Source organism: Antennarius striatus, chromosome 18, assembly GCF_040054535.1.
Source record: "Antennarius striatus isolate MH-2024 chromosome 18, ASM4005453v1, whole genome shotgun sequence".
Taxonomy (NCBI): domain Eukaryota; kingdom Metazoa; phylum Chordata; class Actinopteri; order Lophiiformes; family Antennariidae; genus Antennarius; species Antennarius striatus.
In genome coordinates this window covers 738,816-798,451 of record NC_090793.1, presented here as the reverse complement: position 1 = coordinate 798,451, position 59,636 = coordinate 738,816, and the positions used below count along the sequence as shown (strand labels likewise).

Here is a 59,636-nt window from a genome sequence, read left to right as displayed (position 1 = left end):
GTTTGGGGTTTTATTCTAACTATAATAATAAAGATGAATCCAGTTCGAATCAACTTTATTAGCACCGTTCTTGTAACGTCACACCAACATTTCTTTCCCAGCCATTCCTGGGATGTCAACGGTTTCCTCGGCGACCGCCCGGCCTTCATCTCCTGATGAACTCCAGAACAGGACCCGCTCCCGTCCCCTTCGCCGCCTGCAGGACGGCGTGTTCCTCAGCCAATCAAGTAACACGGATGATGGATTTGGTTCTACGGGTATCGACGCGCGAGCCAAGCTCTATCAATCCACTCCCTAAATACCTCACCGCGTGTCGGCGGAGTGACTCAGCAGGTCATGGGTTTAAATCCGCGTCACTGAAAATGAAAAATAACATTAGCTGGAGAGCTAACAGCTAGCGTGACCCGATGGAGGGAGAAACCAGAAGAAGGAAATGGTTTGAAATGTGATTTATAATGCATTCCTGGAGCTAATAGATTTTACAAATAAAGTTTTTTGAATTCAATTGAATAATAATTTTAAATTTGTCAAACTTTTATTAATTATTGTTAAAGGAAAACTGAAGAGGCCACAAACATCTGGAACAAAGGTGTTGTGGTTTTATTTCAGGCGTTTCCTGTTTTATTTTGACACTTCCTGTGTTCACCTGATGGTCGATTGGCTCCACCTGCCTCTAATTAGGCTCCACCCCCTGTCCATCTGTTTCAGTATCTTTGAAGTGAAGCCATTTTGTTCTACTAAAGATATTTTTTAACGTCTTTATGGTTTCGAGACTCGCCTTTAAGCCCCGCCCACCTCGTCACGCCGTAAGTTTCTTCTTTTTGATTTGTTTGCATGACTGGACGCTTCTAACGCTTTAATGTCAACAGTTTTTCCACGTAAATCAATCTTTGTGTTGTCTTTTATTCTGGTGAACACACACACACACACACACACACACACACACACACACACACACACTAGAGAAACCTTCCTAATTTGTTCTATTTTTGTTTTCCCCTAATTTGAAAAGTTGTGGGAGGAGCTCCTTCTGACCTACAGGTAGCTCCTCCCCCAATTTTGTTACAGGTACCTACAGGAGCTACCTGTAGGTACCTGAAGCGCCCCCCCCATACAAAATGACCCTGGTGGGGTATTAGTACCAGTTTTTATTTTCTATCCTGAGTCAACAGCGCGTGCACGTGCGCGTGACTGTGCACGTTAAGTTTTTCGCGCGCGACCGGCTTTGTTTGCGTGAGCGCTTCACTTTGTGTGTGTGTGTGTGTGTGTGTGTGTGTGTATGTGTGAGTGTGTGTGTGTGCGTGCGCGTGGCTGAGTACGCGCGCACGTCACGTCCGCGTCCCCGCGGATGAGAGCCCGATCCTCTCCGCGTCTCATCAGGACCAGTCGGATGCGTGGACCTCCTCACGCAGCATCACCGCTCCTTCCTCCTCCTCCTCCTCCTCTTCCTCTGCAGGTGGATGGAGGCTCGAAGCCCCGGAGACTCGAGCCATGACCGGGAACCGCAGCCGGTAGGTGCGGCGCGGCTACCGGGAGCCGTTCGTGTCCGGTTCCTCCCGTTCGATTCGGTTCGAGACGCAGCCCGATGCCGGGTCTTTGTGTGTCCGGTGTGTGTGTGTGTGTGTGTGTGTGTGTGTGTGTGTGTGTGTGTGTGTGTGTGTGTGTGTGTGTGTGTGTGTGTGTGTGTGTGTGTGTGTGTGTGTGTGTGAAGTGTGTTCCTGCTTCCTGCGCCTGTTTGGATCCAAACCTGATTGATTAACGGACAACTTTCCGCCTCACCGGGAACCGGTTCTGTCCCCGGTTCGGTTGGGTCCCGGTGTCCCGGTGTCCCGGTGTCCCGGTGTTCCGGTGTTCCGGTCCGGCTCTGCGGGGAGTTTCTTCTACTTTGTGTTCTTCCCATCATGCATTTCATCACTGCGTTGTTGTGTCACGAGGGTGCGTGTTTTTATTTCCGTTGCGCGTAAAATGTACCGAAAAAACAGACGATTTACCCCCCCCCCGTCTCTGTCTTTACCCCCCCCCCCTCTTCCAGTCGGATCGCTGAGCACCTCCCTTCGCGTCGGGGGCCCCATCCTTAAATGACCCGCGCCTGAGGAGGGGGTGTCGCCCCGGTGATGGCATGCGGCCCCTCCCGGACAGCCGACACTGACCATGGGGCTCCGCTCCAGGACCGCCGCTAGCGGCGCGGAGGAGCAGAAGAAGACCTCCGGCGCCCCCCCCGGCGACTTATTGGACCACGGAAGCGGAGGGGGGGCAGACAAGGATGGCGCGCTGCTGCTGGCGGCCGCGGGCCGGGGCACGCAGGGGGTGGGCATCGGCCTGCTGGCCCGGACCCCCCTCAACTACACCCGCCCCCCCAAGAGGAACAACATCCGCAGGAGGAGGATCCAGAACCTGATCTACGACGCGCTGGAGCGGCCGCGGGGGTGGGCGCTGCTCTACCACGCGTTCGTGTGAGTACCCCGTCCTCAGTGACGTAGGCAGGGGGGTACCACCTCGTCCGGGTGGGGTGTGTGTGGGCGGGTCTTAGGTCAGTTTGGGTTTGTGGTTCCAGAAGTACAGCAGGTGGAGGAGGGGGCGGGACAAGTGTGTTACAGGTGTGTTTTGGGGTGTTGCAGGTGTGTTTTGGGGGTGTTACAGGTGTGTTTTGGGGTGTTACAGGTGTGTTTTGGGGTGTTGCAGGTGTGTTTTGGGGTGTTGCAGGTGTGTTTTGGGGTGTTGCAGGTGTGTTTTGGGGGTGTTACAGGTGTGTTTTGGGGTGTTGCAGGTGTGTTTTGGGGTGTTGCAGGTGTGTTTTGGGGGTGTTGCAGGTGTGTTTTGGGGGTGTTACAGGTGTGTTTTGGGGGTGTTACAGGTGTTTTACAGGTGTGTTTTGGGGTGTTACAGGTGTGTTACAGGTGTGTTTTGGGGTGTTACATGTGTGTTTTGTGGGTGTTACATGTGTGTTTTGGGGGTGTTACATGTGTGTTTCAGGTGTCTTTTGGGGTGTTACAGGTGTGTTACAGGTGTGTTTTGGGGTGTTACAGGTGTGTTTTGGGGTGTTACAGGTGTGTTTTGGGGGTGTTACATGTGTGATACAGGTGTCTTTTGGGGTGTTACAGGTGTGTTTCAGGTGTGTTTTGGGGTGTTACAGGTGTGTTTTGGGGTGTTACAGGTGTGTTTTGGGGGTGTTACATGTGTGATACAGGTGTGTTTTGGGGTTGTTACATGTGTGTTTCAGGTGTCTTTTGGGGTGTTACAGGTGTGTTTCAGGTGTGTTTTGGGGTGTTACAGGTGTGTTTTGGGGTGTTACAGGTGTGTTTTGGGGGTGTTACATGTGTGATACAGGTGTGTTTTGGGGTTGTTTCAGGTGTGTTAAGGTTTGTTACAGTAATATTACAGGTGTGTTACAGGTGTGTTTTGGGGTTGTTACAGCTGTGTTACAGGTGTGTTTCAGGTGTGTTTCAGGTGTGTTACAGGTGTGTTACAGTACTGTTACAGATGTGTTTTGGGGGTCTGTTACAGGTTTGTTACAGTAGTATAACTGGTGTGTTACAGGTGTGTTACTGTGGTACAGGTTTGTTACAGTAGTATAACTGGTGTGTTACAGGTGTGTTACAGGTGTGTTACAGGTGTGGTACGGGTGTGTTACAGTAGTATTACAGGTGTGTTACAGTATTGTTTCAAGTGTATTACAGGTGTGTTACATTAGTATTACAGGTGTGTTACAGGTGTGTTACAGCTGTGTTACAGCTGTGTTACAGCTGTGTTACAGCTGTGTTACAGTATTTCAGATGTGTTACAGTAGTATTACAGGTGTTGCAGGTGTGTTACAGTAGTATTATAGGTGTGTTACAGCTGTGTTACAGTAGTGTTACAGGTGTGTTTCTGGTGTATTACAGGTGTATTACACGTTTGTTACAGGTTGTGTTGTGTTGTGGCTCCTATTGTTTTGGTTGTCGTATCCTTTGCCGCTGCAGGGGATTGTGGGTACCTTTGGTCTTGTCTTTACTTGCGTCTCTCCGAGTTGACAGCTGATTGGCTGTCGTCCTGTCATATCCTGTCTGCTGGACGCGTGGACGCGTCTCATCTTCCCTCTCATTGGTTCTGTGATTTGTGACGTCGACAAAACGACAGCTGATGTTTTCATTGATGACATTCAGTCAGTAAAATCTCCCAGGATCCTCTAAATGGAGGCGTGTCCTCGTTTCCGTCCTCTCTTCACACGCGTCTCATTTTGTTCTTCATCACAACTTTCTATTCTTCTCTTTCCTTCCCTTTTAAAACAGGGAAACAAACTCTTGACCAATCATTAATGTCTGGAACTAAACGACTCAATTACAAAGAATTTCATCAGCCCTCGTTTGGACAGAACCCCGAAGAACATTTCATTAAATTAAGACACAAACACGGACGTTTCCTCGACTCCTGCAGGAACTCTGTCCTGTAATTCAGGAAAGACTCTTTCATCCAGTTTCTTATGAAATAAGACAATAAATAAATGTAGAAACATGAGATTAAATTTCTCATTTAGAGGTAGAGAAACTGTCCTTTTGTTTATCTTGACGTAGAGAAGTTGTGCCTGACAGTCCGAACTCAGGGCGAAACCCTTTCTCCTCCTGTGACCTCTCAGAAACCCGACCACGTTCGACTGACGGCTCTCGTTTCGCTGCCGCATAACATATGAAACTTCCAATATGGCCGCCCCATGTGGGCCGTTAGCGCCGTTAGCGACATTTAGCCTTTTGGTCGGTCTGCCTTGTTTGGTGTGAAGTCGCCTCGAGCACATCAGAGCCTGCCGGCGATGATGTCATCGTGTAGCGTGATATCAGCGGCGTGGTGGCATGAGTTCCTGTTTACGCCGATGATTCCTGTGTGTTTACGTGTTTCTGTTTCCGTGGCGATGAGAGGCGGGGCCCGGTCGGATGACTTGAATAATTGATGGCACACGATGCTCTTGTTGGCGCGGCGCTCTCGGGGTGTGAAGTGTTTTTACCCAGCAGCACTTCAGCGGGTTTGCGTCGCAGGCGAGGCGCGTGAGTCACGCCTCGCCTGCGACGCTCCAGCGTGACACATGTAGAGGAAGCATGTTAGAGTTAGCGTGTTGGTTTTTATAGGGCAGCCAGTGTTATTCCGTTGTATTTAAATGGGCTGCAGTTCACCTAGAGGGCGCTCTCCTAGCAACCCCATCCCAGCTGGCTACGAGCGAAAGGTGGGGAACACCCCAGATAAGACGCCAGCTCATCACAGGGATTAATTTATCTCATCTGGTTCTAAACTAAAAAGTAGAAAAAATGTGTCTGTTTGTGCAAATGTTGATTTTTATAAATGAGATTTAAGTGTTTCATTATTCTGCTAAAGAAAACTAATAAAGTAGAACCTCGAGATACGGGGTTAATACGTTCCGTGACCGAACTCCTAAGTCAAACATTTAAAATAATTAAATCAATCTGTTCCAGCTTTGAAAAAAAGCCCCAAATCTTCTAAATAATAGATTAAAAAAATCATTTTTATAAACCAATAGACTTCAGACTTTACCTGTGTAACGTATCCATCCGCCAACAGGTGGTAAAGAACGAGATCCGGTCTCACTGATGTGGTATCCATCCACCAACACGTGGTAAAGAACATGGAGGAACCGGGTGTCTGCAGGAGAATCGGTTAAATTCAGGGTAGCGTTAGGCTGGATGGTACCAAATATTTTGGTTGCCATGACAACAGTGTGGCGCAAAACGAGATCTGCAGGTGGAGCAGAGAGACGACGGAGGACGGAACACGAGACGCTCCACGTCAGCGGTTTACTGGCAGATCGGCCGCCGACCTTTGGCCTCATCCCGGCGTCCAGACAGGCCTGACAGAACCGTTCTACCCAGAATGCACGGCGGTTTCGCTCCCGTCCGGCTGTGTTTCTCTCCAGAATGTTGATGTTGTTGTTTTTTCCCAGGGAGGCGTTTTGTGTTTTCCGTCGTGACGGATTAACTCCGCCTCTCACGCCTCCTCCGGGGCTTTGGATTAACGTCGCACATCTTCATCCAGCCGCCACCAGGATGTCACAACTGAACGCCACGGCAACGCCATTTAAACATAAAACTAACTCGATTAAATAGTTCCACATTTTAAATTATTAGTTTGATTTCTGGTTCAGATTAAGTTTTTTAGCTCCTGTTTTGACGTAAATATTTTGTTATGGTTAAATTAGTCGCTGATGGCTCGTATCCTCCATCATTTAGTTCCTACAGGAGGACAACATTGGTTCCTACATCATTTAGTTCCTACAGGAGGACAACATTGGTTCCTCCATCATTTAGTTCCTACAGGAGGACAACATTGGTTCCTACATCATTTAGTTCCTACTGGAGGACAACATTGGTTCCTACATCATTTAGTTCCTACAGGAGGACAACATTGGTTCCTACATCATTTAGTTCCTACAGGAGGACAACATTGGTTCCTACATCATTTAGTTCCTACTGGAGGACAACATTGGTTCCTACATCATTTAGTTCCTACAGGAGGACAACATTGGTTCCTACATCATTTAGTTCCTACAGGAGGACAACATTGGTTCCTACATCATTTAGTTCCTACAGGAGGACAACATTGGTTCCTACATCATTTAGTTCCTACAGGAGGACAACATTGGTTCCTACATCATTTAGTTCCTACTGGAGGACAGCATTGGTTCCTACATCATTTAGTTCCTACAGGAGGACAACATTGGTTCCTACATCATTTAGTTCCTACTGGAGGACAACATTGGGTCCTACATCATTTAGTTCCTACAGGAGGACAACATTGGTTCCTACATCATTTAGTTCCTACAGGAGGACAACATTGGTTCCCACATCATTTAGTTCCTACAGGACAACAACATTGGTTCCTACATCATTTAGTTCCTACAGGAGGACAACATTGGTTCCTACATCATTTAGTTCCTACAGGAGGACAACATTGGTTCCTACATCATTTAGTTCCTACAGGAGGACAACATTGGTTCCTACATCATTTAGTTCCTACTGGAGGACAACATTGGTTCCTACATCATTTAGTTCCTACAGGAGGACAACATTGGTTCCTACATCATTTAGTTCCTACAGGAGGACAACATTGGTTCCTACATCATTTAGTTCCTACAGGACAACAACATTGGTTCCTACATCATTTAGTTCCTACAGGACAACAACATTGGTTCCTACATCATTTAGTTCCTACTGGAGGACAACATTGGTTCCTACATCATTTAGTTCCTACAGGAGGACAACATTGGTTCCTACATCATTTAGTTCCTACAGGACAACAACATTGGTTCCTACATCATTTAGTTCCTACTGGAGGACAACATTGGTTCCTACATCATTTAGTTCCTACAGGACAACAACATTGGTTCCTACATCATTTAGTTCCTACAGGAGGACAGCATTGGTTCCTACATCATTTAGTTCCTACTGGAGGACAACATTGGTTCCTACATCATTTAGTTCCTACAGGAGGACAACATTGGTTCCTACATCATTTAGTTCCTACAGGACAACAACATTGGTTCCTACATCATTTAGTTCCTACTGGAGGACAACATTGGTTCCTACATCATTTAGTTCCTACAGGACAACAACATTGGTTCCTACATCATTTAGTTCCTACAGGAGGACAACATTGGTTCCTACATCATTTAGTTCCTACAGGAGGACAACATTGGTTCCTACATCATTTAGTTCCTACAGGACAACAACATTGGTTCCTACATCATTTAGTTCCTACAGGAGGACAACATTGGTTCCTCCATCATTTAGTTCCTACTGGAGGACAACATTGGTTCCTACATCATTTAGTTCCTACAGGAGGACGACATTGGTTCCTAGATATTGATCGCAGCCGTTTGGTGGGCGGTCTCACTGATGACTGATCTACTGGGGGGGGGGGGGGGGGTTGACGTTGGTGAGAAATGGAACCAGAGAGACAGGAAGTGGCGTTCTGGACTGGAAGCGGCGCGTTGCGGCTCATTACACCGCTCGTTAGCGATTAGTGCTTCTAAATTGCAGCCGGCGTTAGCATCGATTGAACGCGGCGCGAAACCGTAGCTAAAGCGAGGCGCTAATTGAGCCGAAACGGACGCCGTTTGGCGTCGGAACGCTCAAAGAGCATCAACCCTGGAGATCATGTTCGATATTTGAATCTGGGAGATCGGAGGTGAGGTTTACGGATCGGTTTGCAGCTCCTTCCTCCTTATTTTTATCAGTTTCTTTGTGTGTTCTGAGTTCCCAATCCAGACCCGACTGCCCCCCCCCCCATCCTGGATCCAGGTCTTCATGACGCGGATCAACGGAGCAGAGCTCCACCCTTCAGCGCGTTTGTTCACGTTTCCAGTGTTTCCATCACCGTTGAAACACAAAGGACACAAATCAGACGCGTATTGATGCACCATGTCACACCTCTGTTGCCATGCCGACCAGATACCGCTCTCATCTCGTGTCGGGTGACACGCCGCACACGGTCGAGGAGGTGTCGTATTACCGACCGTCGTTTCCTCGCTGGCGATCTGACAGAGAAAAAAAAACATTATATCTGGTTACGAGTTCTGGGTTCGTCCTCCGATAATAATAATAATAATAATAATAATAATAATAATAATCCCCACAGATTAATTTAGTCTGAGTGTTAATTCTGGATTCTCGGGGTGTTTCTGTCGCAGGAAGAGGAAGAAACGGTTTAATTAAAGTTGAACCATAAGCTACTGTTTAACTGTTGTAGAGTCGATTCAGAGTCTAATGGAGTCTGTGGTTGTGGTCATTTAGTACGACGACATCCGTCCAACATCCAACGTCCAACGTCCATGTAATCCGCCAGGGAGGACAACATCAGTGAGACCAGATCTCGTTCTCGGTGGTGGAGTAAAGACGTAACTCATGTGTTCCGCTGACTTCTTTAATTTCTTTTCATTATTCATCATTATTTACGTAACTTATATATAATTAATTATTCACAGGTAAATTCTGCGTGTCTATTGGTTGACAACAATCATAATCTCCATGTTTGCAGATGACACTCTGATCTTATTTGTTGATAAAAACATGTCGTTTTTTTCATAATTCAAGGGATTTGTGACCTTTTCACAGGCTGGAACGGATTAACATGACAAAACGAATTCAACTCGTATCTCGAGGTTCTACTTCCTGTACGTCTACCTGTGCTAACATGCCAGCTAACACCCGCTATGCTGGCTTGTTTGTTTACCAGATCACAGCTGTGTCGACATGTGACCAAACACGACCCCTCCCTCTGGAGCGTTCCAGGCTGAGGCGTAAGTCGGGTTTAGTCGGCGTAAGTCGGGTTTAGTCGGCTTAAGTCGGGTTTAGTCGGCTTAAGTCGGGTTTAGTTCGGGTTTGTCATTCTTGCGTCTTTGAAGTTCATGAAGGAGTCGTGAACAAAGAACTTCCTGTCGGTTAAACCTTGAACTTGTGCCTGATGGATGAAGCTGCTGGATCCAACACTGTTCTCGATGGACATCCGACGTGCATCCGTCCAAGCAGACCGATGACGTCCGAACGAGCGGTTTTAACGGCGGTTTAACGGCGGCGATTCGTTCTGGTCGCTGGAGCGTTGCTCTGGTCTCGGGGGGCTCGTCCGGTCCTGATGAGAGGAACATCTCTCAGAGCGGCCGTCAAGAAGCTCTTATCGCCACGGTTACACGTCCATCCGTTATGAGGAGGAGGCGGAGCTTCAGCCGTCACACTAGCTACTAGCTACTGTTTGAAGCTTTACTGCACAATAACGTAATAGAGTAATAAAGTAATAGAGTACTATCCCAGGATGCTGCTGATGTCACGTGTGTCACGATGGCGTTCCGGTGCCGTTGCCATGGAAATTGGTTGTTGTTGTCTTCATGTGGATCAGATTCAATCCTCCTGCTGTTAGCGGTAGTTACCCCCCCCCCCATGCTATTCCATCCACCCTGTTACTCTTTTCCTCTCTCACCCAGACGACAGTAATGCTCCAACTTGTGTCTGATGTTATTTTTCTTCATTGATTGATAGTTTGATCCTTGATTGATGGAGTTCTGTGGGTTTAATAACCTGACAAATGAAAAGGATTTATGTTAGAACAGAGAAACAAACAAACATGTTTTTTCTGTCTAACTGTAATGTTTGGAACTAGAATCAGTCAGAAATTCAGTTATTTAACATTAAGGAGTAGTTACATTTAGTTACATTACACTGAGTTACATTTAGTTACATTTATTAGTTACATTAAGGAGTAGTTACATTTAGTTACATTACACTGAGTTACATTTAGTTACATTTATTAGTTACATTAAGGAGTAGTTACATTTAGTTACATTACACTGAGTTACATTTAGTTACATTTATTAGTTACATTAAGGAGTAGTTACATTTAGCCGTTATGCTGATGATGTGGCCCTCAGTAAAAATGAGTTTAACCCCCCCTGATTTATTCCCTAACCTGAACTCTGACCCTTTATTTAAATGTTTCTGTGTCTTTTTTTCTGGCTCTATTTGAAATACTTTAAATCTGGTTTCTGGACTGAGTCGTTCCTAATGTTTGTTCCTAATGTTTGTTCCTAATATTTGTTCTTAATATTTGTTCCTAATGTTTGTTCTCTGGTTCTCGACGGAGCGGCGAATCGTTTACAGAGGAGAGCGTTTCTTTATTTCCTCCTCCGGGACGATTTAAACATATTTGAGCCGACGCCCCCCCCCCAGTCAGCAGGAGTTTGTTTTACGCCTCCTCCAGAGGCGCTAGGTGACGTTAGCATCACGCTAACGACCATCTCTCACACGATGAGGCGTCATCGGGTTTAATTGTTACGATCGTGCCGGTCGGACTTCTGGGTAATTAACGGTCGGATGGGGACGGATGATGTCGGATGTGGGATCAGGCTTTATGTGTCGGATTGATTCCGTCTCCACCAATCATCTTAATGTGAGCAGAGCGAGGGGGGGCGGGGGGGCATTGGCAGCGCCGCCGCCGCTAAAGGTTAGCGGGGCGGTTTGCGTTGGAGCACGTTTAAAGACGCCGATCAATCGATCATCGATCGATCAGTCCAGTAGGATTCAAAAATATTTAGATGAAAACTTAAATCAAATTTGTGTCTGAACGTCGTCATGGCGACGCCACCGTGGTTTCTTCTGTGCGCGGAGAACAAAAGTAACTGAGCGATGTGAGATTCTTCAGATGGTGTTAAAAATGAAAGCTTCCCCGCCCCCTGAGGATTCGTGTGACTCCGCCCCTTGAGGATTCATGTGGCCCCGCCCCTTGAGGATTCGTGTGGCTCCGCCCTCCAGCTTCCGAGGCTTCCTTTTAGTTCCGAGTTTCACGTCAGGGAAGAAGTCGACGAACCTGTGGCCCGTCGTGACCTTTGACCTTTGACCCCCGGGTTGGACCATCCTTACCTACATCTTTAACGAGGAAGGAACCTGATCCGGTTGGATCGACTCGGGTCGGTTCCGACCGGCAGGAGGCCCAGACCGCTGCGTTCAGGTACAGGTGTATCCGATGGGGCGCTGAGACGTCCCACGGCCCCTGAAGGCCTCGTCTCATTGGTTCTGGATGTCAGGCCAGAAAAGTGCCTGATTATTAATCACAACAGCTGTTCGGGGTCTGTGCCCGGTTTTCCTGCCGTTGTTCAAGGCGTTTTTGTTTTTTTAAACCGGGGGGGCGGGGCCAGGCGTGGGGCCGCAGAGGCGGGATCTAATGCGGTTTGCTGACGCCCACTTTTTCATCCGACGCTTTCCTGTCATCTTAGACACAAACGTCTTCAAAAAAAACGCGTTAAGAAAAAGCACACACACACACACACACACACACACACACACACACACACACACACACACACACACACACACACACACACACACACACACACACGGATCGATGTTTGCAGGTGCAGCGGTCGGACCCAGAGGAGGATGATGTTACTGGGAGGAGAAAGGAGATCTGGCCTTTGTGAAGGGAACCCCCCCTCCTCCAATCCCACAATCCTTTTCTCCACCACTGCTGCAGAAACACCAACCTCTGTGTGTGTGTGTGTGTGTGTGTGTGTGTGTGTGTGTGTGTGTGTGTGTGTGTGTGTGTGTGTGTGCTCTACATGCTCTCATCCTGTCGGTGAGGAGTTGTGTTTACGCCCCGCAGGACGTCTCAGCGCTGGGGGGCAGAGTCGGGGTTTTTGTGTGTGTGTGTGTGTGTGTGTGTGTGTGTGTGTGTGTGTGTGTGTGTGTGTGTGTGTGTGAGAGGGATTCGTTCCCGTCTGTAATTTCAGTCTGGTCGGATTCTGCCGTGTCGGTGGTTTTTGCAGACGGGCGGGGTCCTGCGGGCTCCTCGGTTACTTCCTGTAACCGGGCGGTTGGACGTGTTGGATTATTTGGTAATGTGCTCTAATCTGGTGGTGGTGATGATGATGGTGATGAAGATCTTTAAACATCCCATCCATTATTCACAGGAAAAGGTTCTCCTGTGAGCGAACGGTTCCGGTAACGGCGAGGATCAATCAGATGACGGCGGTCCGTTAATATTTCATGAGATTTTGCAGTAGGATAGTCCCCATAATGCACCTGTGCGTCTGCATGCGTGAACCTCCATTATTCCCCCACGCATCGGAAACCTCTAACGCAAGCAAATCGATGTTTGCAACGACTTCCTGTTTCCATCAGCGGCGTTTTAATCTGAAGGCGACCACCCAGAGAAACCACTTCCTCCGTAATCCTGACGCAGATTAACTCTAATCCCGTTAAACTGCCAACCTTAGTTGCGCTTTAGCAGCTATTCCGGCCAGTTTCTGGTATGTAATGCAGATAAAACAATAACAGGGAGGTCAAAGGTCACTTGTCCTGTAGCCGCAGTAAATTGAATCCCCACATGGGGGCGTCGTGTCAAAAAAAAGTGGTTAATCCAGAAATAGTTAGACTAAGATTTAAAAATCTACTTTGATTTAATCTCACGTTTCAGATCTAACATGGTTTGACTCAAAGACACGCCCCCTGGAGCGATGCTATTAGCACGTTAGCTTCTTTAGACGTTACTTTGAGAACAGTTAACTCCTTCCTGGGGTGTTAAATTATATGTAATTTATTATAGATAATTTATATATAATTTATAGATAATTTATATATAATTTCTAAGCGTATAAACGTGTGTGTGTGTGTGTGTGTGTGTGTGTGTGTGTGTGTGTGTGTGTGTGTGTGTTTTCTAACAACATCGCCCCACGCTGGGCTTCAGCTTCAGATCCAGTTACTTCCTCTTCATGAGCCAATGATGTACGAGCAGCTCCTCCAATCAGAGAGGCTGCAGCAATTACAGCGAGCTTTAGAGTCATTAGCGAGCACGCTAGTCCGTGCTAACCGCATTAGCATCGCCCTGCCTGACGATGACCTGAGCATCAAGATCGACTGCAGCCATTGTAGCTTGTGTGTGTGTGTGTGTGTGTGTGTGTGTGTGTGTGTGTGTGTGTGTGTGTGTGTGTGTGTGTGTGTGTGTGTGTGTGTGTGTGTGTGTGTGTGGTTGTGTTTGATAGCGGGTCGTGTTTCTGATTCTGTTTACTGGTGGAACACTCGATCCTCCAGCAGGAAAACAAACTGAAATGTGCAATAGCCAGCTAACGGCTAACGGCTAACAGCTAACAAAGGGAGGGCGCTAACATTTAAATTCCTTTTGCTGCGTTGACGTTTGGTTTCTTGTTAGCACGCTAACATTATCCGGTACACATGGGACGTAGCTAAAATTAGCATGTTGAAATGCTATCATTAGCATTTAGCCCCTGCGGCTGCAGATGGCCTCACAGAATGGCTTCTGTGTCTGGTCCATTAGCTCAGATGTGAGCCTCCATTAACACACACACACACACACACACACACACACACACACACACACACACACACACACACACACACACACACACACACACACACACACACACCCCGGCGGGTCTTAGACCTTCTTCTTCTGTGGTTGTGGTGACTGCGGCTGATTGGACGGATCTTTAATTTTAAATTAAACGCTGCATTAATATTTTCACGGAAGGAAATTTCAAACTCATAACTTGTGGAAAAGAAAATGGAACTGGCCCTTTTCAGATCGCGCTCTGCTCTAGACCTCCTGTCCAAAACGTGGACTTCCTTTTTTTGGGGTGATGACATCACGATGACATCATCAGGGCTGTGTTTTAAACCATGACATCACCGTTTTCCACAGATGACTCAGCTGATTCCGAGGGTCAGACTCACACTAAACCTTTGTAGAGCCGGCGGGACGTCCTCGCGTCTGATTGGCCGGGCCGCTCCTCCCTGACAGGAAGGGGGCGGGGCTTCAGTGTTAAATTGCGGCGCGGCTGACGGAGCACTCAGCTCCACGCGCTCATCATTTATTCATGTACCAGTTTTGCACCGGGAACCATTTGTTCTGCCCTTCCTGCCCCCCACCCCACACACACCTTTTGCCCCCCCTCCCCTCCCCCACCCCGTAATGGAGCGTCACTTCCAAACCCTCTGAGGTTCCCCCTCCCTTCCCACAATGCTTCCTGCTTCCTGATGAAGCCTCGTTTGATTGGCTTCTTCTTCCTCAGTGTTTCTGGTGGGGGCGGGGGGGTCGAAGTGGGGTGGGGGGGGGTTGTTTTGGCAGCGAGGCGACAGAATGGCAGCCGGTTTGTGTTTGTGGAGCGAATTCTGTTTTCATAGGAGTCTTTTGATAGAGATGAGGTGTGTGTGTGTGTGTGTGTGTGTGTGTGTGTGTGTGTCTGTGTGTCTGTGTGTGTGTGTGTGTGTGTGTGTGTGTGTGTGTGTCTGTGTGTGTGTGTGTGTGTGTGTCTGTGTGTGTGTGTGTGTGTGTGTGTGTGTGTGTGTGGCATTTGAAGGACACAGCAGGGGGGCCGCTGGAAGAACAGCTGACTGAAGTTAAATCCCGTTGTAGAGGTCGGATGCTCCACCGTCGGATTCGTCGGATTCTTTTCCAGGGAATCCGACGAATCCGATCCTGGAACATCGGTGTTTTAGTGGATGTTGGGTCCAATCCCTTTCCAAGATCCAGATTCAAGCTTGAACCCCCCCCGTTGGGTTTCGAACCTTTGACCACGCCCCCTTCGTTTCCTCACTTCCTGTTTCCGAGGGAGTTCACCTAAATCTATCCCATCAGCCATTGCAGCTCCAGCGCTGCATCCTGTCATCCTGAACAACATCATCATCATCCCCCCGGTGGTTCGTGATGTTTTGTGTTGCCCCACCCCCTCCAGATGATAGATGAGGCGCGGCAGATGGAAATAGGCTCCTCCCCCTCCGTAGCCTTCAAGGGTTAATTTAATATGAGACGTTTTGGGGGTCTGGGACGTGCAGATGTCTGTCCTCCTCCCTGGTTTAATGGAATCAGAGCAGATGGCGCCGAGGAAGACCTGTCTCTGTCCTCCGTGGAGTCGGTCGGTGGAAGGGACCCGTCTGAGCGTGTGCAGATCCTGATGACATTTCCCAGCATGCCTCTGAATAATTGATCAGCTCACCTGTTTCAGTCGGTCAGTCGTCCAATCAGCTGCTCCTCAGGCTGTTGTCCCCCTCCTCCCCTCACCCCTTCATTCATCCACTGGACCCTCCTGTCTGTCATGATAACGTTTCTGTGAACTCTGGTCTGATTGGATGAATTTCCTGCTGATGCAGCAGATTCCGGTCAGTGGGCGGAGCCTGAGGCAGTGCTGGAATGTGGGGAGGTTGATTATTCCGTGTTTATTAACACGTGTGGAAGATGAACGCGTGTCTGCCAACAATCTGAACAGCAGCAGGCGGGAATCGAACAGGAGATTAAAATAGTCCCCCCCAACCCCCCCACCGGCTGGCAGCTCCGTCCTCATCCCTGTGTTTGTTTTCTCTACTCGTTCATCCGCCGGCCGTTCCGTCATGTCACCCCCCCCCCCCCCACAGACACTGTCAGGAGATAGACCCCCCCACCACACCCCCACCCCCGCTCTCGTCTCACACTTCTATTCTGTAATCTACCTCTGTCTTAATCCTCACCCCCACACACACACGGTGAAACAGTCCAGGTTCACCTGGTGAAACAGTCCAGGTTCACCTGGTGAAACAGTCCAGGTTCACACGGTGAAACAGTCCAGGTTCACACGGTGAAACAGTCCAGGTTCACCTGGTGAAACAGTCCAGGTTCACACGGTGAAACAGTCCAGGTTCACGCAGTGAAACAGTCCAGGTTCACGCAGTGAAACAGTCCAGGTTCACGCAGTGAAACAGTCCAGGTTCACACGGTGAAACAGTCCAGGTTCACGCGGTGAAACAGTCCAGGTTCACGCGGTGAAACAGTCCAGGTTCACACACTGAAACAGTCCAGGTTCACGCAGTGAAACAGTCCAGGTTCACGCAGTGAAACAGTCCAGGTTCACGCAGTGAAACAGTCCAGGTTCACACAGTGAAACAGTCCAGGTTCACACGGTGAAACAGTCCTGGACTAAAGCCGTCGTCTTCCTGATTTATCTTCTCTGGAGGATTTTATTCCAGCTTTACAATCTTAGCATCATTAGCAGCATGTTAGCATCAGTAGCAGCATGTTAGCATCATTAGCAGCTGTTAGCATCATTAGCAGCATGTTAGCATCAGTAGCAGCATGTTAGCATCAGTAGCAGCGTGTTAGCATCAGTAGCAGCGTGTTAGCATCAGTAGCAGTGTGTTAGCATCAGTAGCAGCATGTTAGCATCAGTAGCAGCATGTTAGCATCAGTAGCAGCGTGTTAGCATCAGTAGCAGCGTGTTAGCATCAGTAGCAGCATGTTAGCATCAGTAGCAGCGTGTTAGCATCAGTAGCAGCATGTTAGCATCAGTAGCAGCGTGTTAGCATCAGTAGCAGTGTGTTAGCATCAGTAGCAGTGTGTTAGCATCAGTAGCAGCGTGTTAGCATCAGTAGCAGTGTGTTAGCATCAGTAGCAGTGTGTTAGCATCAGTAGCAGTGTGTTAGCATCAGTAGCAGTGTGTTAGCATCAGTAGCAGCGTGTTAGCATCAGTAGCAGCGTGTTAGTATCAGTAGCAGTGTGTTAGCATCAGTAGCAGCATGTTAGCATCAGTAGCAGCATGTTAGCATCAGTAGCAGTGTGTTAGCATCAGTAGCAGCGTGTTAGCATCAGTAGCAGCATGTTAGCATCAGTAGCAGTGTGTTAGCATCAGTAGCAGTGTGTTAGCATCAGTAGCAGCGTGTTAGCATCAGTAGCAGTGTGTTAGCATCAGTAGCAGTGTGTTAGCATCAGTAGCAGTGTGTTAGCATCAGTAGCAGCCTTTACGAGTTGAAACACCAAGTGATTAAATTGAAGAATTTGACTGAAATTTTTAATAGTGACCCCTGACCCTGACACCCCCCCTATGAAGAACAAGCGTGTGGATTCTCAGATGGAAGAGGTCTGTTTCACACATGCGTGACGGGGGCGTTCCCGTGTTGGAGGGAAACCTTCTGATTGGTGGCTTTGATGTCAGACATGGAGCCTCTATTCTGAACTGATTCCGTCTGATGATTATTTAAGATTAATTTGGTTGTTTTTTGTGCATTCTGCTTCTCTTCAAATGACCAGTCGTGCATGAAATCATCAGATGTAATTACCCCCCGGGGTGGGGGCGGGGGGGTTATCTGAAGCTTCTGCCTGCTAACAACCCTCCATCTATTCAAACCATCCGTCGCTCCTCAACAACCCCCCCCAGCGCCCCACCGGCATGTGGACCAGTTGCATCCCCCCCCCCCCGGTGGTAACCATGTGACTTGTTGCCACAGTAACCCCACTGGATGGGCAGGCGGGGGGTCTGGTTCGTTGGTTGGGGTTTTGGGATCCGACCGTCTGCTGAGTCGCTGCTGTTGATGGACGGCGCCATCCATCCGCCGCCGCGTCGTGACCAGCAGGCGTTCCTATAGACAACACAACCGTTAGCCGCGGCTATATTTAGCATGATGCGTGTTGTGCTTGTTCATATCAGGGAGCGTATGTAGCGTGTGTGTGTGTGTGTGTGTGTGTGTGTGCAGCACAATGACAGCCATGTATAAAAAGAGTCTCAGTTGCTAGGCAACCGCACCTAAAAGTGCTCCCCAACAAAAATATGATCTGTATGCAGCAGCAGGTTCTCCTGGAGCATGATGGGATTGGTTCCCGTTAGCGGAGCGTGTTTCCACTTCCAGTCAGCAACATGTGTTTAGCGTGTTTAAAGCGACCCCCCACCCCCTCAAACCCCCCCGTGGAGAGAAAACAGCTGGGCAGAATAAAATGAAACCAAAGCTGGCGTTAAGTTCCAAACCAAACCTCCGTTTCCTCCAGCGCTTCAATCAAGCTGATTGGCTCCCATCCAGAGAGACAGGCGAAATCTGATTGGTCGGTTCTGGTTGAGGCAGGACACTTCCTGTTCGTGTCCAGAGCGACTTGAACGGAGGTGAAGTCGGGACAAAGTGAGGAAGACGGGCGAGGCGCGACCACAGATCGATGGCCGAGAGTCCGAGTCAGCAGATCTGAACTCTGGGGGGGGTGGAGTCAGGGGGCGTGGCCTCAGAGGAACGAATTAAAAAACTCCTAACACGAGTCCAGGAAGTGATTCCGGGTCGCCGGCGCTTTGATGTCCATCGCTCCTGAAAACTCATCCCCTGCGGGCGCCGCCGGCCCACAATTCCTTGCTGCTTCTATTTCTGTGGTCAGACTGAGGTCTCCTGGGTGTGAACCCACGCAGGTGTCCACCTGTCTGAGACGCCGCCCCCCCCGCCCCCCATCTCATTGGAAAACTTCCTGCATGACTCAGTTTATTTCAAACCGGCTGGACTTCAAGTTGCAGCTTTGAATTAGAAGTTTCACCTCATTATAAACGGAATATTTGTCTTTTTTAAATACAGAACAAATTAAGACACGAGGGGCCAGTTTATTCTAAAAAATAAAAAGCACATAAATGAATAATTACACGTTTATTCATCATTCATTATTTTAAAACCTGTATCACGATATTTATTCTAATCGTGTCTTCAGGGTCAAATTAATGGTTTATTTAATTATTTACGATGAGCGTTTTATTTTGGCGGGTCAGATGGGACAGAAAGGGTTAACTGTGACCTTTTAAAGGGGGGGGGCTGCGACGGCGGATGATGTCGCTGCAGTCGTTCCCTTTGATCCTCCTCTGTGTTCTCGCGTTCTGTCTGCCCCCCCCCTTCCCCGGCTCCGCCCACCGCTGACGGATAAAAACACCCAGAATCCCCGGCGAGAACGCCGCCGTCCGCCTGCGGCTCCACAGATCGTTTTATTTCCCACCCCCAGAGGCGAAACTGCAGCTCCTCTTCATCATCATCATCATCATCATCGTCTGTAGGCGCAACCCAGGGGCGGGGCATTTGGAGGAGAGGCGGGGCTTAACACGCTGAACCTGAAAGTAGAAAATTAAATAGTGTGAAAAAGGAGCAAAGTTGCTTCCTTTCCATCGACCAATCGCTGCTTGAGGGAAGCCTTTCCATCAGAGGGGGTGGGGCTTCAGGTGCCACCCAATGAAATGACATTTCTAATTTTAGAGTAAAATTTAAAACCAAGGATTTTTTGTCGTAACATTTACTCTTCTAAGTTTTTCTTCCCAGACATCCCTTGTTTGTTGGTTTGTTTCTGAGTTTATTTTGGCGGGGACTTCCTGTGAGCTACCTGAGGGGCGGGGCAGAGCGGGGGCTCAAACAGATCAGAGCCAATCAGTCCGGACCGTCCAGACCAGATGGATCCTGGGCGATCGATCTCTGATCGGGTCCAGTCAGCTGAGAGGCGTTCAGGGTCACGGCGGCGTGACAGGAAGTCGATGGCGCGAGGGGGCGGGGCCGCCGCCGTTCAGCTGCAGCTGCGAGGTTAGTTCGGTCTCAGCTGGCAACCTTCACAGCAGCAGCTGCTTCGGTCAGAGGTCAAAGGTCAGATGGGGGCGGAGATGTTTTCTGACATCCAACAGGAACGAAAGGAAAAGTTAGAAATAGAGCTGAGTGAAGCTCGTTGCCGTGGCGACGCCACTACATCATCGTGGTGATGTCACTGAATCGTCATGACGACGCCAGTACATCTTCAAGTTGTCGTGGTGACGTTTACCCTCACCTGACTGTTGCTGTCCTGTTTTCCGAGGCGTTCCTGAAGTGCTCTTCAGAGTCTGAGACCTTTATTTTCTTTCAAAATAAAAGCATTTTAAAAGAGAAACTATTGGTGTTTAAGGTTCTGGACATTAACATCTTCTCCAGGAGAACGTTTGCAGCTTCGGTTCTTCTGAGCTTTGACTTCACTGAGGAGGAGTTTTTCTTTTTTAATCCCAGAATAAAGTGTTTTGTATTTTTAGCGATGCTTTCAGGGGTGTAGGATTTTTATCTATTTAGGTCAAAGCTCTGCAGGAGAGAATTTAGACTCTGGATGGAGGAGATGAAGCAGGTGATTAGAAATAAATGGAAATAATCTGACTTTAATGTGAAATCAATTCCATGTGCCTTTTTATTTTTCATGTTCCTATCAGTCATATTGATTTTTCACTCAAATCTGGATTAAAAACGGGGTATTGCTTTGTGTATTGATTACACTACCAGTCATTTCACTGATTTAACTTGTATTTAGGTCAGAAAAAAGTGAAGTACATTAGTTAACAGCCAAATGATTCGTCTTGTTTGACACCCAAATGTCCAAAATCCAATGTAATGTCGTTTATCTAAAAGAAACGCCACCCTACCTGAAAGGCAGCGCTCAGGGAATAAAAACCCAGGAGCTCGTGTTGTCGCTCAGCGGATAATTTTCTTTCTGAATTCATTGCGGTTCCCACCATCATCATCATCATCATCAAGGTGTTGTAAGAAGGCTGCAGCGTTGCCATGGACACCGCCAGACAGCTGTAGGGTGTATTTTGTTCGACTTTATTTTACCAGTATGCAAATCTGCAGACGCGATATAAGAAATGAAGTGTGTGTGTGTTTGTGTGTGTGTGTGTGTGTGAGTGTGTGTGTGTGTATAATGGCTGCTGTTTTGAGTCTGAAAGACCAGACTGAGGGAAAAGCGACCCGTGTGCTGCTGGGTTTTATCATCTAATCAAAGCAGGGCTTCACCTGAGAGTTAGCAGCCAGGTTCATGTTAGCATTACGAAGCTAATTAGATCCAAACTACACAACCAAATCAAGTCGACACAGTTCAGACCAAACTAATCGATCAGACGCAGCCGGAAGCAGATCGCAATTAAACCCAGAGACATATTTCAAAAGCTAGAGGACCAACACATCATTAAACACGGATTACATCACGGATCAATCAGTGGAATTAAACATTTAGAAAATGCGATCGAGGCGTTTCCATGACGCCCAACCAGCCTCATCTCCGCTGGCGCTAACGGTTCTTCTCAAGGACGTCTCGACTTTAAAAGTTGATCATCTCGCAACTGGAAAGCACCAACTTCCTGCTCTGATGTCACTTCCTGTGGGAATTTTTCCTTCATTTCTTAAAACTTGATGATAAAAGTCGTTGCGTCTCCACGCGGCTTTGATGTCGGTTTTGCTAGGTTTCGCTCCTGACCTTCAGAATAAAAGCGCTGAAATGAAGCCGTCGGATGGAGAGGATGAACGTCTTAACGCAGGAGGTCAGAGCGACGCTCTCTCAGCGCGTTGATACACCAATATCTTCCAAAACCGGGGCTGCATCGGCGTCACGGCGATGCGTTCAAGGTCAGGAGTTTCTGGCTTCAGCGTCGCTCCTGACGACCTGAGGTTAACTCAGACGTGAACGTGGGCCGGACGGAGAAGCTATTTTTAAAAACTCCTTGTGTTTCCATTTATAATGCAGCACAGCTTCAGCCGAGTCCGGCTCCCGCCTTTATTTATGGATTCCCTGTCACCATCCAAGATAGCGCTGCTGCTACACACACACACACACACACACACACACAGAATGCATCTTGTCCCGCTGAGGCGGCGGTGATGAATGGCCTCCACAGGGTCACCCGGAGACTCTCGATCCGTGACGTGAGGCGTCACGTGAAGCCGGCCGCTCCGTCTATCACGCCGTTTCGCTCAAAGACGCCGCGCTTCCACTTCTTTTATCGCCGCCACCTGTTCCCCAGGTGTTCCAAGTCGGCGTCTTATTTCCTTTAAACGTCTCCTGAGCGTTGACCTTTCTGACCCCGTCTCTTCGAATCATGTGACGTTTTTTAATTTAAAAAAAATACAACTGAATATAATTTTTTTGTTTGTTTGTTATGCAGTTATAGTAATTCAGGATTTATTAAGTCCGGATTTTTTTATCCCAGGTGAGAATAAAATCATTCTAGATGGGTTTATTCTGCTTCTGATTGATGGGCTTGTTAGCCCTGAATGAGGCCTGACAGGAAACTGCAGCTCTTCTCACACTCAATCTGAATAACATTAAATATTCATTCAAGCAAAATTTACAAGTGACGATAAAAATGTAGCTGGAGGCTGCAAAATAAAAATCCTCATTTCGTGTTTTCAAGTCGTAAAACTTTTAATTTTATTTAAATGTCACCCTCAGTAGGAAATAAATCCACAAGTGATTTTCAAAAAGTTTTAAGTTTCATTGTCGGAGCTGTTTGAATCCATCAGTGAAGATACTTTATGAGTAAACCTTTGTTGAAATGTGAACCATGTGGCCTCCAGCCCTCTAGGGGGCGACTGTGCATAAATATTACAACAACATGGATGCGTCAGTTTCTAGTTAACACTAATTTCCTAATAAAGTGAAATATTGTATATTGATAGTAAAGATATTTAAGGCAGTGTTCACTGGGATTTTTCGACCAATAGGGGACAAGCAGACGATGTGAGGATCTCTTTGACCCTCAGTTTGGACTGTCAGACGTTCAAACCCTCCTGTCAGCCTTCCTGTTGGGTTTAATGACTTCCTGCCTCCACAAAGACGCCATTGATTCATTTCAGAAACCTTTTCCAGTGGACGCGGGGATTAGAACCAGCAACCCTCGCCTTAGTCTGCGGAGGCTCTGGATTTAGCACGCTTCGACCTTTGACCTGTGCATCTCAACCGCTTGACTGGTAACCGACGGCAACCGAGCCAAACCATCAGCAGTGTTGTTTTTCCTCCTGGATCAATGGCGGCGCATCGATCGGTGGATTTATTAGACGTATCGACCGTTTCGCCCGCGCCGCAGCGGCATCGCGGACGTATCGGCGTTCGGTCGACGTGCATAAAAAACATTTTCAAACCGCTCGCTGACGTTTGACCTTTGAAAGCTGGCATTTTGGTCGATTGTTCTGTTTGTCTTCCTCAAATCGACGGCGACGGTTTGACCGGCTGTTTGCCCCGTTAACCAATCAGCATCAACTGGGCTCGGCAGACAGATTGAGAGCAGGAGAGGTCGTCTGGGGGTCAGCGGTGAATGTAACGTATAAAACGCGACGCTACTGGTCGATGATAGCGTTAGCAAACTGAAAAATGTTTGATCTTGTCCATAAATGTAGGAGGAAAAAACATTTGGATTGATTTCCATTCTCCCTGGTGGCGGCGGCTGATGACTCTGCTGAGACCGATTTGTCTTGATCAGTTGAGGACGACTGAAGACTGGATGTTTGGAGTGTTCCCCTCTGCAGATTTGACTAAGAATTCCTCTAATCTTGAGTTTAAGCAACAATTCCAGATTACATTAGCATTAGCTTTAGCTTTATATATCTAGCCGTCGCCAAGCGTTTCTTTTGCGATTGCGGGAACGAATTCAAAGACGCTTCGTTTTACTCGGAACTGAACCCGTCGGTGTTCTGGAGGAGTATTTTTAGCGCTCCTGATCGTAGCGCTAACCGGCTAACAAGTTAGCATGCTGCAAAGCGACGGGGCATCACACCTCCGAGATGCTAAATATGTAACTCCGTCTCTCAGCTGAATGCAACGGGAATCTGTTATGATAAAATCGAGGCTGGTCGTATCCCAGAATCCTCAGGGGGGTTCCTCAGCGGGGGAACGCCGTCCTCTGGTCAGCTGATGCAGCGAGGTGTCGGATCAGAACTCGCTGGAGAACTTAAGCTAGCCTTCTAAAGCCGGCCAATCACGTCGCACCGAACCCCTCTAACTTGAACTCGTTCACCCCGGGGGGCAACTGGCGTCGCCATGGAAACGCTCAGAGATGAGGTACAACCGGCAAATCCCTGAAACGTCTGGCGGGGGTAAAGGGGGAGCCGTCGCCATGGTGATGTGGAGACAGGGATCTTCTGTGAGGGGATGTTGTCATGGAAATAAACAATTCATGTCATCGGGGGGGGGGGGGATGACTCAGCTGTGATGACTGCATTCTTGAAAAAATAAAAATAAAAAAAATAATAAAAAAACAAATTGAATTTTCATTATTTTTCAAACAGAAGAAGAATTTAAATTTAACTTCTGAACTCCTGACCTGATTTTTAATTTTTATCTGCACAGAAACAAATCGGGCTACAAACTCCGCCTCCTGGAGATAAAGAGCTTTTGATTGGTCGCCTGTTTCCGGATCATAACAGATCATTTTGGATGAGTCACCATTAAAACTTATAAATATATAAATACAAAACAAAACAAAAATGTTGTCATTTTTTAAACTATTTCTGGACGGCTGATGAATCTGATTGGTTCGCCCTTCATCTCGGAGGAGGAGCTGGAAAAGAACCAGACGGATGATTGGATGGATGGATGGATGGATGGATGGATGGATTCCGTAGTGTTGCACCACCCTGTTTATACAGAAACCAAATTGGGGTTGTTTTTTTTCCTTTTGTTGCCATGACAACACGCCAGATACTGGTCAGAAACCTCTTGGCTGATGAAGACACACTCGGCTGACTCCCCATCCGTCGATGGATGCTCTTCATCTTCTCAGGAGATCCGGTCGGGCGTCTCGTGATGGATGCGGCGCCGCCAGATCTTCATTTGCATAATTTTTTAGGACGCCACCGAATCCCGAAGGTCCAGATGCTGCAGATGGTGTGAGGATAAATCACAATTAAAGTCTCACCTTAAACATCCGGACCCGACCGCCGGTTGTTTTAACCCTTTGATTTTTACACGAGTGTTCATTTAAGGCCTAACTAACCGGGGCGACCGACACGAGGCTGATTTATCTCTGCAGGCTCAGGAAATCAATATTTACTACAAGCAGATCATCATTTCTGCTGGGGCTAATCTGCACTTCCTGGAAATGGAAGCAGCCCGACTCCTCGTCCCGATCTCCACCATTTGTCTTCCTGGGTGGAACCGACCTCCTTCAGTTGTTGCTGTTTTCGCATTCGACTCATAAACTCATAAAATACATTTAAAATCAGCCCAGGAATTAAATTTAATCCATAATGTAGAAGAAGAAACCAAATTCGAAAGCTGAGGAAATGCTCTTTTCTGCCACAAGGGGGCGCAAAACAAGACAGGAAGTTGATTTGATTTCGTAACACAGTGGTGCCTCTACTGAGGAAATTAATTGGTTCTGATAGAAATTTAAAAAGTAGAAAATTTCGCAAGTCGAGACGCGTTTTCCATGCAAATTTACCTTTTAACTGCTTTCCTCATTGTTTTTTTCCCTCTTTGGTTCATGCCCTCTTGCCCCCCCATGAACAACAGAGTGAATTCCAGTCCTCCTCCTGAACTTCTCCAACCACCCACGCACGCCTTAAACTCCTTAAACTTCCTTTAGTTTTAATAACGTGGTGATTGTAGATGCATTACGGCCATATTCTTTGGTGAGATCAACCAAACGCATCCCTTTTTCAGGCTTTTCTATCATCTCTTGATTTGTTTGTACGGACAAAAAAACTCTTTTCTTCGTCTTTTCTTTTCCTCTTTTCTCCGTCACTTTCTTGGGGTCCATAGTGAATACTCTAAAAGTTAATATATTTACGTAAAACTATCAGAACACCTCAGGGGTCGAGGGCCGAATGAGGAGGACGCTGCATAGACACCTATCTAGATACACACAGAGGTCCCTCTGAGCCAATGGGATGCCAGGATGCTAGGTAATAGCCAATGGCAGAGCAGCTATGAGAATGTTGCGTTCAGGAACCTGTGGGAGCTGAGAGTATCAGCCCATACTGTATTTTTACCTTTCGTAACTCTAAAATTCTCACGTAACTAGAGGAAATATTTTCTTGTTGGGGCGTTTCGTAAGTAGAAAATTTCGCACGTAGAGACGTTCGTAAGTAGAGGTACCACTGTACGTTGAATCAAAGTGACGTAAAAACAGTCGTATGTTAAGATGCATCCTTTAAAAACATGATGTTCATGTTAGCGCTAGCTAGTGTGTTTCCAGCGCTAACGACCAATGGGTGAAGAGGTTCTGTTTCTGCTGAGTCAGCCATCTGTGGACCATCTGGACGCTCCTAACGTCTCGTTTAGATCCGTTGGGGTTCTGGCGAACCTGCGTTCATCAGGACGCTTCAGTTCCTCCTGACGAGTTTCTGACACTTCCTGTCGTTTTCCCCCTTCCTCACATCAGAGGCGTCGTTTGACTTCCTGTCGGGTGCAAATTTATTCGTCCTGCCTCGTTTACGAAGACAAACCGGTTTGAAAACGTTTCCACAGAAGCGCCGCGGCGGCGTTTCGTTTCATCCTGATGCTAATGGCGTTCAGCGCTCTCTCCCTCCATCATGGTGGGTCAATCACCATCATCACTCGGAGGCTTCAAACAGCCGGTTATCCTCCGAGCGTCTGATTCACGATCCGTCTGTCAGGGTGGCATTTGTAGCAACAGCTAACTGCTGGTTAGCATACTACGCTAAACAGATATTTCAAAGCATAAGCAAACGTCAACAACAACAACATCTGGTGCTGAATTTTAATTTTAATTTTAATTTTAATTTTAATTTTAATTTTAATTTTAATTTTAATTTTAATTTTAATTTTAATTTTAATTTAATTTAATTAATTAAAATTAAACAACAACATCCGGTGCTGAATTTTTAAAGTACGAAAGAAAAACTAGTTTAAAGGACTTTGATTTAAGGCAGTTTTTCCTCCTCTAAAGTGGGCGGAGCTTGTCTCCCTACTGACACCTACTGGACACATGTTTTCAGCGGGTGATAACAAAATCAGGATGCATTCTGGGATGTGTAGTTTTAGGATGCAACATGTTTTGATGTTCATCATCGTGTATTTCTTTTATTTTAAACGTTTTTTATTAAAGTTTTTTGTCATTTTTTGAGTGTAAATAAAACTAAACTTTGTTTGTTGTTTGTCAACTAATTAATATTCAACATGTGACAAAATTAATCCATTGTGACCCCGCCCCCCCATCAGACACCTCACCCCATCATTGCTCGTTCCCCTTGTCGTCCCAGCGACAGCTGGTCATTCTGACTCCGCCCCCTAACCCCTCCCCCCATACAGTAATAATTCAATCAATCACGTTAATAAATCTCCACGGTTCTGGTGAACAAACACAAACGACTGCTCATTAAAAAGCATGCGTTTCCCTCCGGGACGCTTAATAGCGTGATTTTTCTCTGTCGCTCTGTTTGCTGGTAATAACCTCCAAACGGGCGTCGCAGGAAGATGAGGCCGAATGATTGATTGATTGATTAATTGATAGGGCATCGCCGTGATTGATCGAGGGAGTGATCAGCTGCGCCGTCTGAGGATGGAAAATAAAACACTTCACAATGAAGGTAGTTTGTACCTGGTATGGTTAGCGTTACGGTTAGCATCACGGTTAGCATCACGGTTAGCGTTACGGTTAGCATCACGGTTAGCGTTACGGTTCTTCTACGTGTTTGAAATTCGTTCTGTTTTACTGAATCTGATTTTAACTGATTTTAAATATTTAAATTAATCGAAACCTCATTAATGAATATATTTAAATAATATTTTTTTTATGAATCTATAACGTTGTTTCATATAGTACAGAAAAACGTTTCCGTTTCCTTGTGGGTCACGGGGGTTGTTACAGCTTGATAATATATGTTTTATTCTGATTTTATCAGCTTTTAATGGTTTATTAGTGATTTAATGATTCCATTATTTGTTTATGTAATTCTACTTTTTTTAAAACTTAAACAGTTTTGACGTCATTACTAATAAAATCGTTAAAATTAACAGTTTGTTTAGTTTTTATATTGTACTATTGGTTAAACTCAGTCTTTGCACAGGGCTTCTGGCGTATGTTCTGTTATTACTTTTGGGATGCAGTAACGTCGTGTTGGGATGCACACAGTTTTTGAAGCGCATCCCAGGGATGCACTACTTTCTGGAGGTAACATGAACTCCAAATGACGTAAATCCGTCCTGTTTCCTGTCTTTCCAAATCGTTAATTTGGAAGTCTTTTCTTAAGGAAACAGTTTTTGTTCATTGGAGGCTCAGATGTCCTTTCCCCTCGTCTCTCCTCCTCAGAATCCTTCTGAAGCGTCTCCGTCTTCCTCCCGTCTCTCCATCCGTTACTGACGGAGCAGGGAGGCGTCACCGAATCTCATTTCCTCTGGAATGACCCTAATTATACGGTCAGAAAATCTAAGATAATTAGCGCTCAGGATTTGAGATCTGGTCCTTGACTCCTGATGAGGCGTCAGTTTCCCCGGCAGGAAACTGGAGGGAAAGTCACCATAATTAAAGACGGAGGACGGAATCAGCTGAGAGACACAAGAACAAAAGTACTTTACTTCCTCTCAGTCTGTTTGGGATGTCCTACATTTCCCAGAATGCCTCACTTTCCGCACTTTTTGTCGTTTTTTAGATAAGCACTGTTCTATTTTACAGCAGTCATGTGATGATGGATGACGACTCGTCTATGCGGGTGACGCCGTTCTTCTCCTTTAGACAAACCCATACACATGTTGACTTTCAGGTGAGGTTGTCACGGTGATGATGATGAAGACGAACCCCCCAGCAACGGGATTATACGTCAGTGAAACCGTCAAGCTGGCGATGTTGGAATAACCCCCCCCCCCAACGAAAAACACACAATCCCGGACAAACGATGCAGCACATCCAGAGGTCAAGATGTTCCTCGCCAAACAGCTGATCTGCACGATCAGCAAATCCCAAATCGCACCCCCTCCCGCTGCGGACTTGGCCCCCCCCAGCGACAAAAGAAAAATCCATTATGTGCAGCTTTCTCACTGCAAACGCCGGCAAAATCTGATCTCCCTCCCGCTGAGGGTGAGAGGTCACGGGGGGGTCGTGTGCGTCCTGCGAGGCGGCGCTCGGGGTGAATTTAGCGAGTGACGCTAGGCTAGACGCTTCTGGTCCCCGATCCGCTCCCACTCCTCACCAGGAGGGTTTTGCCGGACTCCGGCCGCCGTCGTCACCCCCGGCGGGATAAAGATGGACGCCTCTCATCTCGTCCTTGCGACCGCGGTCGTTAGCAGCGCGCCGCCGCCGCCGCCATCCTTTCCCACCAGCCTTTGCATATCGCCGAGCAAATTAACTGTCAGAACTGCATCGCATGCACTCCCTTTATTGAATCTCGCCGGCAAATTGGTTGTTAGGAATCCTCAGGGGGGGATCGGCTTGGGGGGGGGGCCCGGTGAAGGCTCGGCCCTGCTGGGGCCGGTATAATGGAGAGGAGGGGAGGCTGTTAGCGCTAAGACCACATGACCTGTAATACAGAAAATACAACGTGAACTTTAGCGCTAATGAGCTCATTAAAATACCGTCGACTGAAGTCAAACGTTTGAGTCGACTTTTTTGACTTTTTTCTCTTGAATCATCTAAAATTAAAAAAAGAAAATGTGTTTTTAATCAAACATAATTGGCTAACCTCGCTAATGCTAGCAGCAGCAGCTACAAAAAGCTAACGATCCACGATGTTCAGTCGCTGAAGTCACAGGAAGTTAAGATGACATCATCGTCAAAAACAAGAAAATATGACAATATGAAATGTTCCGATGTGATTGGTGGAAAAATCAACATCACAGATTGGATCCCTCGCCTGATTGGCCGAGGGCTGATTCTGGCGTTCCACCATGATGGCGTCCGGTTTGATGGAAGCTCTGGCGGCGGATCTATTTCTATTTGTTTACGCCCGTAAATGCACTCTAGCGCGTGTTGGCGTCTAACGTTTAGCGTTTCATCGATGCGTCCGACCTCTGGCCCCGCCCCGTTGCTGTCTGAACGGACGCCGGCTGTTTGCAGATCGCTATCTGTCGGATCGAGTTAGCATCGACCTGCTCCGTTGTTATCGCCGCCCTCTGGGTAACTGAGGAGAGACGCTCCGGTTTCATGTCGGGGACAGGAAGCGTGGCGATAAACGGCGCCGCGCCGTTCAACGACGCTCCAGGGCGGCTGTAGGATAATCATGTTCTGATGGGCGTGGCCTTGCAGACCTTCATCAGGTTAGGGATTGAGGTCAAGGGGTGGAGCCATCAGTGGTGCAGAGTTTCGCTGCGTGCTGGTTGGTTCCTGCTTACAGATGTGAACGTAAGCTGCAATACCACCAGACAAGGTAGGGGGCGATGTGGCTACGATTCAAGCTAGGCATGGGCTAACGGCAGCGGGACCAACGTCAAAGGCAACTTCCTGTCGTTTAGCTTTTAGCTGTGCATAAAAAACAAACGCATTCAATTTTTTAATTTAAATTTAAATTTTAACATACTGTGTGTATATACATATATATATATATATATATATATATATAATTGTTTTCAGCTTTATTAAAAGGAAACTTCTCCACAGTTAGAACCCAACTATCATTACCCAGCATTCCTTGCTCTTATTTTGGATGAAGTACTTCGGGACCACCCTAACCTGGGGCCCGGATCACCGTCCACAGCATCTGATAATGTGCGTTATTGCTTTTTTAATTTGATCCTCTGATACGAGTTCCTCCAGGGAGCCGAAAAATCAGGAGTCGCATTTAATATGAAGCCGATAAACCGTCGATTCCCTCAGTCGGTTATTCAGAATTATCCAAAAAAGGATGTTTACAGGCTACAAAGTTTTATTTCTAAGTCACTAAAGCTGAGTTTGAAGAGACGGTAGAGGAGCAGCTCCCTCTAGTGGCTGAAGCAGGAAGATTTGACCTAATATTTTTGTCTCTTTTTCTGGATCTTTAATTATTTCTTTTTGAATCACCTTTAATTCTGTTCGATTCTGTGTGTGCAGGTTTTTAATCGTCCTGGGCTGTTTGATTCTGGCCATCCTGACCACGTTCAGAGAGCATGAGAAGGTGTCTGCACACTGGCTGGTTATACTGGTGAGACCAACTGGGTAAACTGGGGGAACCTTCACGCTTCAGCTAAACTTTGATGCACTGATTCTGATTTACTTGCGTCCAGGAAACATTCGCCATCTTCATCTTCGGCGCGGAGTTTGCTCTGAGGATCTGGGCGGCGGGATGCTGCTGTCGCTACAAAGGCTGGAGGGGGCGGCTGAAGTTCGCTCGCAAACCCCTGTGCATTCTGGGTAAAACCTTAAGAGCGTCAGACGTAATGACAGGTTGGACGGTGACGTGACCAGCTCTTCTTCCTCAGACATCTTCGTCCTGATCGCCTCGGTGCCGGTGGTGGCCGTGCGTAACCAAGGTAACGTGTTGGCCACCTCCCTACGCAGCCTCCGCTTCCTTCAGATCCTGCGGATGCTGCGGATGGACCGGAGGGGGGGGACCTGGAAGCTGCTGGGGTCGGCCATCTACGCTCACAGTAAGGTAAGCGAGGAGGAGGAGGAGGAGGAAGGTCAAGGACCCCTTAGGCGTCCTTGACCGAGTTGCCCTTTGTGACTCCTTCGAATGCTGGAGTCACCCCGAGACTCTGCGGGGCGATCTGTGGTTCTTAGCCTCCGGTTTGACACCAGGTGGGATAAAATCCCAGAATCCACCTCTGCTCTGCTCTGCTTAGGAGCTGATCACCGCCTGGTACATCGGCTTCCTGTCTCTGATCCTGGCGTCCTTCCTGGTCTACCTGGTGGAGAAGGACGACGTCTCCGTCAACGTGTCCGACCACGATAGTCCGACGGTTCAGGCCAAAACGCAGGACTTTGACACGTATGCCGACGCGCTGTGGTGGGGGCTGGTACGTAGATGACATCATCGATAAAATACCTGAACGCTGTTCCGTCTTTGATCGTATGTCAAAAGGTTTCCATCACATAAGAAGGAACGCCCAGATTTCCAGAATTTGTCAAATGAATCCGTGTCGCTGAGCCGGACTCGGTTGGGTGGTCCGGTCTTGATGGACCCTCCCACTCAGATAGTTCCCTTCCAATCAGGGATGTTCTCCAACCAGAGAGCTAGCTAGCTAGTGTCCGCCTGAGGAATCCTTGAGCAAGTCCCCCCCAGACTCTGCTGGGCGGTCTTGTGTTGGCGGACCCTCCGTGTCGGATAGTTCCCTTCCTATCAGGGAAGCCCTTCAACCAGAGAGATAGCTAGGATGCCCAAGGATGTAGCTAGCCCTACATCCTTGGGCATCCTTGACTGAGTTGCCCTTTCTGACCCCTTCAAATGCTGGAGTCACCCCCAGACTCTGCTGGGCGGTCTGGAGTTGGCGGACCCTCCTTCTCAAATAGTTCTCTTCCTATCAGGGAAGCTCTTGAACACGAGGGAGCTAGTTGGCTAGCTAGCGATCCCTGCATCCTTGGGCATCCTTAACCGAGTTGCCCTTTGTGACCCCTTCAAATGCCGGGGTCACCCTGAGACTCTGCTTGGCGGTCTAGTGTTGGCGGACCCTCCTTCTCAAATAGTTCTCTTCCTATCAGGGAAGTTGTTGAACAAGAGGGAGCTAGTTGTCTAGCTAAATCCCCCTTGATCAACGATGTGTGAGCTAGCTAGCCAGCATCCGCCTGAGGCGTCCTTGAGCAAGCTGCCCTTTGTGACCCCTTCAAACGTCAGGTGACCCCGGTCACGAAGGGCGACTCGCTCGCTTTAGGTGGACGCTAGGTCACCCTGTAGTGTAGCCGCTACGCTAAATGTCACGTGACCTCCTCCTCAAATGCGACTAAAGGTGAAGTCCTAATGTACCCTGTTGGTGACCTCTACTGACCTGACGCCAGGACGTTCAGGTTTAACCCTTCGGGTGACACCTCCTCATCTCTTTCCAGATCACCTTGACGACTATCGGCTACGGCGACAAAACCCCGAAGACGTGGGCGGGACGCCTGCTGGCTGGCACCTTCGCCCTGATCGGCGTCTCATTCTTCGCACTACCTGCGGTGGGTATTCCTCTGTGTGTTCACCAAACTCGGCTCCACCTACGGGTGGAGGCGGAGCTTCAACCGGCCGCCGGTCGTCGCTCGTTCATGAGTCTTTCTGTGCCTGCAGGGGATTCTGGGATCGGGTCTGGCCTTGAAGGTCCAGGAGCAGCACAGACAGAAGCACTTTGAGAAGCGCCGACATCCCGCCGCCGGACTCATCCAGGTGAGACGTCACATGACCCCAGCGACGCCTCGGCGAGTCATCGACCATGTGTTGACCCAGACTCCCCGTTGTGTTTTCTTCCAGTCCGCCTGGAGGTACTACTCCACCAACCCCATCAGGGAGGACCTCATCGCCACCTGGAGATTCTACGAAACCATCATCGCTCTTCCCTGCTTCAGGTAACTGCCCACCTGACGTTAAATAGAACGCCACCGCCAACGAGAACAGGCTAGCGCCGGTTAGCATCAGGAGTCACGCCAGACCTCCATCCTGTTTTTAACTTCCATCCTGTTCTTTCTCTCTCTCCTTCTCTGTCCAAAGGAAGGATCACCTGGAGGCCATAGCCAGGTAGGACCTCTTCTCTAATCCCAGCCAATCAGAGATGAGTCTCCCTGATAGCGCTTTAATTAGCCGCTCGGGCTAGAAGCGCTCTCCTGGAATATCTCTGTTGTTGTGCTTCTCGTCGATTATGATATGAACCCGATGGAATAAATGTCACGACAAACAGGAAGTGAGATAGGAAGTACATTTATTTACATTTAGTTACATTTAGTTACATTTAGTTACATTTAGTTACATTTAGTTACATTTAGTTACATTTATTAGTTACATTTAGTTACATTTATTAGTTACATCTGACCCTTTGAGGTGAAAATGAGTTTGACCCCCCTGGTTTAAAGGATAAACAGCGCTGGGGTGGTTTTTGAAAAGGGTCAGCCTTCGCTGGTGACATGTGGGCGGTCTCTTCCTCCTCTTCCTCCCCCCGGTTGGGTCGTAGCCCCCCCACACTGAAGCGTTCTGTCCCGACGCCTCCTGGCCTCCACTGAGGCCTCCTGTTCCTGTTCGATGCGCCGGATTAAGTTACAGCAGCTGAAAGCAGCAACAACGGGGGCGTTGAACCGCCATCAGGTCGGGGGGGGGGTCCCAGAGGAAAAGTGTTCCAGACACGGCGCAGAACAAAAGTTGATCTTGTACGTTTGAATGTGTCGTCATAGATACATTTTTATTTACAGTAATACTCGTGTAATCTAACAGTAATATGACACGTGTTCTAGAATGAGGACATGATGAGTCATAAATGAACAAATAAAACACGGTTTGCAGAAATTTAGAATCCCAGAATCTGTTCTGGAGAGGGGCGGAGCTTAAAGCTGAGGATTGAAATTAAAATAGAGACGGAAAACAAAAGATGATGATCTGAACGACTGTTGTGAACAAAGAGAAGGGAGGTGGAGAGAAAGAAGGGGAGAAAAGAAGGGTAGAAAGGAGGAAAAGAGGAGGCAGGGAAGGAAAGAGAGAGAACAGAGGGAGGTAGAGACGGAATCCAGTCCCTCGTCGGATCAGCGGCGCTGAATTATCTCGTTCTGAGCGAAGAGGTGGACGAACGCCAGGAAGTACAACAGAGCTGCCATGTCCAACAAGGAGATAAGAGTGTGTGTGTGTGTGTGTGTGTGTGTGTGTGTGTGTGTGTGTGTGTGTGTGTGTGTGTGTGTGTGTGTGTGTGTGTGTGTTTCTGGAACGATGCCAGCTTCTCCGACAGTTTTACTCCGTCTTCATTTAGAGCCGAACATCAAACATGATAAATAAACTCAAATAAAGTCGTTCCCTGTAATAAAATGTGAACTTTATTAGTCGACGTCCTTCTATAATAAAAAATGTTTGCTTCACCGGTTTTAAATTTTTTGGTTTTAAATTTTTTAGCTTTTAATTCTGACGCCCACATCAAACCACCCAGACTCTTCATCCTCACCTTTGACCCTCCTCTTCCTCCTTCACCGATCCGACATGGGATTTAACGTTTTTGTTCAGCTCATAAAAAGCAATAAAATAATTCAAATCAGACCCGGTTCGTAGAAAACCTTTTGCAGCCGGTGTGTTTCTGATGACGCCACACCCCTCGTGGGGGGGTTACATTATTTTCCTATAGTTGTGTTGCCTGGTTTAGCAGCAGCCATTAGATAATCACAGGTCATTTTCTGCTCTTTATTCGATTGAAAGGCGTTCAGAAAGCGCCTCTCTTCCTTTAAAGCTTCCTATTCTGTATCCTCTCAGCGCAGTAATCTGCTGCCTCCATTCCACCCCCCCACGTAGAGCCTCATATTGTTTGTCTGCTGTGGGAGAAAAGTCGCTGAGAACGCTAGGTCTGTTGTCGGCTCCGATTACCCCACCTCCCTGCCTCCTCCAAGGCAAACAGGAGTCTTATTTTACCCGGGGAGCGCTCGCCTTTGTGCTGCCAAATATTGTCAGCCATTGGACGATGGAGGAGGATTATTACGGCGAGGCGGCGGACCGCAAGAGCTTAATTCCTCCGTGAGTCGAGTCTGACTCAAGGAAAGCTGTAGCGGAGATGAGACGATAGGAATATCTGATGCGAGCTCAGGAAGACAGTAGACTGTTGAAGGTTGTCAAAGTTTCCCCAAACCCCCGTCAGATGTCGGAGGCTTTGATCAAACATGTTGAAAAATGTAAAAAAGACTGTACGTTTAAGACCCCTTCAAGGTACAGTATGTGGTAGATCGAGATTGAGAGTTGGGTTGCCCAGACCTCTAGAGTTTCCAGAGCTCCATTGGAGCTCCTCAGTGTGATAGATTTGCCCATCAAGTCTTTAGAGTTTAAAGGTGAGGACATCCAAACAAGAGTTCAGGCAAGAGGACGTTTGAATCCCGAGACAGGAGCTGCTTTAGGAGCTCTGAGTTGTAAGACTTGAGAGATTCCAGCTGGTCGCCCCTTGGTATGAGACTGTCCTACGGTGTTCCTGTTTTCCACACTGTTGATTCTGTCTTCTATTTTAGCCAAAAGTTGAGTATCCTGGAGCGGGTTCGCCTTCCGAATGCACGGCCATCGGTTGGAACAGGCAAGAAGATCACAGGTAACGTTGACTCCATCGAAGAAAGTCCCTCCAAGGAGCCCAAACCTGCCGGCTTCAGTAACCGGGAACGCTTCCGCACCGCCTTCCGAATGAAGGCGTACACACTCCGCCAGAGCTCTGAAGGTAGGGAAACGATGTAGGTCATCCCAAATTAAAACATAGGTTTGGTCTACAAGAGTCCAGTTCAGGCACTTAACCCAGGACTTTGCGTTTTTCGTCAGGACTCTTACCTCTTATCTTTGTCAGATGCCGGAGCCTTGGCGGACCCAGCCTTAGAGGAGCGGGGCTTCCCCGCCGACATCCTCATGGAGGAGATGATCCCCACACTGAAACTGGTCATCAGGGCAGTCAGGTCAGGGACTTTAAATGGACTGATGGCCTAGTGCAGCTCACCTGAGCCAGTGGGCGAAGGTTCGGCGCTGGTTTCGGTTGCTTGTCTTTAGTGTCAAGGGTATTTCCAATAGATCCAGAAGTTACTGGAAAGATTGCATGATTTGGCTGGTCTGGGAATGTGGTCGGATCCATAATGATTGATTTAGGCTGGTTTGGAAGGAAATCCCAACCACTGAGCACCTGATAGAGTAACAAAACTGTTCTGTCACCAACACAACCTCTTTGTCTCGTAGGATCATGCAATTCCTCTTGAACAAGAAGCGGTTCAAGGAAACTCTGAGGCCTTACGATGTCAAAGACGTGATCGAGCAGTACTCTGCCGGACATCTGGACATGCTCTGTCGAATCAAATACCTCCAGACAAGGTCAGAAAGGAGGGAAGCAAATGAAGTGAAGCGAATCTGGTCTTTTCCCCAAAGCTAATCCTGTTTTTCTTCCTTTCAGGATTGACATGATTCTTGCCCCTGGACCACCCCTCACCCCAAAACAAAAGAAAACTCAGAAAACACCCTTTGCCTATCCGTCCAATCAGTCACCCAGGTACAGTCACACCTGGAAATGATGATTTTGTAAAACCACGGTTGACTTCGCTAAAGTAAAAACTAGCAACTTGGCTAAAACAGTTGCAAGAATGCACTTCTTTGATCGTATCACCAGATATTGTGATCTCTTTCCCGATAACAAATACTGTTGTCGTCCACGTCTACTGAGTATCCCTGTGTCCTAGGCATGAGTCCTACCCAGCCAAAGCCACCTCCTTGCCAGATACCGACGACCAAAGCATGATGGGTAGATTCGTCAGGGTGGAGAGACAGGTGAGTGTCAGGTGTGAAAGACATTGAGTTGAGTTGAGTTGTCAGAAAAATCAGGCGCAATGTGTCTCTGTCTCAGGTGGAGGACATGGAGAAGAAGTTGGACTTCCTGGTGGACATGCACATCCAGCACACCGAGCACCTGCAGGTGGACTCTGCCGGCGATGCCCACATGACCCTGGAGGCGTGTGAACCTACGGCGAACGGTGAGATCCGTCGGGTTTTCTTCAACTACGCCGAGGCGTTCCCGCACATGTCCTACCAGGTGCCTGTCAGCAAGGTGAACCTCTACTACGGCAGAGGAAGGGGTGGCGGCGAGGAGGCGGGGTTGACGGGTGGAAGCCACGCCCGCTCTGACCGCGAGCGCCCGCCATCGCACCAACGCCGCGCTCCAGCCGCCATCCCCACCTACACCGAACGCCCCACGGTGTTGCCCATCAGCTCCTTGCAGGACTTGTCAGTGGGGTTGGGCAGGACCACAGGGGGGCGGGGGGGCGACTCGCCGCTCTCCATGCTGTCGGTGAATCACGAGGAGCTGGAGCGATCGCCCAGCGGCTTCAGCATCTCTGGGGATCGGGAGGGGGAGGAGGGACAGGTCGTACCGGCGGATGTCGGGGTTGTGACCAGGGACGAAAACTGGGCACGACCCAGACCGAGCTACCTGGCGGAAGGGGAGACGGACACAGACACTGACCCCTTTACCCCCAGCGGGGGCCCTCTACCGCTCTCCTCCACGGGGGAAGGTTTTGGCGACGCCGTGTGGAACACACCGCCCTGAGAGGCGGGGCTTCACAGGAACGGACAAATCGGAGAGAAGACCTTACGTTGAAGTCTCTGAACCCAACCCAGTTTGGGTCAAAGCCACACCTCTGGACCAGAACATTTAGAGGGACGTCGGGTCTAATCTCCCTCGACGCTGGAAAGTCGGGAGGTCGACTACCTTCGGAGACCGTCGCCGATCTCACCAACCGACCGCCGTCCAGACGGAGAGCCATGGCAACGAGACTGCCCAGAAAAAAAAAACAGGAAATCAGCCCGTTTGTAAAGTAAAACTCTGTACAGCGCACTCTTAAAAAAAGAACATAAATATACGTACTATATACACCAGAAAAGCTTTATCGCTGCAAAGCCAACCGCACTGCATGTAACGCATGCGATTCCTAGAGTAGACACCGCAACGTTCAGGATATCAGGAAACGGAAAAAGCATCTGAATGGAAACGTATACCTGCTATGCCATTTTATAACACCTATTTTTTTATACGAACACATCGTCATTGTTTTTTTGCATGGTCTGCATGATAATGCTGCATTCAAAGGTGTGTGGGGGGGTGGTTAGGCGTAGGCAGGTGGGGGTCTCCTCCTGCTTCGTATGTTTGCCTGAACGTATGAGAGAGATGGAGAAAACACTAGTTTAGTCGTTGTCGTCACGTTTCCGTTTCTTTTCCCGCGTCGCGCTCCGAATCGGGTCTTTTTTCCAGAAACTGGATTTTTGTTTCTGATCCCATCCCTTTAATTTCACGCCGCTGTGCTCTTGAGTTTCACGTCAGCTCTTCCTGGATACGGAATCTACAACTGATATTTAAAAAAATAAAAACGTAAACTGACTCCGCCACTTTGTTTGCAAATGAATTCAGGGACGTAAACCACCTGATTATGATTTATAAATGTTTCCGAACATTTTGATTGCAGATTTAGTTAATTTAAAGGATTTGAAAATATTAGCTCGAATTTCAAACCTCGACACTGATGAAAATTACCGATTACTTTCACGTGTATTTAGTGTCCTTTGTGCCAAACTCCTCCACCTGGCATCTAAACAGATTATTAAAATGTTGTTTATTAGATGAGATTTTCATTTTAAAAAAATCTTAGATGTCTCAATAATTAGCTTTCTATTTCAGAGGAAATTTTTTTTTTTTTTTTTTCGTGATCAAAATTTTCCCCTCATTTTTCATAACAATGCTATTAATTCAAAATAATATATTCTAATTTTAATAAATAAAGGAAACTTTCATTTACCGCAACAAAAAAAAGCTTCAGGAATCACATGACGGTGAATGTAATATCTGACATCCGCACCCATCGTCACGTCACACTTATAGCGTGTTCAAAATTCAAGCGGGGGCGTCGACCTGGAGGTTCAAATGGTCCAATCAGATGTGACTCCTCCCCATGACAAGGAAAGCTGCGTTAAAAAACCTCAAATTTCAGTTTGTTAAAGTCGGAATCAAACTCAGAAACAAAATGACATCGACTGCGTGAATTTCATGCAAACTCCACCCACCTGGTGCTCCGAGAAGAGTAAAACAAACGCTCCTGGTGGTTAGCTAGTTGCTGTTTATTTCCCTCTGATTGATTTCTTTATATATTCTAAAGATAATCCACATATAAAACGATCAGACGATGTATCCCTGCAGACTTTTATTCGTTGCGCCTCTGAAGCTTGAAGCATCGTCCGGTTTGACGCCACGCCGTCAGCGTGTGATTGGTGCTTCAGCCCGCGTCATGTGACCAAACACGCCACAGGGTTTACGAATGCGAGTTGGTTTCCTCCTGTCTGTTTTTGTACAAAGCTCTTTTGATGCTTTCTATGATTTCAGCTGCACAGAAATGTGACAGTCGTCGTTTTAGTTATTTAATTCCGACATCAGATCCAAGTGTGGAAAAAAAGAAATTCTACAAACACCATCAAGCTTCCTTTGAAAATCTTAACTCTTCTTAAATTTACCAACATGCATGAGAATATTGCTGGAAATTATTTTGCCCAACGTACTTTTGTATTCACATGGCAAATTACTGTTAAATTTAGCATTTGAATATTTCGCAAGTTCAAAAAAATTGTCTTCCAAGATGAGGAGAAAAAAGTGATTCTGGAAAAGACGGCTGGCGGGTCAAGAAATGAAATTAATTTTTTTCATGACAAACATGAAATTATTCTCATGAGTCTACCCAGTATTTTCTTTTAAACTTTTATTTCACTTACTTGAAATCAGCTATGTAAGAGACAGACATACAAACATTTTAAATGTCTTTATTGGGTTTTTTTATTTTCTCATTTAAGATTAACATTATTTAATTTGTTTTACATTTGACTTTCATTTTTGACATCAATATGCTGACATTAGTTTTTACAGTGAGACCCAGACTCCAGGTCACATGGGTTTGTGTGTTCGATGATGTTTAAAGACTTTTTTGGCCTGATTTCACTATAAATTTATGTACATTTAAATCTGTGGTGGATGATATGGCAAAACCCCCTCCAAATCAAACCATCATGCTCCTTGTTTTAAATTGAAATAGGAAATGTCTCCATGACGACTGCGTGGAAATTGATTCATGTCATTTTGTGGGATGTGGGATGCGGGTTGGGGGGGGGGGCACTTTATGCTAATGCATTTAAGATTTGAAGGACTCAATGACGTCTGTTGTCATGGCAACCTACATTTTGGGATTGATTTTGTAAATCTTTGTCAAAGTCGACTTTATCTCACACATGGGTGTAAGTTGGATTTCTGGGTGTAAGTTGGATTTCTGGGTGTAAGTTGGGTTTCTGGGTGTAAGTTGGGTTTCTGGGTGTAAGTTGGGTTTCTGGGTGTAAGTTGGATTTCTCACCCTTTACTCTTGACCTCCCTCCATCCGTCTGTCCGTCCTTCAGCAGACTCGACTCTTATTGGTCGTTCACTGTTGATTCGGTCAGTTTAAACATCTTCTTGTGCCATGTTAGCATTTTAATCACGTTAGCGTTGAACTCTGAGAGGTGCTATGTGTTAACTGTCACAGACATGATGGATGACTTCCTGTTTACGTTTGAAGTTGACATGTTTACTGTTGTTTGTGTGATCAGATCATTGTTCGGTTTTGGTTTTGGTGAGTCTTCGTCTCTGGATGCTAACGAGCCTTTAAACGCCTCCTCTCTGTCCGCCGTTTCAAACGCTTTCGTTTTGCAAAGAAAAATTAGTTTCAAATCAGGGAGTTTGTCTCTACAGGTCCGTTGGAGTCGTCCGAACAAATTCCCAGTATTTAGCTTCACCTCTTCCTGTCCCGTTTGTTCCGTCTCTTCTGAATGTAGAACCGCGTTGGCGCTGCTTTTGAAAACCCGTCATCATCGCGTCTAAACAGGAAGCATGTTTGTTCCGAGTGTTCTCACGTACGCGTCGCTCATTTCGCTCCACCGTCTGAGTCTTTCTGTGCGTTCGGAATGGAAAGGAGCACTTTATTGCGTCCGTGTCGTGGAGAGGCGAAGCTGCTTGCTGTGATTATTCCGTTCCGTTTGGCTGCACTCGTAACTGCATATCAAGCAATGCACTGACACATCCTACATAACCATTTTACGGATATCTTAATTGCTACGAATTATTTGTGCCTTTGCCTTTTGCAGTACAGTTCTTTTAAGTATTTTGTTTTTTTATTATAAATTATTTTAATCATGCTTTTCCTGCTAATGCTGTCAAACACGCGTCACCGAGCTGCTGATAAATTCTACGTGGAAGGCTGCATTTACAAAAACACGTCCTTTACGTGCAGCGATGCTAGCAGGTTTGCTACCGGTGTTAGTGCTAAGCTAAGCTATGCTAAAAACGAGAAGAGTCCGTCTAAAACATCAAGATGAAGGTAGCAGCAGCTACGTTGTTAGCTAGATAGCATCAAATTGAGATTCACATGTGCTTCTACAAATGTAGGCTACACTCGAAACGACGTTAAAATGTAGATTTTTTTCGCAAAAAAAAAAATTTTTCCTTGAATTTAGGATGATCTGAAGTCCAAATGCTAGCTCAGATTAGCCGCTCTGTGGAGCTGCAGAAGCTAACACCTTTGATGTTCTTTCACTGACTTTTTTATTTTGTTCCCATCAAAAAAAAAAAAACTACGATAGACTTTTGCGTCAAACAATAAATTAAATTTAAACGTGAATCTGAAGGATGTTTTAAAGGTAGGAAGCTACTTTAAAATGTGCCAAAAAAAACCCTGACACTCGCCTAGTGGGGACTTCGCTACTGAAGCTAGCCACCGGTTAGCTGCGGAGTGTTTCGCTGTGTAAATGAAGCCCCGCCCCCACAGACACGATGAATAAACAGCAGCTTCGTGCGACTCGAACGACGGCGGCTTTTTTCTTTTTCATTAGTTTGTAAGTTTGTAACTTTCCACGAGTGGCCTTCAGCTGAGCTTCATCTCATTACGGTTTAAAAACCACCATTTCTACTCTGTATGGAAAAAAACACTTTGACGATTTTGTTTTGAAGATATAATATGCAAATGTATTCTTACTTGATTTTTTAATTTTTTTTGTCTTTTCAATTGCACCAATTATTAATAAAGTACTGAACTGAAAGCTGTGGGTTTGTGATGGGAGGAGTGTGAACGACGTTTGTTTGTGTTTCTACGGAAGCTCAGAAGAGACAAAACACACTTTTATTACTGCGAGAGGAAATCCTGAAATACTTAAATCAATCTAATTTAACCCTGTAAAACCTGAACCATCAACTTTCCTAGAAATTGAAAGAAAAATATATTTTTTGGAAAGTAAAATATTAAAGGAACCGTCTGACAAATGGTTAAAAAAATTTTTTTCATAATTTAATTTGGAAAGCCACGTGTAAGAAGTTTGATGCATTTGGCTTTGAAGGATTAATTAAAGCTAAATAAAGTAATTTTTTTAAAATCATGAAGTCTGTTTGACTCGTTTTCCAATTTAATGAATCCTGTTGATTTGAGTAATTCTGTCACTTCTAGCCACACGTGGTTGTGTTTTATTTTAACTTCATGCTGAAGCAGGAGCCATTTAAATGTTTAACTTTTCTTTTCGAGCATCAATAATAAAATAATTATTTAAATTATTTTGAATCGTTTAGATATCTGCCTGACGCCTAACAGCCCAACAGTTTTTAAATAACTACATTCAAACGAGCTGTCACCTGTTTAATTCAACTTAGCTTACCTTAGCATTAGCATTAGCATTAGCATCGTTGCTCTTTTAAAGTTTGAGACACGACAGATGAGCGTGTTAAAGTCCCGCCCTGATGATGATGATGCCTCGTTGCCATGGTAACAACAGAACATGGGTGAATCTCATCTGGGCTTTCATTGGATATTTTTTGCAGCGGGGTCGGCGGCGGTGGGGTGGGGGGGTCACGGATCAGCGCCCAGCCCACAGACAAACACTTTTGTGTGGAGCCCACAGAGCTGCCAAGCTGCTGCCGTTCACAGGGTGTGTGTGTGTGGGGGGGGGGTCTGGTGTCCTCACCTGACTGGGGGTGTGTGATAACGCCGGTCCAGGTCTGATGCAGACGCACCATCAGCTCAGCTCCAGCTGGACCCAGAGAACCGGTGAGTCCTGATGTCAGGATGCTGATCTGAGGTGAGGACCAGGACCAGGACTGGACCAGAACCAGAGTCTGGACCCGTCTGAGTCTTTGTGTTCTGTGTGGCAGCGGCGTCATGGCGATTTCCCAGAGGGCAATGCAGCATCCTCCTGTCAGCTTCAGGCTGTCCGTCCTGCTCCTCCTCTCCTGCAGCAGCGGTAGGTCAGAGCCTCACCTGCACAGGTGGACCAGAACCCCTGATGATGTCATCAGGAGGGTCGCTGGGTCCAGAACCCACAACCATTCATCCACTGCAAGAAGTAGAAAAATCTCGTTTTAACAGAAACGTCTTTACACTTTAAAAGATTAGAAATAGAAATCAGGTTTTAAGGTTATTTTATTTGTTTTTTATAAAAGAAAAATTGACAAAAAGTAATTTGGAAAAAACATGGATGTCCAATAAACACCAATAAAAGTTGGACATTCTTCACACGAGGCTGATAAAATTGGGATCAATAATTCTGATAATCTGATTGGTTGGATTTAAAAAGACTAAATATTTTCCTCTTTATTCCAACCTGGTTGAACCTAAAATCTCTGGTGATCCTTTCCTCCCTCTTATATTCTGTGTTTGTGTTTGTGTGGTCCTGCTGACAAACAAACAAACAAACAAACAAACGATGTGTGAAACTGTTTGTCTTTGATTTCCTGACAGCGTTAAGAGACGGACGGCAGGAGGAGAGGGTCAAAAGTCACATCCTGAACTCCACAGGTGATCATCCTTCCATCAGTTTGTTTGTTTGTTTGTTTGTTTGTTTGTTTGTTTGTTTGTTTGTTTCAGGTTGCTGAGTCTAGACAGCTGAACGTCTCTCTGATTCTATTTAATAAATGGTGTTAATGAGGCCGGCTTTAACTCCGCCCTCATGTTATTCAGATTAGCTCCGCCCTCAGACACCATGGTGGGACACGCCCACTTTTCTCTGCTGATGGAAGCAAAAACCAGAATAAGAGCCCGTTAGCTTCATCTTACCTTATTATTTCCCAGAGATCCCGGCGGAGCACATCGACCCGGCCGCCATCGACCTCACCCCCCTGGTCAATACCTTAATAAACAGCAGCCAATCAGGTACGTCGTCATGACAACCTTCAAGCAGAGGCTGAGTGGAAAATCCTTCATTCTTGTTGTAATTAAACCTCAGCTTAGATATTTATTTATAACTTAGCGCTCAAACAGCCTGCAGGACAGTCGGTCCCTGAACGCATCACTAAAGGACCAGTTCACTCAAACACTTGGAAACATTTTTGACTCGGTTTTCTGGACTGCGGTCGAGGAATTTAAAATGTGATTTTCTGGAGTAAACAGACTCCTCCTGCTCAAATATTCCACCTTATTATTATTATTATTATTATTATTATTATTATTAGTAGTAGTAGTAGTAGTAGTAGTAGTAGTAGTAGTAGTAGTAGTAGTAGTAGTAGTATTAGTAGTAGTATTGTTATTATGATCATTACTATTATTATTATTGTCATCGTCATCATAATTATTATTATTATTATTATTATTATTATTATTATTATTATTATTATTATAACTTGTGAAAGAATCTCCTGTGCCCTTCTTCTTGTCTTCCAGGCTCCCGTCAGCTCTTTTCCCTCCTCAGCGTGACGTCATACAGCTCTCTGGCGCTGCATAAACTCACCCTATTGGTCTACAACAGTAATAAATCAATCAATCAATCTATCTATCTATCTATCTATCTATCTATCTATCTATCTATCTATCTATCTATCTATCTATCTATCTATCTATCTATCTATCTATCTATCTATCTATCTATCTATCTATCTATCTATCTATCTATCTATCTATCTATCTATCTATCTATCTATCTATCTATCTATCTATCTATCTATCTATCTATCTATCTATCTATCTATCTATCTATCTATCTATCTATCTATCTATCTATCTATCCATCTATCTACCTATCTGTCTGTCAGCTGAAGCATGACAACACCTCCATCTAGTGGTGGCTTGTAGAAACTCAGACTCTAATCGGACCAGTTTATGCAGTGTGTGTGCGTGTGTGTGTGTGTGTGTGTGTGTGTGTGTGTGTGTGTGTGTGTGTGTGTGTGTGTGTGTGTTACAGTTTCCACCATCAGAAACATAGAGAGCAACACGTTCCAGAGGAGGTTCTGTTACTGTGTGACCAACGAGACCAACGACCTGACAGGTGGGTCCAGCACCTGGTCTGGGTTCTTGGGGGGCGGTTCTGTTCCAGGTTTGGGTTCTGTTCTGTTCCAGGTTTGGGTTCTGTTCTTCCTGCATCACCCGCTTGTCTCCTGCAGACTTCACGGCCATCCTTCTGGACGTGATCGGGAACTCAACCAGTTACCTCCAGGAGCTCTTCAAATCCGCCTCCATCCTGTCAGGTGAGCTGTAGACTGTAAACATGTTGTTTACTTGTTTACTGTTGTTTACCTGTTGTTTACCTGTTGTTTACCTGTTGTTTACCTGTCGTTTACTCGGCGGCCTGTCGTTTGGGTCTCAGTGAGCCAGAGGAACGACTCCGGCTGCATCTACATTTGTGTGATGGGGGGGCAGATGGGTAAGACGAGACGCTACACGTGTTAGCGCAGCAGCGCTGAGGCTGCTGGGAGTTTGTGTGAATCGTCTACTTCCTGTCCAGGCAGGGACGTGTCCAGGCTGTGGGACGTGGACTCCGTCACCCCCCTGTTCAACCGGACCATCGTGGAGGGGCCCCACAGAGGTTTGTCCGGGGCCCCGATTCTGGTTATGATCACCGCTAACGTACAATTAAAATTAAAAAAACTTTTCTGTTGTATTTTTAAAAATGTTTTACAACAATAAATTAACTTCCTGTCGATGGTGAAGGTTCCACCAAACGTAGCTAGCAGGCTAAGACGTCTTTTAGCTAACATTAATGGTGAAGACAGTTGAATTTCTTTTTATTTATGCGAACTGAAAACTTTTTAAATTATATTTGACAAAAATAACAACCGCCTCAAATCATAAACAAAACATTATTAAAGGAATAAATAATATTTGTTAGCCAATTATGCTATCTATCTTAAACTTTGTCAGTATGCATGAGGTTATTTTAAATTAAGACTTTATTTCTTCATAAAAACAATGTCATAACATTTATGTAACATAAACTGTGATGTTTTATATATAGATTTTCCTGCTTTAACAGTTTTGAGTTTTGTTTTGTTTTTATTTTGCTTCCAATGTTTTTGTAACTGATTCACACATTTTTTAAAAAAAAATTTTATGTACTATATTAATCCCCGAAGGAAAATTGGTGTATTTCTTTTATTTTATTTTATTTTTTTTTTTTTAACATTTTTTTATTTTATTTTATCTACTTTAATATATATATTTACATACTGTATGTCAAGTTAGTTACTGATGCCTCCCATTCAAGTTTCGGTCTTTTATTGAAGCCACCTTCTTCTTCGTCAAACAGGTAACATCTCCTCCATCAGGTTTCCTGTCGGTAAGAACCTCTAAAGATCTCCTTCAAACCTCTGTTATCGTCTTCTGGACGCTAAAAAACCATCAGGTTCTCATTTCCATCGTAAACAGAATGGCAGCATCCTCTGGTGAACCTGAGCCACATCTCTCCATCTGGGATTAGCTCCATGCTCACCAGCAGAGTTCATTCCACCGCACACGGTGAGTGAAATGGTTCGTTCAGATTTGCAGTTAGCTACTATTGCTATAAAGTTAGCTACTACACGATTGTGAGCCCTCTTCCTCAACTGCGTCGGATTCTTTAGTTTCACCGACAGCTATGGATGAAACGGCTCCTCGTTCAGCTCAGATCACCGCGGTCCCCCCGTCCGCCACGGCTGGACAACATGCAACCGTCCAGCTAGAAAGGCTAACTACGTCTGACCACCAGGACACGACACAAACAGTAACTACAGACAAAGAGACACTGACGGAAGTTACGGACGCATCTACGACTTTTCAGCCAATGGTTTCCTCCCTGCTAACCACCACTCTTCACCTCACCACTGCATTTGTAAGAACAGCTCAAGCTCTACCAACCTCAGGTACACCCCAGCCCACCTTGGTAACACCTCCGTCCACCACGAGTACAACCCAACGCACCTCAAGAACGGCTCCACCAACCCAACGCACCTTGGTAACAGCTCCGTCAACCATAGGTAGAATCCAACACACCTCAGTAACAGCTCCACCAACCGCAATTACAACCCAACACATCTCAAGAACAGCTCCATTGACCACAGGTACAACCCAACGCACCTCAAGAACAGCTCCACCGACCACAGGTACAACCCAACACACCTCAAAAACAGCTCCACCGACCATAGGTACAACCCAACACACCTTGGTAACAGCTCCGTCAACCACGTGCACAGCCCAACACACCTTGTTAACAGCTCCACCAACCATAGGTAGAGTCCAACGCACCTCAGTAACAGCTCCATCAACCGCAATAACAACCCAACGCACCTCAAGAACAGCTCCACCGACCATAGGTACAACCCAACGCACCTCAAGAACAGCTCCACCGACCATAGGTACAACCCAACGCACCTCAAGAACAGCTCCACCGACCACAGGTACAACCCAACGCACCTCAAGAACGGTTCCACCAACCACAAGTACAACCCAACGCACCTCAAGAACAGCTTCACCGACCATAGGTACAACCCAACGCACCTCAAGAACAGCTCCACCGACCATAGGTACAACCCAACGCACCTCAAGAACAGCTTCACCGACCACAGGTACAACCCAACACACCTCAAGAACAGCTCCACCGACCATAGGTACAACCCAACGCACCTCAAGAACAGCTCCACCGACCATAAGTACAACCCAACGCACCTCAAGAACAGCTCCACCGACCATAGGTACAACCCAACGCACCTCAAAAACAGCTTCACCGACCATAGGTACAACCCAACGCACCTCAAGAACAGCTTCACCGACCATAGGTACAACCCAACGCACCTCAAGAACAGCTCCATCGACCATAGGTACAACCCAACGCACCTCAAGAACAGCTTCACCGACCACAGGTACCACCCAACGCACCTCAAGAACAGCTCCAACGACCATAGGTACGACCCAACGCACCTCAAGAACAGCTCCAACGACCATAGGTACGACCCAACACGCCTCAAGAACAACTCCGTCAACCATAAGTACAGCCCATCCCACCTCAGCAACAGCTTCATCAACCATAGGTAGAATCCAACGCACCTCGTTAACAGCGTCATCAACCACGAGTACAACCCAACGCACGTCAGTAACAGATCCGTCACACACCCAGTCTACCTTGGTGTCAGTTGAAGCCACACTCTTTCCGCTGGTTGATAGTCTGACCCAGTCTGCTATCGCTGAACATCGTCCAGGCTCTACTTCCCAGCAGGCGAAACCCACAACAGTTCCGACAAGAGTTTCACCGGTCCATCCTGAACCAGGAACTATCTTGTCTGGGTGGACTACAGGGCCATATAGCTCGACACCCAGCGACCCGATGGAAAAACCAGGTAGAGACTCTCAGATTGGTTCCCAAGTCCTCCTCTGGTCCATCACCGGTGGAGTGATACATGGTCGTCTTCCGTCTTCCTAAATAACTCGTGAAACTCGTTTCTGTCTCTTGAGAGGTTGCCCTTGGAGGAGGCCGGAGCTGACCGACGTCTTCATCGCTGTTAGCGCTACGACCATTAGCACTCACAAGCTGCATCCGTGTGTCTTTGAGCTCTGCAAGTTCTTCTCCGAGTGCCTCTGCAGACCCGTCATCCACAAGACACGCATGAAAAGGTTGTCACGCTAAGATGCTAAAACATTGAACTGAAATGTCGTTGTGGAAGCAGCTGTTAGCATTCACATTCTGGTCTTTCAGGTACTGTGAAAACAGCCTGGTCTGGTACGAACAGCACACGTCTGAGGTGTGTCGGAGGATCAAGAGAGTCTCCTTCTCCAGAAGTAGGTGGACTGTAGAGAAAGATTGAATTAACCCATTGATGATCCTCTGAAGTCTCTCCATCCACAAGAGATTTCCTGAAACGGGTAAAACCTCCCTTCTGTCTCTTCAGATCTGAAACAGAGATGCTTGTCGAAGATGTGCCACAAACTGTGACGAGACCTTCATCATCAGCCGAGTTCTGGTTCCTCTGGAGACCGTATGGAAGCAGAATCTGCTGATGTCCAGGTTAGGATAGTCGGGAGAACCTGAAACCTGATTGGACAGCGCTCCAGTTTCATACCTGTTTCCTCATCTACTCACTGATGTCAGGTTATTATGGACGGACGAGAGGATCCAATCTGGAATTATGAAGCTGAACTGTAGGAATTTTATACCATAGAGAATGAACATTATTCATCTGAAACTTTAATAACAACCACATTAATCCATTTTGGCCCCTCCCACATCACCTTACTGATGAGCAGGTCATCTAAAGAGGGTTTTAGCAGCGTTAGCTTGTCTGCCTTATGATGGTGTTTAAATGGTGCATGCTAGCAGCTGGTGACTATGAACCAAAGAGGTGAAAAAAGAAATAAAAATATATGTCACGTGTAATAAAGTAAAAATAAATACATAAAAATAAACCAGGACACATGTGGCGATCAAATCCTGGACCTGGATTTTATTTTCAACCATTACAGTTTGGATCAAGTCTCAAAAATGTGAGCTTTACATTTCAAATGAAAGTAGCAACGTGTGAATTATAAGTCATTGATCGATCAGTACTGATCATGTGATCACCTTAGACGGGCTTTGAGTTTCAGTCCAGCTACGTCAGAATCTAACACATCCGTTTCAGGAAGTGAAGCTGACACTAAAACAGAACCCCGTCCAGCTTCTGACATCCAGCAGCAGCGAAATGAAAGTCCTGGTTAGTCGTTTCCAGCAGAAACGTTGTGATCCTTCAGGAGGAGAAACAGCAGCTCCTGGTGGCCGCTAGAAGAACTGCAGCTCAACGCAACAGACCTGAGGTCAGCGCTCCTGTGATGGATTTCCTGTTGATTGAACGATGATCAGTGTGTGGATTGAAGCTGGTTGGTCTTCAGGAGGAAAGGTGTGTCCTGTAGAGCTTCATGGAGGCTTCAAAGAAGAAACTCTTGTTGTGACACCGATTTTAAACGCAGTGTTGTTCTGTGAATGACTGCTTAATTGTATATATCTTAATTATCGCTATAAAAATGTCTGAATACATACAATGTATATCTATCAGGGGTCTCCACAGCCAATCAGTGTCCTCCATCTAACCCTGTCTTCTCATCCTCTTCTCTCACACCAACTACCTTCATGTCCTCTTTCACTACATCCATAAACCTCCTCTTTGGTCTTCCTCTAGGCCTCCTGCCTGGCAGTTCAGAACTCAGCATCCTTCTACCAATATATTCACTATCTCTCCTCTGGACATGTCCAAACCATCTCAGTCTGGCCTCTCTGACTTTATCTCCAGAACCTCTAACATGTGCTGTCCCTCTGATGGACTCATTCCTGATCCTATCCATCCTGGTCACTCCCAGAGAGAACCTCAGCATCTTCATCTCTGCTACCTCCAGCTCTGTCTCCTGTCTTTTCCTCAGGGACACTGTCTCTAGACCAAACAACATGGAGATTCCTGTCTAACCTCGTCTGTCAGCCTGTCCATCACCATAGCAACAAGAAGGGGCTCAGAGCTGATCCCTGATGCAGTCCCACCTCCACCTTGAACTCTTCTGTCACACCTCTCTCCCATAACTTCATCGTGTGGCTCATCAGCTTTGTGTGTGTTTGTGTGTGTGACTTACATCGGAGGATTAGGACCACAGGAACAAAAGGTCATGACACCAGCGTCGTCTCCTGACTTCCTGCTGAGGTTAAATCACGACACAACAACAGGGGGCGTGGTTTCTGTCCAAGCTGTCATTTATTTAAGACTTAACAGTAAGTTAAACTTCTCTCGTTACAAAAATAGAATATGGCTGCTGTCATATTTCATAATGGTAGAAAACATCCGTGTGACGTACAGCGTTCCATTGGTGACGCTTGAGACCCGTCAGAACCGACTGCTAGCGCCCCCTTCTGACGGAGGAGGGAGGGGGAGGACGCCACAGGGGGAAACATAACACTGACGGCCCCGCCCACCAGCCGTTTGAAAATAAACACCGGAGGGGCGGGGACACCGGAGGGGCGGGGACGCCAGCAGCGCTACGTGATAGGCTGGGGTGGACGAAGAGGCCGTGGGGTCCTGGAGAGCTGTTTGTGGCCCCAAGCATCAGGGAACACATCGGGGGGGGGCGGGAGTGGGAGGGGCAAATGAGTGATGGAATATTGTGGTGGTGTGATGAAGAAAGAGGATGACGAACAGATGGGACATTTAAGGTGGACTGACAGTTAAGGATGTTGACTCTTGAAACGGCGTTGGTCAGACTTTAAGAATAAATTAGGACTGAATGACTTAATAATCATCATCATCATCATCGTCATCATCGTCATCGTCGTCGTCATCATCATCGTCATCATCGTCATCATCATCATCATCGTCATCATCGTCGTCGTCATCGTCGTCATCATCATCGTCGTCATCATCATCGTCATCATCATCGTCATCATCATCATCATCATCGTCATCATCATCGTCATCATCATCATCATCATCATCGTCATCATCGTCATCATCATCATCATCATTATCAGGATCGATCTCCCCCGACAGAGCGTCTTCGATCCAGTCCTCCAGCTCGTCCACCGATGGCAGGTCCTCGCCGTCGTCCATGTCCATCCAGACGCTGTCCGCCTGGGGGGGGGGGCCGCAACAGAGAGGGTGTGTGAGCCCCAGGGCGCAAACTAATACCCCCCGTAATGCCCCCACCCCAGAAGAGGAAGAACAATACTCACATCATCAGCATCAACAACACCGATCTGAGGGGAGGACAGGTCGATTCCAAAAGTCTTCTCCCAGTGGGGCAGGAGCTGCAGGAGAGGAGGTCAACCATCATCCAACCATCATCCAACCATCATCCAACCATCATCAATCCATCATCCATCATCAGTCTACCAGAGGGAAGTCGTCAGGGTCGATCCAGACGATGCTGAGGTCGGGGTTATCTGTGTTGTCCTCGGCAACCTGCTTCAGGATCTCCAGGAACTCAAAACCATCTGTGGGGGGGGGGGGGCATGATGGAGGTTAGGACGGATGCGGTCGGATGAGGTTCACCTGCAGAACCCCTCTGGTTCTGTCACACAGCGGGTCTCTACCTGGGTCGGCTTCCTCTGCAAAAGCGATGATATGTTCTCCGTTCACATCGTCGTCCTGCAGGGAGAAGGGGGACAGCCTGAGACTCGGGTCTGGTTCTGGTTCTGGTTCTGGTGCCTCAGTCTGACCAGAACCTTCATGGTTCTGGGGTTAAAGGTTCCGGTTCTTACCCAGATCTCGTACATGTTGTGTGGCTGCAGCTTCCTCAGGGTTGGTCTTGAAAAGCACAGAAGAAAAGATTTTAGACTCCTGATCTGAGAGCTTTGACCTCATAGGGTGACCTTTCACCCCAAGGGGTGACCTTTCACCTCACCTGTCATTTGCTTCGATGAACTTCACCAGCTCCGCCTCCGTGTAGGGTTTCCCTGGGATGAGGACAGGGTCGTCCATGAAGGGTTCGTAGAAGTCCACCTCATTGAGCTTCAGCTCCAGAGCTTTGGCCACCTGCAGCAACCAGCAGAGGGTTAGAACCAACAACCAGCAGAGGGTTAGAACCAACAACCAGCAGAGGGTTAGAACCAACAACCAGCAGAGGGTTAGAACCAACAACCAGCAGAGGGTTAGAACCAACAACCAGCATTGGGTTAGAACCAACAACCAGCAGAGGGTTAGAACCAACAACCACCAGAGGGTTAGAACCAACAACCAGCAGAGGGTTAGAACCAACAACGAGCAGAGGGTTAGAACCAACAACCAGCAGAGGGTTAGAACCAACAACCAGCAGAGGGTTAGAACCAACAACCAGCATTGGGTTAGAACCAACAACCAGCAGAGGGTTAGAACCAACAACCAGCAGAGGGTTAGAACCAACAACCAGCAGAGGGTTAGAACCAACAACCAGCAGAGGGTTAGAACCAACAACCACCAGAGGGTTAGAACCAACAACCAGCAGAGGGTTACAACCAACAACCCGACCCACCCCGCCCCTGGGGGTATTAAAGCCCAACACAGCCTGAACGTACTTATTGACATTTTGATTCGGGCGGGGTCGGGCTTGGACTCAGGCTCAAGTCCTCTCCTCTTGTTTAGTAATTGAATAGCAATTATCAGACAGCACCTTCTCTGTTTTACCTTAATTATTGATTTTATGAAGGTATTGGTTTAACATCCACATATCGTTTGAGATACATAATATTTATTTATTTAAAAAGTTAGCGAAAGATGAGCCCGAGTCCAACCCAAATGTAATTATTGACATTTTGAGCCCGACCCAAAATTCAGGCCAGGTCTTACCTCTAACACACATATATATCTATATGTATATATATATGTATATATGTATATATATGTATGTGTGTGTGTGTGTATAAACACACACGATACATATACTGTACATGTATATAAAAAGATATACATATATTGTGTGTTTGTATAAATTGTATACTGTATATAATATAACCTATGTATATTATACTGTATGTAATATAATATATATATCTTCTTCTTTTTTCAGTTGTTCCCTTCAGGGTCTCCACAGCCAATCAGAGTCCTCCATCTAACCCTGTCTTCTCATCCTCTTCTCTCACACCAACTACCTTCATGTCCTCTTTCACTACATCCATAAACCTCCTCTTTGGTCTTCCTCTAGGCCTCCTGCCTGGCAGTTCAGAACTCAGCATCCTTCTACCAATATATTCACTATCTCTCCTCTGGACATGTCCAAACCATCTCAGTCTGGCCTCTCTGACTTTATCTCCAGAACCTCTAACATGTGCTGTCCCTCTGATGGACTCATTCCTGATCCTATCCATCCTGGTCACTCCCAGAGAGAACCTCAGCATCTTCATCTCTGCTACCTCCAGCTCTGTCTCCTGTCTTTTCCTCAGTGACACTGTCTCTAGACCAAACAACATCGCTGGTCTCACCACAGTTTTGTACACCTTTCCTTTCATTTTAGCTGAAACTCTTCTATCACACATCACACCTGACACTTTCCTCCACCCGTTCCATCCTGCCTGGACACGCTTCTTCACCTCTTTTCCACACTCTCCATTGCTCTGGACTGTTGACCCTAAGTACTTCAAATCCTCCACCTTCTTGATCTCTTCTCCCTGTAACCTCACTCTTCCACTTGGGTCCCTCTCATTCACACACATGTACTCTGTCTTACTGCGGCTAACCTTCATTCCTCTCCTTTCCAGGACAAACCTCCACCTCTCTAGCTTCTCCTCCACCTGTTCCCTGCTCTCACTGCAGATCACAATGTCATCTGCAAACATCATAGTCCATGGAGATTCCTGTCTAACCTCGTCTGTCAGCCTGTCCATCACCATAGCAACAAGAAGGGGCTCAGAGCTGATCCCTGATGCAGTCCCACCTCCACCTTGAACTCCTCTGTCACACCTACACACACCTCACCACTGTCTTACAGTCCTCATACATGTCCTGCACCGTTCTAACATACTTCTCTGCCACTCCAGACTTCCTCATACAATACCACAGTTCCTCTCTGGACACCCTGTCATAAGCTTTCTCCAGATCTACAAAAACACAATGCAGCTCCCTCTGGCCTTCTCTGTACTTCTCTATCAACATCCTCAAAGCAAATACTGCATCTGTAGTACTCTGTTTTGGCATGAAACCATACTGCTGCTCACAAATGTTCACTTCTGCCCTTAGTCTAGCTTCCACTACTCTCTCCCATAACTTCATTGTATGGCTCATCAGCTTTATTCCTCTGTAGTTGCCACAACTCTGCACATCTCCCTTGTTCTTAAAAATGGGCACCAGCACACTACTCCTCCATTCCTCAGGCATCTTCTCACTATCTAAGATCCTGTTGAACAACCCAGTCAGAAACTCTACCGCCACCTCTCCTAGACACTTCCATACCTCTACAGGTATATCATCAGGACCGACTGCCTTTCCACTCTTCATCCTCTTCAATGCCCTCCTCACTTTATCCTGACTAATCTTTGCTACATCCTGGTCCACAACAGTCACCTCTTCTAGTCTTTGTTCTCTCTCATTTTCCACGTTCATCAACTCTTCAAAGTACTCTTTCCATCTTCCCATCACACTACTGACACCTGTCAATAGACTTCCATCCCTATCCTTAATCACCCTAACCTGCTGCACGTCCTTCCCATCTCTGTCTCTCTGTCTTGCCAACCGGTATAGATCAGTCTCTCCCTCCTTACTGTCCAACCTAGCATACAAGTCATCATAAGCTTCTTGTTTGGCCTTTGCTACCTCTACCTTCACCTTACGCTGCATCTCCCTGTACTCCTGTCTACTCTCCTCAGTCCTCTCAGTGTCCCACTTCCTCTTGGCTAACCTCTTTCTCTGTATACACTCCTGTACCTCCTCATTCCACCACCAAGTCTCCTTATCTACTTTCCTTCCATGAGGACACACCAAGTACTCTCCTACCTGTCTACCTGATCAGCGGGTGTGGAGTTCCTCAAGGCTCAATCCTCGGCCCACGTTAGATTTTAATTAATAAGCTTTAAATGAATTATTGAGACAATAATTCTAAAAATGATCACTGGAACCAATAAAACCCTGAAGGATTGGATGATGACATTATTAATAATCGTTAATGTTGGTTCTAGCTCCTCCCCCTCCCCTCGCCATGGAACACTTTAACCTCTTTCAGCAGTTGTTTTGATTTTCTTACCCACTATCTCTGTTCTCTTTAACCTTTGACCTCAGTTTTATTTCCCATCTGCACAGAACCAGCCCGTTCCTCATGCTTGACACGTTTTTAAGCCCCGCCCACTCTTTTTGGGCGTGTTCTTACTCACCTTGGGATTGAAGGTGGCATAAAAGGAGATGTGAGGATGGAACTCTTCAGCGGCATCGGCGAACGCCTCGAAGTCTGAAACGTCACAGGCGACCATGAGCCAATCAGACGCACGGCGGCCATCTTTAATTCAGCCCGTTTGAAACGTCTTCACTCTGCAGCTCAAAGGTTACACCCGGGCGGGGCCGACACGCAAAGGAAATGTGTTGGAAAGCAAGCAGCAGGTTTTCATGCCGTCTACAGATTCTTACGTTCTGACTTGTGACTCTTAAAGTAGCCCACCAGTTTGATGTCCTCCTCCACGTTCTCAAAGCCTTTTAGCTCCCTGCTGTTGTCGATGATCTCCACCGGGTCCTCCAGGAGCTGCGGGGGGGAGAAGAGAAGGAGCCTTCGTGAGGCTCAGTGGGGGGGGGGGGGCTCCAGACGTTTGGTTTAGAGCTTTTCATCCTCACGAACATCGTAGATGAACTCCACCAGCGTGTCCGCCGCAAATTCACCGTCGTACTCGATCACCTCATCGTCGGTGAAGATGAAGACGCTGTCGGACTCCTCCAGGCCTGGAGGAAGGAACAGCAGCGGGGGGTTAGTCCTGAACCCAGGTGTTCTCCAGCGACCCCCCACCCCCCCGTGACCCACGACTCACCCAACTTCTTGGCCACGACTTTGTCGAGCTTCGCGTCGATGAGGCCGACGCCGATGTCTTCATCGTCAAAGTCATCCAGGACCTGGGCTGCGAGCTGCAACACACACACACACACACACACACACACACACACACACACACACACACACTCGTTCAGGTGAACACGCGTCTGCGGTCGCGTTCCATTACGCTCCATACGAGCCCGGTCCCCAGAGCGCTGCTGAGGCACTTTCTAATTCTGTAGGAAACCCGAACCTGACGGACGGACGTGTCCACCAATGGAGGGGCCGCATGCAGGAAGTGGTTCCAGTGTGTTTGGGGGGGGCAAAACACACACACACAAACACACACACACCCGTGTCTCAGACATTAACCCTTTAAAACCACGTCATCTTTCAGGATTTTGAGACTAAATCATAAATGTGACTTTTTCTTTCCTGTCAGCCTCATATCAACAAACACCTGCTTCTGCATTTTATGTGTGGAAACATCTGTATTTAGTCAGAATTATACAAATTAAAGCTCATACAAGCACATTTTTGAAAATTATTTTTTGGAGAAATTTATCATTAAGACTTTATTAGATTTTTTTCTGGTAATCCTGTGCCGTTCAGACTGTCAGGAACAAAGAGGTAAGATGTTCAAATTATAATAATAATCTTTAAAATGTATAATGCAAATGTAAACGTGTTAACCTTTACTTTAATGTTTTAAAAGCTGAGTTAAAATCCAAATGTTTTTGTGGGTTCAGGTTCGACTCCATGTTTAACCTTTTGGCATTTAAGTGGTCTAAAATAAACCCTGAAGACGTTAAAGGATCCAGTCAGAGATTTGAAAATAAACTGTTAGGAAAATAAACGGAGAAGGACTCAGATGAGTCTTTTCCGCTGTATTTATTGCGATGCATTTAAAACGTTAATGTAACGACGAACGAATATATCTGGGAGACTTCTGATCCCAACGTTAATATAAACGCATTTCATTTCTGTCAGGTTTTATTTCCAGTTACATTATGAAATCATATCTGCTGGTCCTGTAAATAGAAGCCCCCCCCCCCCCCCTCAGTAATGTGGCTGATCTCATTTCTTTTGGAGAAGCTGAACCCCCCCCCAGCTTCAGGCTGAAGCATCTTCAGTATCTGGGATGGGGTTTCAGGCCATCAGATCTGCTGCTCTTCCAAGTACACAACATGTGTGTGTGTGTGTGTGTGTGTGTGTGTGTGTGTGTGTGTGTGTGTGTGTGTGTGTGTGTGTGTGTGTGTGTGTGTGTGTGTGTGTGTGTGTGTGTGTGTGTGTGTGTGTGTGTGTGTGCTCCATCTATGGTGTAGAAGCAGAAGCTTCTTCCTCCAGAACACGGAGGCCTTCCTCCTCCTCCTGGTTTCCTGTGACCCCCCCCCCCCCCCAGTGACACGTTCAGGTCTCTCTGCTGTTGTCTCCCCCCCATAAATAAAATGATCAGATGTAAATGATAATAATGTTCATGAGGTGGAACACAAGCCCCCCCCCACCAGCAGAACAAATATAGCAGCAGCAGATCCGCCGCCCCGGGACTATTTTGGCGAGGTGGCAGCGATGCCCGGGGGCGTCGGGATCCGCTGACGGTTACAGTACTGGGGGTGTCAATCACCGGCCGGTGCTGAGCAGGCACTTCTGGAGCCAGGAGCCCAGCGCCGGCCCCCCCATCAGCCGGACCGATGAAGATACGTGAAGACGAGCGGCGTCATCCGGGTTATTCCTGTTCCCCCCAGGCCAGGGAGCCTCAGACTGAAACCAGTCACATCCCTGCATGAATATCTCCATGGTGACACCTGACGCTCCAGGTGTGCAGAGGGTCTCACACACACACACACACACACACACACACACACACACACACACACACACACAGGTGTGTTCAAGCAGAGGTTTGAGGAGAAGTTCTGAGAAGAACCGACATGAGACACCGGGAGGCGCTCTGCTGAGAGGTGATGTCATGTGTGTGTGAGGAATGTGATGAAACGGCAGAGCATCCGAGGTGACACACACACACACACACACACACACACACACACACACACACACACACACACACTCAACCTTCTCCATCTCTGATCACCTCAGCTTCTCTCTTTTCTGACGCTGACGAGGCGTCTGGTACCTCACTGATCAATCAATCACCTCTGAACGCATCATCAATAAAGAAACGCATTAAGATCACCTACCCCCCCCCCCCCACACACACACACACACACACACTCCACATCTGCATCATTTAGAACCTGAGCATGGCCTTCACTCAGCGCCACCAGAGCCTCAGACGACCTCCTGGTCTACCCACAATCCCCCTCTGCACCCACCTCCAGGGCCAACTCCTCCATCTCAAACTGTCTCTGGGCGACGC

At 47.0% G+C, this 59,636-nt stretch overlaps 4 protein-coding genes across 4 annotated transcripts in view; 3 read left to right on the top strand and 1 right to left on the bottom strand.

The window, feature by feature from the left end:
- Positions 1–2,151: 2,151 nt before the first annotated feature.
- On the top strand, positions 2,152–39,114 carry kcnq3 (potassium voltage-gated channel, KQT-like subfamily, member 3). Its single transcript, XM_068341085.1, has 15 exons — positions 2,152–2,453; positions 30,995–31,085; positions 31,168–31,294; positions 31,363–31,535; positions 31,726–31,899; positions 32,924–33,034; positions 33,144–33,239; positions 33,324–33,418; positions 33,561–33,587; positions 36,032–36,231; positions 36,355–36,460; positions 36,735–36,866; positions 36,946–37,041; positions 37,229–37,316; positions 37,393–39,114. Exons 1-15 carry the CDS (start codon positions 2,152–2,154, stop codon positions 38,089–38,091), a joined length of 2,517 nt encoding a protein of 838 aa, XP_068197186.1. The 3' UTR covers positions 38,092–39,114.
- A 4,636-nt stretch (positions 39,115–43,750) lies between these two features.
- Positions 43,751–47,361, top strand: LOC137612366 (uncharacterized). Its single transcript, XM_068340861.1, has 9 exons — positions 43,751–43,832; positions 44,330–44,386; positions 44,660–44,740; positions 45,248–45,331; positions 45,765–46,047; positions 46,167–46,223; positions 46,309–46,385; positions 47,106–47,135; positions 47,225–47,361. Exons 1-9 carry the CDS (start codon positions 43,751–43,753, stop codon positions 47,320–47,322), a joined length of 849 nt encoding a protein of 282 aa, XP_068196962.1. The 3' UTR covers positions 47,323–47,361.
- Positions 47,361–50,118, top strand: LOC137612531 (uncharacterized). Its single transcript, XM_068341095.1, has 4 exons — positions 47,361–49,167; positions 49,285–49,441; positions 49,524–49,606; positions 49,717–50,118. The coding sequence occupies exons 1-4, from the start codon at positions 47,433–47,435 to the stop codon at positions 49,758–49,760; spliced, it is 2,019 nt and encodes a 672-aa protein (XP_068197196.1). The 5' UTR covers positions 47,361–47,432; the 3' UTR covers positions 49,761–50,118.
- Positions 50,119–51,517: 1,399 nt separating this feature from the next.
- The window catches only part of LOC137612541 (calsequestrin-1-like), an 8,466-nt gene continuing 347 nt past the window's right edge, over positions 51,518–59,636 (bottom strand). The window contains exons 1-11 of the mRNA XM_068341113.1: positions 59,593–59,636; positions 57,258–57,351; positions 57,071–57,171; positions 56,866–56,977; positions 56,616–56,689; positions 53,183–53,313; positions 53,040–53,085; positions 52,872–52,926; positions 52,672–52,772; positions 52,512–52,586; positions 51,518–52,410 (exon numbers count right to left, since the gene is read on the bottom strand). The exon at positions 59,593–59,636 is cut by the window's right edge and continues 347 nt beyond it. Coding sequence (XP_068197214.1) covers positions 52,072–52,410; positions 52,512–52,586; positions 52,672–52,772; positions 52,872–52,926; positions 53,040–53,085; positions 53,183–53,313; positions 56,616–56,689; positions 56,866–56,977; positions 57,071–57,171; positions 57,258–57,351; positions 59,593–59,636 — 1,172 coding nt within the window. The 3' untranslated portion in view covers positions 51,518–52,071. The remainder of the gene's footprint in view (positions 52,411–52,511; positions 52,587–52,671; positions 52,773–52,871; positions 52,927–53,039; positions 53,086–53,182; positions 53,314–56,615; positions 56,690–56,865; positions 56,978–57,070; positions 57,172–57,257; positions 57,352–59,592) is intronic.

Bases quoted from the DNA above. Each gene is read 5' to 3' on its own strand.
- kcnq3 (XM_068341085.1), top strand. From the start codon at position 2,152: ATGGGGCTCCGCTCCAGGACCGCCGCTAGCGGCGCGGAGGAGCAGAAG. The intron at 2,454-30,994 runs GTGAGTACCCCG...CTGTGTGTGCAG, and splicing joins CTGCTCTACCACGCGTTCGT to GTTTTTAATCGTCCTGGGCT. The intron at 36,867-36,945 runs GTCAGAAAGGAG...TCTTCCTTTCAG, and splicing joins ATCAAATACCTCCAGACAAG to GATTGACATGATTCTTGCCC.
- LOC137612366 (XM_068340861.1), top strand. From the start codon at position 43,751: ATGGCGATTTCCCAGAGGGCAATGCAGCATCCTCCTGTCAGCTTCAGG. The intron at 43,833-44,329 runs GTAGGTCAGAGC...ATTTCCTGACAG, and splicing joins CCTCCTCTCCTGCAGCAGCG to CGTTAAGAGACGGACGGCAG. The intron at 44,741-45,247 runs GTACGTCGTCAT...CTTGTCTTCCAG, and splicing joins AATAAACAGCAGCCAATCAG to GCTCCCGTCAGCTCTTTTCC.
- LOC137612531 (XM_068341095.1), top strand. From the start codon at position 47,433: ATGGATGAAACGGCTCCTCGTTCAGCTCAGATCACCGCGGTCCCCCCG. The intron at 49,442-49,523 runs GTTGTCACGCTA...CTGGTCTTTCAG, and splicing joins CACAAGACACGCATGAAAAG to GTACTGTGAAAACAGCCTGG. The intron at 49,607-49,716 runs GTAGGTGGACTG...CTGTCTCTTCAG, and splicing joins GAGAGTCTCCTTCTCCAGAA to ATCTGAAACAGAGATGCTTG.